The sequence below is a fragment of the Taurulus bubalis genome (assembly GCF_910589615.1).
Source record: "Taurulus bubalis genome assembly, chromosome: 1".
NCBI lineage: Eukaryota > Metazoa > Chordata > Actinopteri > Perciformes > Cottidae > Taurulus > Taurulus bubalis.
The window spans coordinates 44339095-44411183 of record NC_136589.1 but is presented as its reverse complement, the minus strand read 5'-3'; the positions used below and the strand labels follow the sequence as shown (position 1 = coordinate 44411183).

Below are 72089 nucleotides of genomic sequence, written 5' to 3'. Positions count from 1 at the left end.
TACTTCTTTTTACCTTTCTTTCACTGTATAGGTGAGTGTTAGAACAGAGGTCACAGTATCCTGCAACATTAACCAGATCCATCATGACTAAAGGTGTATCTGTGTAAAGTAAAGTCAAGAAGCTCTGTTGAGTCTCTGGATGTGAGAATCTCTTGCAGACTAACTGACAGGAATAACATTCATGTTGCAGCTCTGGGTTCCATGGACAGCATAAAGCCAGAACGTAGTGAAGAGCATGTTGCAGAGGGCAGAAGCATCAACCTGACCTGTAAATATGAGGGCACTGTCTACAATATCCAGTGGTACCAACAGAACCAGAGATCCAGACCAGAGTTCCTGCTCTACATCACAGAGGAAGGATTGATTCATAGAACTGCTTCTGATTTCTCAGCTCACATTAACAAAGAAGAGAAACGTGTTCATCTGGAGATCTCCTCTGCTGCAGTGACAGACTCTGCTGTGTACTACTGTGCTCTGAGGCCCACAGTGACAGGAAACACCACAACTCTGTACAAAAACCTTTGGAGCAAAGACAACACAATACTGCACAGCATCCACTAGAGGGAGTCTCACTCTGTGTACCTTCAGCAGTGTGTGATGATGCAGTCTGGATTCTTTGTAGTGATGAAAACAACAAGAAATGAAGCACTGAAGAAGAAACTGATTCAGGGAAGTGATGATAATGAAGTGTTGTTGCTTATTATTGATATGAACAATACTTCAACATAATAGAGTGTCAATTAAAGTCCTCTGAGATCTAATGGAGCTGACATTAAAGTATGTATGTTTCACAATTATAATTCCCTAATTTTAAAACTATTTCAATAAATAGGTGGTGTTCCACAGGGTTCAATAATAGGTCCTCTTATGTTTATCAGAATCAGAAGAATTTATTGACAAGTAAGTTTACATACACAAGGAATGTGTCCTGGCGGGACATGCATAATATTTAACAATTTAGATGTTGTCTTAAGATCAAATTATGTTTAAAACACAACTTCAGTCTACATTGTGTTGCTGATAATATGTGATCATAGAGGCCATTCAATTACAGTAATCATGGAAGCTTGTTTATTACATGTAAAGTGCTGGTGTTCCAGATGTTTCTACAACTGAGTGACAACAAAGGGCAACTTTCCCTTGTGAGTTCTGCCTGAATAAATCTCTGCTCTGCTTTATGTTGTGTTTGGGTCCTTCCACCACCGTTACAATTACTGCTTTCATTATTATTATATGCTGCGGTTATTTTTGATAGTTGTAACTTTTAAATCTGGCCTACTACTCTCATTATATGAATAATTTCTGTCGTATGCAGTTCAATCAGGAGAGAGGTCATTAGTAAAGGATAGAGTAAGGTCTCAATGGACCACAGAACAGGATAGTGTGGGTCTAGATATACCACAATAACATATGGTGGGATTTTAAAAGATCACTGGAACATGGACATGTTTAATAAATTGTCTCTACAAGATGGTTGTCATAACAGACTCAGATAAATGAGTTTCTCTGGTCTTTGAAAACCCTTAAAAGATGATCATCATCACAGCTACTTATTTATAACTCCTGTCATAAAGCCCAACACACCAGAATGAAAAATACCTCCTGTTGGTACAAAATGCAGCTACAGTCTGTTAACCAGGAGGAAGAGGAACTGAGAGAAGAGAAAACACATCTAAGAGGAGACGGAGAGACTCAGGGAGGAGCTAAGATGTTCCTGAACTATAGAAGAGAGGAACTTCTATATTCAACAGAGTTCAATACACAAACCATCAGCATCACCTTTATTCAACATGCTGGCATTAGACTATTATTTACTTTTCCTACTGCCATTTTGCTTTCTAAGAGGTATGTAAGATTCTGTATATAAAAGTCCAATGTTATTTGAATGTGATCCATTAACTGATTCTTTGGAGCTCTCTCTTCCTTTAGGTGTCAGCTGTGAAGAACTCAGTCCAGTCAAGAAAGAAGAGTCCAGTTTAGAAGACAGTCCTGCTACTCTGTCCTACAAATACTCCAAACAAGCAGCTGGCAGTGATGAGTTTTACTGGTACCGACAATATCCAGGAAAACCACCAGAGTTCCTACAACTTACTATATTGAATAGTCCGATCCCTGGACTGAAGATTGAAGTGGATCAAAAGCGAATCCTGATGGAGATCTCCTCTGCTGCAGTGACAGACTCTGCAGTGTACTACTGTGCTGTGAGGCCCACAGTGACAGGAAACACCACAACTCTGTACAAAAACACCAGCTGACACTGACAAGCTGCTGGAAGCATTTCTTCCACATGTTGCATGAACGTTTAGCTCCTCTAGAGGGCGATGTTATCAAGTAGGCGGTGCAGTACTTCTGCAGCGTGTTCAAGCATTCAGTCCATAAGAAGTGCTGCTGTGAAGAGAACAACTGTCAGACTGCATGTTGAACATCAGCTAGTTTCTCCTGCTGGTTTAAACCTGCTTGAAGAGATGGAACATTGGCTGTGCATCATTCTTGCTGCTCTGTTCTCTGGTAAGATAGAAAGAACCACATGTTCCTCTCTCAACACTTTCCACCACAAACCAGCTGTGAGTGTTTTTAATGTTCATCATACAGAAAAGCAAAAGTTCCTTTCTGTTGGTATCTAGTGCCTTCTAAATAATCCTTGTGTGGTTCAATGTGACATCAGACAGCAGTCAGTGGAACCAGACTATTCTAAATGTCTGTGTGTGACTGTCTGGCTAAAGAACTCTTTAACCTACTGACACTTCTTCTTTAATCAATCATCTGTATTGATCATCTCTTCTTCTGCATTCTTCCTCAGAGTGTAAAGGAGAAGACAGAGTGACCCAGTCAACAGGAGATGTCATCGCTACTGAAGGACAGACCGTTACACTCCCCTGTACCTTTGAGACGTCTGACACATTTCCCACTTTGTTCTGGTACAAACAAGAAGTCAATGATTTCCCAAAGTACATGCTGAAATGTTTCTCAGGCAAAGTACTTAAAGCTCCAGAGTTCCTCAAAGACAGATTTGATGCTTCAATCAACAAGACATCATTTCCACTGAAGATCCAGAAGCTTCACCTGACAGACTCTGCTGTGTACTACTGTGCTCTGAGGCCCACAGTGACAGGAAACACCACAACTCTGTACAAAAACCTTTGGAGCAAAGACAACACAATACTGCACCACATCCACTAGAGGGAGTCTCACTCTGTGTACCTTCAGTAGTGTGTGATGATACAGTCTGAATTTTTTTTTCACTTCTGAGACTGAGTTGTCATGAAGAACTACAGAAATGACAGTAATGTGACACGAGTCTCCTCCTACTGACTGCAGAGGTGCTTCATGACGGAACTGTTTGATTCCAGCTGTGAACATCAGCCAAAACACAACTCACCAAACGTGTTCATCCTGAACCAACTCTGTAAACATGGACAAACTTGCTGCAGTTCTGTTCTTTTCAACTCTCATAGGTACGTATGTTTTTGATCATAAAACCTGAAAGATAACTTCAGAATTTAACATTTCACAGACAGAAATCTAGATGTCATCACTTCATCACTAACAAGTGATTATTAACTTCTTGACAGCATCATTTGTTTCACTAAAACATTGTCTTAGAGTGATGGAGTTCAAATGAAGCATCTGTCACTTTGGACCAGAACTCTAAATATACCATGTCGTCCTCCTCACTAGGTAACACCGTGGAAAAAGATATTACTGCCAGCAGTGCTGAAGTGTTGTCATCACAAGGCTCTAGTGTCACTCTGTCCTGTAACTATTCAGTTAAAGCCGAAAACCTCCAGTGGTATCGACAGGATCCTGGATCAGCTCCTCAGTTCCTTCTCCTGATCACTGATACAACTCAGCCTTCAGTGGTGGAAGCAAAACCTCCAAACCCTCGACTGACTGCTAAACTGAATAAGGAGAGAAATCAAGTTCATCTGGAGATCTCCTCTGCTGCAGTGACAGACTCTGCTGTGTACTACTGTGCTGTGAGGCCCACAGTGACAGGAAACACCACAACTCTGTACAAAAACCTTTGGAGCAAAGACAACACCACATCCACCAGAGGGAGTCTCACTCTGTGGACTAAAGAAATATGGTCAGAATCCTGGGAGGTGGTGTGGGGAATAAGGTCCGGAGTCTAAAAGGAGTTATACTAATAATTATTTAATAAAAGAATGATGACAGAACAGTTCATGCAATCCCGATCGGGGTCCCTCCTTCCTCAGCAAACTCTACCGACCACGTCTGTATCGTTCGGATCACCGGAGAGAAGAGACCGCTCGCCACATGCAGTTAGTTTATATTTCCCAGTCGCGGAGCCTAGAGCCCTTCCTATTGGTTAAAAGTCCTGTTTTAACACCTGGAGGAAATGAAGCACTGAAGAAAAAACAGATCGAGATCTATTAGAGCTCAGAATGAACTTGTTAATTAAATTCTTTGTCTGACTCACTTATATTCTCAAAAGCCTGAATATGAAACAATTTGAACAATGCCAAAATATATGTGTATATTTATATTATACATTATATTAATATATTCCCCGGTACGATGAGGCCCGTTTGGACTTCTTCACCTTGCCTCTGTCCTGGTAACCACCGTAGTCTTCTGTCCCAGACCCCGAGATTCCTGCCTTGTCTGTTTCCCTTTTGAGTTCTGCCTGAATAGATCTCTGCTCTCCTTTATGTTGTATTGTGTTTGGATCCTTCCATCACCCGTTACAATTACTGCTTTCATTATTATTATATGCTGCAGTTATTTTGGATAGTTGGAACTTTTTAATCTGGCCTACGACTCTCATATGAATATGTTCTCTCGTATGCAGTTCAATCAGGAGAGAGGTCATTAGTAAAGGATAGAGTAAGGTCTCAATGGACCACAGAACAGGATAGTGTGGGTCTAGATATACCACAATAACGTATGGTGGGATTTTAAAAGATCACTGGAACATGGACATGTTTTATAAATTGTCTCTACAAGATGGTTGTCATAACAGACTCATATAAAGTAGTTTCTCTGGTCTTTGAAAACCCTTAAAAGATGATCATCATCACAGCTACTTATTTATAACTCCTGTCATAAAGCCCAACACACCAGAATGAAAAATACCTCCAGTTGGTACAAAATGCAGCTACAGTCTGTGAACCAGGAGGAAGAGGAACTGAGAGAAGAGAAAACACATCTAAGAGGAGACGGAGAGACTCAGGGAGGAGCTAAGATGTTCCTGAACTATAGAAGAGAGGAACTTCTATATTCAACAGAGTTCAATACACAAACCATCAGCATCACCTTTATTCAACATGCTGGCATTAGACTATTATTTACTTTCCCTACTGCCATTTTGCTTTCTAAGAGGTATGTAAGATTCTGTATATAAAAGTCCAATGTTATTTGAATGTGATCCGTTAACTGATTCTTTGGAGCTCTCTCTTCCTTTAGGTGTCAGGTGTGAAGAACTCATTCCAGTCAAGAAAGAAGAGTCCAGTTTAGAAGACAGTCCTGTTACTCTGTCCTACAAATACTCCAAAGAAGCATCTGGCAGTGATGAGTTTTACTGGTACCGACAATATCCAGGAAAACCACCAGAGTTCCTCATCTCCCATTTAGGAACAGGAAGTATATTGAATAGTCCGATCCCTGGACTGAAGATTGAAGTGGATCAAAAGCGAATCCTGATGGAGATCTCCTCTGCTGGAGTGACAGACTCTGCAGTGTACTACTGTGCTGTGAGGCCCACAGTGACAGGAAACACCACAACTCTGTACAAAAACACCAGCTGACACTGACAAGCTGCTGGAAGCATTTCTTCCACATGCTGCATGAACGTTTAGCTCCTCTAGAGGGCGATGTTATCAAGTAGGCGGTGCAGTACTTCTGCAGCGTGTTCAAGCATTCAGTCCATAAGAAGTGCTGCTGTGAAGAGAACAACTGTCAGACTGCATGTTGAACATCAGCTAGTTTCTGCTGCTGGTTTAAACCTGCTTGAAGAGATGGAACATTGGCTGTGCATCATTCTTGTTGCTCTGTTCTCTGGTAAGGTAGAAAGAACCACATGTTCCTCTCTCAACACTTTCCACCACAAACCAGCTGTGAGTGTTTTTAATGTTCATCATACAGAAAAGCAAAAGCTCCTTTCTGTTGGTATCTAGTACCTTCTAAATAACTCCTTGTGTGGTTCAATGTGACATCAGACAGCAGTCAGTGGAACCAGACTATTCTAAATGTCTGTGTGTGACTGTCTGGCTAAAGAACTCTTTAACCTACTGACACTTCTTCTTTAATCAATCATCTGTATTGATCGTCTCTTCTTCTGCATATTCTCTTCTTCCTCAGAGTGTAAAGGAGAAGACAGAGTGACCCAGTCAACAGGAGATGTCATCGCTACTGAAGGACAGACTGTTACACTCCCCTGTACCTTTGAGACGTCTGACACATTTCCCTATTTGTTCTGGTACAAACAAGAAGTCAATGATTTTCCAAAGTACATGCTGAAATGTATCTCAGGCAAAGTACTTAAAGCTCCAGAGTTCCTCAAAGACAGATTTGATGCTTCAATCAACAAGACATCATTTCCACTGAAGATCCAGAAGCTTCACCTGACAGACTCTGCTGTGTACTACTGTGCTCTGAGGCCCACAGTGACAGGAAACACCACAACTCTGTACAAAAACCTTTGGAGCAAGAGAGAGTCCACTAGAGGGAGTCTCACTCTGTGTACCTTCAGCAGTGTGTGATGATGCAGTCTGGATTATTTTCACTCCTGATACTCAGTTGTCATGAAGAACTACAGAAATGACAGTAATGTGACACGAGTCTCCTCCTACTGACTGCAGAGGTGCTTCATGACAGAACTGTTTGATTCCAGCTGTGAACATCAGCCAAAACACAACTCACCAAACGTGTTCATCCTGAACCAACTCTGTAAACATGGACAAACTTGCTGCAGTTCTGTTCTTTTCAACTCTCATAGGTATGTATGTTTTTGACCATAAAACCTGAAAGATAACTTCAGAATTTAACATTTCACAGACACAAATCTAGATGTCATCACAAATAAGTGATTATTAACTTGTTGACAGCATCAATTGTTTCACTAAAACATTGTCTTAGAGTGATGGAGTTCAAATGAAGCATCTGTCACTTTGGACCAGAACTCTAAATATACCATGCCGTCCTCCTCACTAGGTAACACCGTGGAAAAAGATATTACTGCCAGCAGTGCTGAAGTGTTGTCATCACAAGGCTCTAGTGTCACTCTGTCCTGTAACTATTCAGTTAAAGCCGATTACCTCCAGTGGTATCGACAGGATCCTGGATCAGCTCCTCAGTTCCTTCTCCTGATCACTGATACAACTCAGCCTTCAGTGGTGGAAGCAAAACCTCCAAACCCTCGACTGACTGCTAAACTGAATAAGGAGAGAAATCAAGTTCATCTGGAGATCTCCTCTGCTGCAGTGACAGACTCTGCTGTGTACTACTGTGCTCTGAGGCCCACAGTGACAGGAAACACCACAACTCTGTACAAAAACCTTTGGAGCAAAGACAACACAATACTGCACCACATCCACCAGAGGGAGTCTCACTCTGTGGACTAAAGAAATATGGTCAGAATCCTGGGAGGTGGTGTGGGGAATAAGGTCCGGAGTCTAAATGGAGTTATACTAATAATTACTTAATAAAAGAATGATGACAGAACAGTTCATGCAATCCCGATCGGGGTCCCTCCTTCCTCAGCAAACTCTACCGACCACGTCTGTATCGTTCGGATCACCGGAGAGAAGAGACCGCTCGCCACATGCAGTTAGTTTATATTTCCCAGTCGCGGAGCCTAGAGCCCTTCCTATTGGTTAAAAGTCCTGTTTTAACACCTGGAGGAAATGAAGCACTGAAGAAAAAACAGATCGAGATCTATTAGAGCTCAGAATGAACTTGTTAATTAAATTCTTTGTCTGACTCACTTATATTCTCAAAAGCCTAAATATGAAACAATTTGAACAATGCCAAAATATATGTGTATATTTATATTATACATTATATTAATATTTTCCCCGGTACGATGAGGCCCGTTTGGACTTCTTCACCTTGCCTCTGTCCTGGTAACCACCGTAGTCTTCTGTCCCAGACCCCGAGATTCCTGCCTTGTCTGTTTCCCTTTTGAGTTCTGCCTGAATAGATCTCTGCTCTCCTTCATGTTGTATTGTGTTTGGATTCTTCCATCACCCGTTACAATTACTGCTTTCATTATTATTATATGCTGCAGTTATTTTGGATAGTTGGAACTTTTTAATCTGGCCTACGACTCTCATATGAATATGTTCTGTCGTATGCAGTTCAATCAGGAGAGAAGTCATTAGTAAAGGATAGAGTAAGGTCTCAATGGACCACAGAACAGGATAGTGTGGGTCTAGATATACCACAATGACGTATGGTGGGATTTTAAAAGATCACTGGAACATGGACATTTTTTATAAATTGTCTCTACAAGATGGTTGTCATAACGGACTCAGATAAAGTAGTTTCTCCGGTCTTTGAAAACCCTTCAAAGATTATGTGTCATCACAGCTACTTATTTATAACTCCTGTCATTAAGCCCAACGTACCTGAATGAAAATACCTCCAGTTGGTACAAAATGCAGCTACAGTCTGTTAACCAGGAGGAAGAGGAACTGAGAGAAGAGAAAACACATCTAAGAGGAGACGGAGAGACTCAGGGAGGAGCTAAGATGTTCCTGAACTATAGAAGAGAGGAACTTCTATATTCAACAGAGTTCAATACACAAACCATCAGCATCACCTTTATTCAACATGCTGGCATTAGACTATTATTTACTTTCCCTACTGCCATTTTGCTTTCTAAGAGGTATGTAAGATTCTGTATATAAAAGTCCAATGTTATTTGAATGTGATCCATTAACTGATTCTTTGGAGTTCTCTCTTCCTTTAGGTGTCAGGTGTGAAGAACTCATTCCAGTCAAGAAAGAAGAGTCCAGTTTAGAAGACAGTCCTGTTACTCTGTCCTACAAATACTCCAAACAAGCTGCTAGTGATTATTTCTTCTGGTATCGACAATATCCAGGAAAACCACCAGAGTTCCTCATCTCCCATTTAGGAACAGGAAGTATATTGAATAGTCCGATCCCTGGACTGAAGATTGAAGTGGATCAAAAGCGAATCCTGATGGAGATCTCCTCTGCTGCAGTGACAGACTCTGCTGTGTACTACTGTGCTGTGAGGCCCACAGTGACAGGAAACACCACAACTCTGTACAAAAACCTTTGGAGCAAAGACAACACAATACTGCACCACATCCACTAGAGGGAGTCTCACTCTGTGTACCTTCAGTAGTGTGTGATGATGCAGTCTGGATTCTTTTCACTCCTGAGACTGAGTTGTCATGAAGAACTACAGAAATGACAGTAATGTGACACGAGTCTCCTCCTACTGACTGCAGAGGTGCTTCATGACGGAACTGTTTGATTCCAGCTGTGAACATCAGCCAAAACACAACTCACCAAACGTGTTCATCCTGAACCAACTCTGTAAACATGGACAAACTTGCTGCAGTTCTGTTCTTTTCAACTCTCATAGGTACGTATGTTTTTGACCATAAAACCTGAACGAAAACTTCTGAATTTAACATTTCACAGACACAAATCTAGATGTCATCACTTCATCACTAATAAGTGATTATTAACTTGTTGACAGCATCATTTGTTTCACTAAAACATTGTCATAGAGTGATGGAGTTCAAATGAAGCATCTGTCACGTTGGACCAGAACTCTAAATATACCATGCCGTCCTCCTCACTAGGTAACACCGTGGAAAAAGATATTACTGCCAGCAGTGCTGAAGTGTTGTCATCACCGGGCTCTAGTGTCACTCTGTCCTGTAACTATTCAGTTAAAGCCAATAACCTCCAGTGGTATCGACAGGATCCTGGATCAGCTCCTCAGTTCCTTCTCCTGATCACTGATACAACACAGCCTTCAGTGGTGGAAGCAAAACCTCCAAACCCTCGACTGACTGCTAAACTGAATAAGGAAAGAAATCAAGTTCATCTGGAGATCTCCTCTGCTGCAGTGACAGACTCTGCTGTGTACTACTGTGCTCTGCAGCCCACAGTGACAGGAAACACCACAACTCTGTACAAAAACCTTTGGAGCAAAGACAACACAATACTGCACAACATTCACTAGAGGGAGTCTCACTCTGTGTACCTTCAGCAGTGTGTGATGATACAGTCTGGATTCTTTGTAGTGATGAAAACAACAGAAAATGAATCACTGAAGAAGAAGCTGATTCAGGGAAGTGATGATAATTAGGTGTTTTATTCTAAATATGAACAATACTTCAACATAATCGAGTATCAATTAAAGTCCTCTGACATCTAATAGAAATTAAATTAAAGCCTGTAAGTCAGTTGTTTTTACAATTATAATTGATTAAATGTGAAACTATTTCAATAATGCAAATAATTCATATGTTTGAGTACATTATTTAATATCTGATCATACGCAATAATGTGTCAATGTAATTACTATTCTATGTAAGTCCACTCGTGAAACATCACAACTTTATTAAAGGCTGTGAGTTCTTGTGGTGTTCCACAGGGTTCAATCATAGGTCCTCTCATTTTATATGTACATGTTGTTTTTATATCAAATTATGTTTAAAACACAACTTCAGTCTACATTATGTTGCTGATAATATGTGATTATTGAGGCCATTAAATTACAGCAACCATGTAAGCTGGTGTATTACATGTAAAGTGCTGGTGTTCCAGATGTTTCTACAACTGAGTGAGTCTAGTCCAGAGATCTCAACCTCCTCCTATAATTCTGTGAACTCACATATATCTTGTTGAGGTGTCTGTTGATGTTAGGCTTACTGCTCATAGTCTGGAGATATTATTGATCATTTATAATCCTGTATGGAATATGAATTAAGTCTTTCTGATGTTGAAAATGCTCAAAAGATAACTCATTTTTCACTGTTATACTTTAGTAACTCCTGGTTATTAAGTCAACACCAGAAACAGACAAAGTTTGTACCTCCAGAAAGTACTAAATGCTGCATTTAGGGAGGAGCTAAGAAGTTACTGGAAGTGGTTGAACATCAGCTAGTTTCTGCTGCTGGCTTAAACCTGCTTGAAGAGATGGAACCTTGGCCGTGGATCATTCTTGCTGCTCTGTTCTCTGGTAAGATAGAAATAACCACATGTTCCTCTCTCAACACTTTCCACCACAAACCAGCTGTGAGTGTTTTTAATGTTCATCATACAGAAAAGCAAAAGCTCCTTTCTGTTGGTATCTAGTGCCTTCTAAATAACTCCTTGTGTGGTTCAATGTGACATCAGACAGCAGTCAGTGGAACCAGACTATTCTAAATGTCTGTGTGTGACTGTCTGGCTAAAGAACTCTTTAACCTACTGACAGTTCTTCTTTAATCAATCATCTGTATTGATCATCTCTTCTTCTGCATTCTTCCTCAGAGTGTAAGGGAGAAGACAGAGTGACCCAGTCAACAGGAGATGTCATCGCTACTGAAGGACAGACCGTTACACTCCACTGTACCTTTGAGACGTCTGACACAATTCCCACTTTGTTCTGGTACAAACAAGAAGTCAATGATTTCCCAAAGTACATGCTGAAATGTATCTCAGACAAAGTACTTAAAGCTCCAGAGTTCCTCAAAGACAGATTTGATGCTTCAATCAACAAGACATCATTTCCTCTGAAGATCCAGAAGCTTCATCTGTCCGACTCTGCTGTGTACTACTGTGCTCTGAGGCCCACAGTGACAGGAAACACCACAACTCTGTACAAAAACACCAGCTGACACTGACAAGCTGCTGGAAGCATTTCTTCCACATGTTGTATGAACGTTTAGCTCCTCTAGAGGGCGATGTTATCAAGTAGGCGGTGCAGTACTTCTGCAGCGTGTTCAAGCATTCAGTCCATAAGAAGTGCTGCTGTGAAGAGAACAACTGTCAGACTGCATGTTGAACATCAGCTAGTTTCTGCTGCTGGTTTAAACCTGCTTGAAGAGATGGAACCTTGGCTGTGGATCATTCTTGCTGCTCTGTTCTCTGGTAAGATATAAAGAACAACATGTTCCTCTCTCAACACTTTCCACCACAAACCAGCTGTGAGTGTTTTTAATGTTCATCATACAGAAAAGCAAAAGCTCCTTTCTGTTGGTATCTAGTACCTTCTAAATAACTCCTTGTGTGGTTCAATGTGACATCAGACAGCAGTCAGTGGAACCAGACTATTCTAAATGTCTGTGTGTGACTGTTTGGCTAAAGAACTCTTTAACCTACTGACAGTTCTTCTTTAATCAATCATCTGTATTGATCGTCTCTTCTTCTGCATATTCTCTTCTTCCTCAGAGTGTAAAGGAGAAGACAGAGTGACCCAGTCAACAGGAGATGTCATCGCTACTGAAGGACAGACCGTTACACTCCACTGTACCTTTGAGACAACAAGAGCAAGTCCCTATTTGTTCTGGTACAAACAAGAAGTCAATGATTTTCCAAAGTACATGCTGAAATGTTTCTCAGACAAAGTACTTAAAGCTCCAGAGTTCCTCAAAGACAGATTTGATGCTTCAATCAACAAGACATCAGTTCCACTGAAGATCCAGAAGCTTCACCTGACAGACTCTGCTGTGTACTACTGTGCTCTGCAGCCCACAGTGACAGGAAACACCACAACTCTGTACAAAAACCTTTGGAGCAAAGACAACACAATACTGCACAACATCCACTAGAGGGAGTCTCACTCTGTGTACCTTCAGTAGTGTGTGATGATAGTGGCCCAATCCCAATCTCCACCCTAATCCCTCAAACCCTGAACCCTCAGAAACTCACTGAGGTCAGCTGCTAAGTGGTTGAGTTGAGAGGCTTCAGTGCTTAATGGTGCAAATATGAATGGGACGGCACTTTGCTGCAACATATCACATGACTAAATAAAAAAATATTGTGTACAATTGTGTATTTATTTTATACTTTGAATTCACTGATTTGAACGTCTTCCTCACGAGATGATAAGTCATTTTAAATGATCTATTTACTTGTTTTGTCAAAACGAAATGCGTGATGAATGTAAATAAATACTATATATATCATTTCTGCTTGCATTCCTCTGAGTTCATGTGTTTTCATGTTCCATCTTTAATCCGTAATGCTGTAGTGTAAATGTATTTCATCACGTGCTTCTTTGTTTACCTTTTATTTTACTTCTTCATGCTTCCATTGGGAACTGCGTGTTTAACGTCACATTGTTATGAATTGTGGGTAATTCCCTTCGGCAAAGTCGGCATCTAATGCTGATTTACAGAAAGGGATCATAAAGGGCTCAGAATGTCTGAGAGACTCAAGCACTCTACGATGTGACATTGGGACAGAACTGAACCCTCAAGGACTTCGCGGGAGCGCGCCTCAAAGTCCGTGAGCGCTTAAGGGTGGTGATTGGAATTGGGCCACAGTCTGGATTATTTGTAGTGATGAAAACAATAGAAAATGAAGCACTGAAGAAGAAACTGATTGAGGGAAGTGATGATAAGGAGGTGTTGTGGCTTATTACAAATATCAACAATACTTCAACATAATTGAGTGTAAATTAAAGTCCTCTGACATCTAATAGAGCTGAAATTAAAGTCTGATATTCTGTTGTTTTTATAATAGATTAAATGTGAAACAATATATATGTTTGAGCATATGATTTAATATCTGAAACACATGTTGATCATATGCAACAATGTGTCGATATAATTAGTTGAATGTAAATCCACTCATGAAACATCACAACTTTATTAAAGGCTGTGAGTTCTTGTGGTGTTCCACAGGGTTCAATCATAGGTCCTCTCATTTTATATTTACATGTTGTCTTTAGAATTATGTCTATAACACAACGTTATTAAGTCAACAACAGAACAAGACAAAGTTAGTACCTCCAGAAAGTACTAAATGCTGCATTTAGTGAGGAGCTAAGAAGTTACTGCAACTGGTTGAACATCAGCTAGTTTCTCCTGCTGGTTTAGACCTGGTTGTAGAGATGGAACATTTGCTGTTGATCATTCTTGCTGCTCTGTTCTGGCAAAATAGAAAAAACAACATGTGTTTATTATTCTCTAAAGGTTGATATGAACTAGAGTTCAGAGCAGAACTCTCTGAATAGTTGAGCTATTTCTGTCACAGAAATAAAATATATATACAGATGGAAATATTCCTGATAAACGCTATGAATGTCAAACCAGTAGAAGCTCAGCTGTACTGACCATAAGGAGACTGACCCTGACCGACACAGCTCCCTACTACTGTGCTCTAGAAACACAGTGATCCAAAGTGTACAAGAGACTATGGTTAATCTAGTCAACTAGCTAGGAGTAATACGTCAAAGTATAAAACGTGTCTTTTCCTTTTTGCCAGATGGTGGAGCTATGACAAAGTGACCATTTCTTCATGTAAATGTTCTCAGTCCTGGACCGGCAGCATGCATTAGACATGTTTGGCGGATTGGATGGTGTACCTTGGAGTTACAACAACTTTCTATAACATGAAGAAGCCCACAAAATGGGTGTGCCATGGGGTCCACGCCACGTCAAGGCCGTTGACGGAAAACTCACCATTTTCATAACTGATCACAAAGGTCTAAAAACCATCCTGTCCAAATTTGAAGTCGATCGCATACATTCTGTAGGAGGATTTTGTTGTACTACTAATGCTGAAAATGGCAAAAAAAAAAAAAAAAATTGGCCAAATTACTGTAGCGCCCCCTAGTGTTTAAATGGCATGCACATTTCAGAGTATGTTACAGGGTGCAATGTGCACATATACTGCAAGTTTGGTGGCACTAGGCCCAATCATTTTGAATTTATGAGCAGTGATATACAAGCCACGCACCTAAAAAGTGACGTGTTGTTCAAATGTTCCTTCTCAGATCACTTTCAATCTTTCTGATAGGAAACATGACATCCATTGGTTCTGGTGGGAAAGGAGGGTGGAAGTAAAGGCGTTGAGAGTAGAGTCATCAGTAAGGGAGAACACAGGGCTGTAAATGTGCTGTCACTGTGATCAGGCTCCTCCTTCTAATCCACCTCCTCAGTGTTGAAGAAGACTCACCAAAGAGATCTCAGTGTTGAAGAAGACTCACCAGAGAGATCTCAGTGTGGATGAAGACTCTTCAGAGAGATCCCTGCCTTGTGTAGAGCTGCTGGAGCTCAGAGTTACTCAGCACTGCAGACATGACGCCTCTGTTCATCTCAGTGCTGCTGGCTGCTCTGAGCCTTGGTATGAACACACTTTGTGTCCTTGCTATCAATCCAACACTGACATGGTTCTGTAACAGCACACTAATATGTTTGTTTCTGCTTTACAGGAAGCAGAGCACAAACAGACAGCGTGCTGCAGCCAAAAGCAGACGTGGCAGCGACTGAAGGAGAGGCAGTGACACTTGGCTGTCAATACAGCAGCAGTTCATCAAATCATTATCTCTTCTGGTACAAACAGAACGGAAACAACAGCCCCAAATTCATCCTGAGCCGCTTTAAGGTCGGCCAGGGAAAAACAGAGGACGAGGAGAGATTTTCATCCACACTGGATTCCACCTTAAGATCAGTTCCTCTGAAGATCCAGAAGCTTCATATGTCAGACTCTGCTGTGTACTACTGTGCTCTGCAGCCCACAGTGACAGGAAACACCACAACTCTGTACAAAAACCTTTGGAGTACAGACAACACAAAACTGCACAACATCCACTAGAGGGAGTCAACTGGAGGAGCAGCAGTGATGGTTCAACAACAGCTGATTCTCTGGCCACGCCCACTGACATTTAACTTAACCAATGAGAATACTTCTGTCTCCAGAGCAGAAATGTTTGAGGAACTAAAATCTCATGAGCTTGACGTTGAGCAGAAGGGCTGTGCAGCAGAGAGACTCTTTACTTTGCTCTTCTGCTGTCTGCGTGGCTTCAACAACTCCAAAGACATGATGCTTTACTTCTTCGTACCTTTCTTTCACTGTATAGGTGAGTGTTAGAACAGAGGTCACAGCATCCTGCAACATTAACCAGATCCATCATGACTAAAGGTGTATCTGTGTAAAGTAAAGTCAAGAATCTCTGTTGAGTCTCTGGATGTGAGAATCTCTTGCAGACTAACTGAGAGGAATAACATTAATTTTGCAGCTCTGGGTTCCATGGACAGCATAAAGCCAGAACGTAGTGAAGAGCATGTTGCAGAGGGCAGAAGCATCAACCTGACCTGTACATATGAGGGTGATGTCTACAATATCCAGTGGTACCAACAGAACCAGAGATCCAGACCAGAGTTCCTGCTCTACATCACAGAGGAAGGATCGGTTTATAGAACTGCTTCTGATTTCTCAGCTCACATTAACAAAAGAGAGAAACGTGTTCATCTGGAGATCTCCTCTGCTGCAGTGACAGACTCTGCTGTGTACTACTGTGCTCTGCAGCCCACAGTGACAGGAAACACCACAACTCTGTACAAAAACCGTTGGAGCAAAGACAACACAATACTGCACAACATCCACTAGAGGGAGTCTCACTCTGTGTACCTTCAGCAGTGTGTGATGATGCAGTCTGGATTCTTTGTAGTGATGAAAACAACAGAAAATGAATCATTGAAGAAGAAGCTGATTCAGGGAAGTGATGATAATTAGGTTTTTTATTCTATATATGAACAAGACTTCAACATAATCGAGTGTCAATTAAAGTCCTCTGACATCTAGTAGAAATTAAATTAAAGTCTGTAAGTCAGTTGTTTTTACAAGTATAATTGATTAAATGCAAATAATTCATATATTTGAGCATATTATTTAATATCTGATCATACCCAACAATGTGTCAATGTAATTACTATTCTATGTGAGTCCACTTGTGAAACATCACAACTTTATTAAAGGATGTGAGTTCTTGTGGTGTTCCACAGGGTTCAATCATAGGTCCTCTCATTTTATATGTACATGTTATCTTTGAATCAAATTATGTTTAAAACACAACGTAATTAAGTCAACACCAGAAAAAGACAAAGTTAGTACCTCCAGAAAGTACTAAATGCTGCATTTAGGGAGGAGCTAAGAAGTTACTGGAACTGGTTGAACATCAGCTAGTTTCTCCTGCTGGTTTAAACCTGCTTGAAGAGATGGAACATTTGCTGTTGATCATTCTTGCTGCTCTGCTATGTTTAAAACACAACTTCAGTCTACATTATGTTGCTGATTATATGTGATCATAGAGGCCATTCAATTACAGTAATCATGGAAGCTGGTTTATTACATGTAAAGTGCTGGTGTTCCAGATGTTTCTACAACTGAGTGACAACAAAGGGCAACTTTCCCTTGTGAGTTCTGCCTGAATAAATCTCTGCTCTGCTTTATGTTGTGTTTGGGTCCTTCCACCACCCGTTACAATGACTGCTTTCATTATTATTATATGCTGCGGTTATTTTTTATAGGTTTTTTTTGTTGATAGTTTAATCTGGCCTACTACTCTCACTACATGAATAATTTCTGTCGTATGCAGTTCAATCAGGAGAGAGGTCATTAGTAAAGGATAGAGTAAGGTCTCAATGGAACACAGAACAGGATAGTGTGGGTCTAGATATACCACAATAACGTATGGTGGGATTTTAAAAGATCACTAGAACATGGACATTTTTTATAAATTGTCTCTACAAGATGGTTGTCATAACAGACTCAGATAAAATAGTTTCTCCGGTCTTTGAAAACCCTTCAAAGATTATGTGTCATCACAGCTACTTATTTATAACTCCTGTCATTAAGCCCAACGCACCTGAATGAAAAATACCTCCTGTTGGTACAAAATGCAGCTACAGTCTGTGAACCAGGAGGAAGAGGAACTGAGAGAAGAGAAAACACATCTAAGAGGAGACGGAGAGACTCAGGGAGGAGCTAAGATGTTCCTGAACTATAGAAGAGAGGAACTTCTATATTCAACAGAGTTCAATACACAAACCATCAGCATCACCTTTATTCAACATGCTGGCATTAGACTATTATTTACTTTCCCTACTGCCATTTTGCTTTCTAAGAGGTATGTAAGATTCTGTATATAAAAGTCCAATGTTATTTGAATGTGATCCATTAACTGATTCTTTGGAGCTCTCTCTTAATTTAGGTGTCAGCTGTGAAGAACTCAGTCCAGTCAAGAAAGAAGAGTCCAGTTTAGAAGACAGTCCTGTTGCTCTGTCCTACAAATACTCCAAACAAGCAGCTGGCGGTGATCAGTTTTACTGGTACCGACAATATCCAGGAAAACCACCAGAGTTCCTCATCTCCCATTTAGAAACAGGAAGTATATTGAATAGTCCGATCCCTGGACTGAAGATTGAAGTGGATCAAAAGCGAATCCTGATGGAGATCTCCTCTGCTGCAGTGACAGACTCTGCAGTGTACTACTGTGCTGTGAGGCCCACAGTGACAGGAAACACCACAACTCTGTACAAAAACACCAGCTGACACTGACGAGCTGCTGGAAGCATTTCTTCCACATGTTGCATGAACGTTTAGCTCCTCTAGAGGGCGATGTTATCAAGTAGGCGGTGCAGTACTTCTGCAGTGTGTTCAAGCATTCAGTCCATAAGAAGTGCTGCTGTGAAGAGAACAACTGTCAGACTGCATGTTGAACATCAGCTAGTTTCTGCTGCTGGTTTAAACCTGCTTGAAGAGATGGAACATTGGCTGTGGATCATTCTTGCTGCTCTGTTCTCTGGTAAGGTAGAAAGAACCACATGTTCCTCTCTCAACACTTTCCATCACAAACCAGCTGTGAGTGTTTTTAATGTTCATCATACAGAAAAGCAAAAGCTCCTTTCTGTTGGTATCTAGTACCTTCTAAATAACTCCTTGTGTGGTTCAATGTGACATCAGACAGCAGTCAGTGGAACCAGATTATTCTAAATGTCTGTGTGTGACTGTCTGGCTAAAGAACTCTTTAACCTACTGACAGTTCTTCTTTAATCAATCATCTGTATTGATCGTCTCTTCTTCTGCATTCTTCCTCAGAGTGTAAAGGAGAAGACAGAGTGACCCAGTCAACAGGAGATGTCATCGCTACTGAAGGACAAACTGTTACACTCCCCTGTACCTTTGAGACAACAAGAGCAAGTCCCTATTTGTTCTGGTACAAACAAGAAGTCAATGATTTTCCAAAGTACATGCTGAAATGTATCTCAGACAAAGTATATAAAGCTCCAGAGTTCCTCAAAGACAGATTTGATGCTTCAATCAACAAGACATCATTTCCACTGAAGATCCAGAAGCTTCATCTGACAGACTCTGCTGTGTACTACTGTGCTCTGAGGCCCACAGTGACAGGAAACACCACAACTCTGTACAAAAACCTTTGGAGCAAAGACAACACAAAACTGCACAACATCCACTAGAGGGAGTCAACTGGAGGAGCAGCAGTGATGGCTCAACATCAGCTGATTCTCTGGCCACGCCCACTGACATTTAACTCACCCAATGAGAATACTCTGTCTCCAGAGCAGAAATGTTTGAGGAACTAAAATCTCATGAGCTTGATGTTGAGCAGAAGGGCTGTGCAGCAGAGAGACTCTTTACTTTGCTCTTCTGCTGTCTGCGTGGCTTCAACAACTCCAAAGACATGATGCTTTACTTCTTCTTACCTTTCTTTTACTGTATAGGTGAGTGTTAGAACAGAGGTCACAGTATCCTGCAACATTAACCAGATCCATCATGACTAAAGGTGTATCTGTGTAAAGTAAAGGCAAGAAGCTCTGTTGAGTCTCTGGATGTGAGAATCTCTTGCAGACTAACTGACAGGAATAACATTAATTTTGCAGCTCTGGGTTCCATGGACAGCATAAAGCCAGAACGTAGTGAAGAGCATGTTGCAGAGGGCAGAAGCATCAACCTGACCTGTACATATGAGGGCGATGTCTACAGTATCCAGTGGTACCAACAGAACCAGAGATCCAGACCAGAGTTCCTGCTCTACATCACAGAGGAAGGATTTATTCACAGAACTGCTTCTGATTTCTCAGCTCACATTAACAAAGAAGAGAAACATGTTTATCTGGAGATCTCCTCTGCTGCAGTGACAGACTCTGCTGTGTACTACTGTGCTCTGAGGCCCACAGTGACAGGAAACACCACAACTCTGTACAAAAACATTTGGAGCAAAGACAACACAATACTGCACAACATCCACTAGAGGGAGTCTCACTCTGTGTACCTTCAGCAGTGTGTGATGATACAGTCTGGATTCTTTTTAGTGATGAAAACAACAGAAAATTAAGCACTGAAGAAGAAGCTGATTCAGGGAAGTGATGATCATGAAGTGTTGTTGCTTATTATTGATATGAACAATACTTCAACATAATAGAGTGTCAATTAAAGTCCTCTGAGATCTAATGGAGCTGAAATTAAAGTATGTATGTTTCACAATTATAATTCCCTAATTTTATTCTATTTATTCTATTTCAATAAATAGGTGGTGTTCCACATGGTTGAATCATAGGTCCTCTTATTTTTATCAGAATCAGAATCATTTATTGACAAGTAAGTTTACACACACAAGGAATGTGTCCTGGCAGGACGTGCATAACATTCAACAATTTAGACAATGTCTTAAGATCAAATTATGTTTAAAACACAACTTCAGTCTACATTGTGTTGCTGATAATATGTGATCATAGAGGCCATTCAATTACAATAATCCTGGAAGCTGGTTTATTACATGTAAAGTGCTGGTGTTCCAGATGTTTCTACAACTGAGTGACAACAAAGGGCAACTTTCCCTTGTGAGTTCTGCCTGAATAAATCTCTGCTCTGCTTTATGTTATGTTTGGGTCCTTCCACCACCCGTTACAATTACTGCTTTCATTATTATTATATGCAGCGGTTATTTTGGATAGTTGGAACTTTTTAATCTGGCCTACTACTCTCATATGAATATGTTCTGTCGTATGCAGTTCAATCAGGAGAGAGGTCATTAGTAAAGGATAGAGTAAGGTCTCAATGGACCATAGAACAGGATAGTGTGGGTCTAGATATACCACAATAACATATGGTGGGATTTTAAAAGATCACTGGAACATGGACATGTTTTATAAATTGTCTCTACAAGATGGTTGTCATAACAGACTCAGATAAAGTAGTTTCTCTGGTCTTTGAAAACCCTTAAAAGATGATCATCATCACAGCTACTTATTTATAACTCCTGTCATAAAGCCCAACACACCAGAATGAAAAATACCTCCTGTTGGTACAAAATGCAGCTACAGTCTGTGAACCAGGAGGAAGAGGAACTGAGAGAAGAGAAAACACATCTAAGAGGAGACGGAGAGACTCAGGGAGGAGCTAAGATGTTCCTGAACTATAGAAGAGAGGAACTTCTATATTCAACAGAGTTCAATACACAAACCATCAGCATCACCTTTATTCAACATGCTGACATTAGACTATTATTTACTTTTCCTACTGCCATTTTGCTTTCTAAGAGGTATGTAAGATTCTGTATAAAAAAGTCCAATGTTATTTGAATGTGATCCATTAACTGAGTCTTTGGAGCTCTCTCTTCCTTTAGGCTTCAGCTGTGAAGAACTCAGTCCAGTCAAGAAAGAAGAGTCCAGTTTAGAAGACAGTCCTGTTGCTCTGTCCTACAAATACTCCAAACAAGCAGCTGGCGGTGATTATTTCTTCTGGTATCGACAACATCCAGGAAAACCACCAGAGTTCCTCATCTCCCATTTAGGAACAGGAAGTATATTGAATAGTCCGATCCCTGGACTGAAGATTGAAGTGGATCAAAAGCGAATCCTGATGGAGATCTCCTCTGCTGCAGTGACAGACTCTGCAGTGTACTACTGTGCTGTGAGGCCCACAGTGACAGGAAACACCACAACTCTGTATAAAAACCTGACAGCTCCTCGCTGAACATTTACCCACAATGCTCCTTCTCTTATTGAACAACAGCACCATCAAGTGGACTTGAATGTCTCCAGCAATGTGAAAATCCTGTCTTAGTCTAACATGTTCATTAAATATGCGTTTGCATATTCAACAACTTTTAACATCTTTACATCCTGGTCAGGAGAAACAGCTCCGGCTTCAGAATGCTGTCCAGGTCACTGACAGCAGTTTGGCTGATTTACTTGTCACGCCACCATCTCCCCTCACCTGTTATGTTCCAGGTCCATGCTTCAACAGTGCAATGTATATCAATTTAGATTGTGATATTTAGGGTCAGAATACCGGCAACGTCTAGCCAGCGAAGGCCCTATTGAAACTGTCATGTTTATGTTTATTTTTATGCAATTTAATTGCCATTTCTATCATATCCCAAAACTTGCCAAAATGTACATGCATATCAGGACTGGTGAAAAATGTGATATTTTAGGGGTCTCGCATTTGTGTATAAAGAAATTGCTCTATAGCGCCCCCCTAGAGTGTTTGTTTGAGGGTGTGTCCAAATCAATGACCGATTGACTTGAAATTTGGCACACATGTCCGGTTGGGTCTGCTCTACAAAAGAAGTAATAAAGAGCATCAAGCTCCACCTACTTAGGCTTTACGCCATTTTGAATTTTGTGAAAAACACATTATTGCAAACTCCCCCTACACGCTCTGTCTGATTGATACCATATTCGCTGTGGGTCATTATTGGATCAATGTCATCAAACGTTAGCAAAATGTATGATGTAGTGAATCGAAAAAAGTTGTAAATGAACAAACTCCTCCTACAAAATGTATGCAATCAACTTCAATTGTGGTCAAGGATGATCTGAAGACCTTGATGAGGAAAAGTTATCCAAATGGTGAGCTGTCCTCCAACCATGGGCGGACTGGCCATGGGGGACATCACGGCCCCCGACTACTTCTATGCTTCACAGAACACGTTAAAGGTACTCTAATAGTTAAATTTGACAATCACTGACTGAAATTTATAGTACTCCTTGCGATCTGTACTCACACTCATGGTTCCACACCCAGCATGTAACACTACTGATCGTGATCTTTATTCACACTCATGGTTTGAATGTTGCTAGTCAGTGTTTGGTTCAAATGATGAGCTCCAGAATGTTAGCAGAACTAACAACTACCTCAATAATAATGATACTGCATTTGTAAAGCATGCATACGGGGGTCTTTGAGGCCTTCGCCTGCGTAGGCCTCAAAGACCTTGGTGGAGCATTAGAAATACTTCACAGTTTTAGATTGATAGAAGAAATGAACAGAGGAACCGTCAGCAAGATAACACAACTTTGGCTGACCGCAGGCTAAACAGTTCCTTGTCATCTTCTTCTTCTTCTTCTGCTGCTGCTGTTGTTGTTGCTGCTGCTTCTCCAGGATCTCCGTCACCAGCTTCTCCAATGCATCTCGGCTCAGTGACTCCTCCTGGGGAGCAGCTCAGGTGGAGGGTTGAGGGTTGCAGGAGGCAGGGTTGTGACCGGCACACTGACCGTCTGGCTGCCGGTGCTGCTGAGTCTCCAGCACCTTCTCTGGGCTGGTGTTGAGAGGAGCTGGTGTGTTTTGTTTGGCCCTCTGGACCATGTGTAGTCGTCATCGCCTGCTTCAGCATGGTGGAGCTCCAGGTGCTTCATCAGAAGCCCGTCTGGCAGCTCTCATGGCTCCTGTCAACCAGCCGTGGTCCAGGACGTGGACGTTGTCTCCTTTTTTAATGAATATAATTAATAAAGCACATGTTTATTATAGTGTTTATTGTTAGAATACAATTATATGGCGATATGTTTTTATGTTTATTGTTAATAAACAATATATTAAGACGATTGTCTTGATATCATGTCCACTGCTGGTTCTACCTGTCTATAAAGCCTATATGAGGGGTCGCAGAGGGGTCATCTGAAAGTTTCCTGTGACGACAGCATAAAGGGCGCCTGCATGTGTCCATCCAGGCAAATTGGTGGAGCCAAATGTTATTAAAAAACACATATGATGTGATTTCTTTGTAGTAACTCCCAGGCCACTTGTTTCCCCCAGTCCGCCCCTCCCTCCAACCAGCAACGCCCGTATTTAAAACAAGTTGCCCTTTACTCAGCACAGTCACCTCTTTCTTTACACACTATGCAATAAAAACACGATAAAGCATCAGGAAGGACGTCCAGCAAGAACACATCACTCCTCTCATGTCTGAATTCTTTAATGGTTCGCAGGTCGTTTCCTGTCGTTTACAACACAAGACAACACACGAATGGACGAAACAAAACTAGGAAAACATTCCTGAAGACAATTATGACGACCCTCTCTGCTGTTATCCATGTGGGAGGTGCAGGAGGAGCAGGTGGGCGTGGCAGAGGGTCGTCAGGAGAGTGGAGACACCTGAGTTCATTGGCAGCACTGATAACACCTGGGCCTCGTGTGCTGCTGTTCAAGGCCCGCTGGTCTCAGCTGGCCTCTCTCCATCCTGAGGCACCCGTTATCTCTTTGTTAAAGATTATGGTTTGTTTCTACACAACACTACACAACATTACACACTTTCCTCTCATCTACACTCCACTGCTGAAGGTACTGCCTCCACACAACACTGTTAGCCTGAGTTAATAAACCTTTTGTTAACTACTTGCTTGTGTCTCCTCATCAGTCACGGCCGTGCGGCTTGCTTCGTGACAAGCTTTTTAAATTGTCATCATAATTAATATAAACAGCAGCAGCAGAAACAGTTTACTGCTCAGACAGATAAGAGCTTCACATTTAACCCTCGACACGTTGAAAACGTTGTGCATCGTGACACCAGCGTCATGGAAACAGAGTCCTGAAGCTCGATCCTGGACCGCCATGGACCCAGGTTTCTGGGCCGCCATGGATCCAGGTCTCCGTGAAGATGAGGCGCATCAGAAGCCATTTGTTGGTTCTGTTATCTCTTTTACGTGACATGTGTCATGATTTTAAGATTTCTTAAAATCCCCCAAGCGATCCCCCAAGAAGAGAGATCACAGATGTCCCTCCTGGATAAATAAAAAGTTAAATAAAGTTATTTCAAAATGGCTGAAGCACAAATGCCAGAAGCAGATCTGCTTCAAGGGTTTTACTTCTCAAACGACTGCTTCATTCAGGACTTTATTCAGGACTAAGGGGTTTGAGGGGAACGGTTCCTCAGGAGGCTCAGAAGAGGGCGCCGTCGTCCCATCAAGGAGCCAACTGGGAGCCTGCAGCCTGCAGAGCCTCCTGGAACCAGACCTGGATTGGCTGTGGCTCAGTGGTGAGCAGGGTTGAACCTCAATCAAAGGATCGGCGGTTCAATCCCCAACTCCTCTAGTCCATGTCAATGTGTCCTTGAGCAAGACACTTAAGCCTACATGTCTCCCGTAGCTGTTCTATGGTGATTGAATGTTAGATAATCTGATGTGGCACTTTCATGGTAGCTCCTCTCATCAGGGTGTGAATGGGTGAATGATGTCATGTAGTGTTAAAGCGCTTTGAGTGGTCAGAAGACTAGAAAAGAGATGTACAGGTCCATTTACCTCAGAGTCCAGCAGAGCATCGCCATGTGACCCGCATAGGCTCGTTCCAAAGATCTGCGCCTCACCTGGAATGTAATTAGGTTCGTTGGAGATGAGCCGGTCCTGATCAGAATCGATCACCGGCGATCGGCGTGCAATGCATGCTGGGTAGATTTGTGTCTGACTTGCTCTGACGTGCACACGTGGAGATTATCGTTGACCACATGTGCATGACGTCAGAGCAAGTCGGACACAAATCTACCCAGCATGCATTGCACGGCAATAGCTGGTGATGGATTCAGCACAGGACTAGCTACTCTGGAACGAACCTCATGTGGCCAACATATAAATGTATATAATATATACAACATATTATGTACATAATATATATTACGTATATATTATGTATATATACATAATATATATATATAATGTATATTTATAATATATATATAAATAATATATATATATATATATATAGTATGTATATTTATAATATATATATACATAATAAAAACATCCCAGAATCATGATGTGATTACAGCAATTGTTATATATAAATGGTCCCATACATCTCTTTTCTAGTCTTTTGACCACTCAAAGCACTTTAACACTACATGACATCATTCACCCACTGATGAGAGGAGCAACCATGAAGGAGCCATATCATTATCAACCATTCATACACCGTAGAACAGCTACCGGAGACATGTAGGGTTAAGTGTCTTGCTCAAGGACACATCGACATGGGCTAGCCGAGCCGGGGATCGAACCACCAATCCTCTGATTGAAGGACGACCCTGCTCACCAGTGAGCCACAGTTGCCCATGTACACACACACACACATATATATATATATATACATACATATATACATATATATAAATATGTGTGTATATATATATATATATACATATATATATATATATATATATATATATATATATATATTACACACATACATATATATATATATACATATATATAAATATATGTATATATATATGTATATTATATGTATTAATATGTTTTAATCGTTTTCAGTTCCTGGAGTTCCTGCGTCTGGTTTCCGTCACACGTGTTGGAAACATCGTGGTTCTTTTTCTCGTCTGCCGACGGATGTTTGTCACATCATGACCTTCTTCTTCTTCATCTTAATCTTCATCACCTCATGCACATCCTGCCGCTGACTTCCTGCCGCTGACTTCCTGCCGCTGACTGCAGCTGCAGAAAACCAAAGCAAACACGAGTGATTCCTCCGTCAGCGTTAACGTCTCCACAGAGTGGTGAGGTCACAGCAGGTCAGACTCTGCCTTCATCATGCGCAGGATGATGATGATGATGATGATGATGATGATGATGATTCCTATTATTTAAACACTGAGGTCATTACAGGTGAACTGTGGCTCATGAATATGAATAATATAACTGCAAGGTTCCTTCATGAATCACGTGAACATCAGGAACACGATGGTTGTTTATACCTGAATAATATATACAGTACATGTATATATGTATATGTATATATATATATATATATATATATACATATATATATATATATATATATATATATATGGACAACCAGACTAATGGAACCAGGAGAAGACAGAACTCTGGATGAGGGGCCAAACCCAGGCCCCTCTTGCTGTGAGGGGCTGCACGGTGGTGAAGTGGCTTACAGCCAGACAGTCTAGACTGTCCATAAAAACCTCTTCAGGACTCTGAACACATTATCATATTAATCATTATTTTAATTATTATATGAATCATTATTATAGTAATCATTATTATATTAATCATAATTATATTCATTGTTTCATCCTAACAGAAAGAGTCTCAGAAGTACATGAAAAATATACTTTCATGAGCATGAATACTGAGCTGAGTGTAACAAGAGCACAATATGAACAAGATATTACCCTCCTGGTAACAACAACAATAAATATAATAATAATAATGATCTATAAAGCACACTTTAAAATAGAGTGAGATCTTTGAGCAGCTGCACATATGGGATATGACATATTTACCACAGAGGAACAATACGGTTTATATTTAGGGTTCTCACACCTGATGACCTCACCTCAGCCCCGCCCGCCCACACACACACACACACACACACACACACACACACACACACACACACACACACACACACACACACACACACACACACATCCTGTCCCAGCAGGCTTTGAGACAGAGCGTCTGTGACCACTTCCTGTGGAAACAGTGAGGCAGAAGAGTTTCCAGCAGCCAATCAGGTCGTAGATCCAAACCGCAGGATGACGGATGACTGACAGGTGGAACAACCCACGCGGAGACAGAACTGAAGTGAATATATATATGGATATAAAGTGAATATATATATGGATATAAAGTGAATATATGTATGGATATAAAGTGAATATATATATATATATGAATACAAAGTGAATATATATATGAATACAAAGTGAATATATATATGAATACAAGGTGAATATGAACCCAGGGCGTAGGTTTGCATATGTCCATAGGAGAGGCAAGTTTATTTGTGTAGCACATTTCAACAACAAGTCGATTCAAAGTGCTTCACATAAAACCATTAAACAGTTAAAAAAAACATTAAAAAAGTTAAAAAGCTAAATAAAAAATTAAAATTGAATAAAAGTTGCAGTGCAGTTTAAGAAATACAATGCAGTAATGAGATGCAGTAATTGAATCTGGTTCAGTTAAAGGCAGCAGCAAACAGAAAAGTCTTCAATGTGGACTTGAAGGAGCTGAGGGTCTATGAGGGTCTCAGCAGACCTGCAGCTTTCAGGGACCTTGTTCCAGATATGTGGAGCAGAAAATCTGAACGCTGCTTCTCCATGTTTAGTTCTGACTCTTGGAACAGAAAGTAGACCCGTCCCAGTTGACCCGAGGGGCCGGGATGGTTCATAAGGTAGCAGCAGATCACAAACATACTTAGGCCCTAAACCATTCAGTGCTTTATAAACCAGCAGCAGGATTTTAAAGTCAATTCTTTGTTTGACAGGGAGCCAGTGCAAAGACCTCAGAACTGGAGTGATGTGATCCACTTTCCTGGTCTTAGTGAGGACTCGAGCTGCAGCGTTCTGAATCAGCTGCAGCTTTCTGATTGACTTTTTACAGAGGCCTGTGAACACACCGTTACAGTAGTCAAGTCTACTGAAGATAAATGCATGGACAAGTTTCTCCAAATCCTGTTGAGACATAAGTCCTCTAACCCTTGATATATTCTTCAGGTGATAGTAGGCTGATTTTGTAATTGTCTTGATATGGCTGTTCAGCTTGAGGTCTGAATCCATAACTACACCTTCATTTCTAGCTTGGTTTGAGGTTTTTAACATCAGTGATTGAAGCTGAGCGCTCACTTTCAATCGTTCATCCTTAGGACCAAAAACAATTACTTCTGTTTTATCTTGATTTAATTGAAGAAAATTCTGGCACATCCAGTTATTGATTTCTTCAATGCATTTAGCCAGTCCTTGTATGGGACTATAGTCCCCTGGTGATATAGTTATGTAGATTTGTGTGTCATCTGCATAATTATGATAACACACTTTGTTGTTTTTCATAATCTGAGCCAGTGGAAGCATGTAGATGTTGAACAGAAGAGGCCCCAGTATTGAGCCTTGGGGAACACCACATGTCATCCTAGTCAGCTCTGATGTGTAATTAGCTACCGACACAAAGTATTGTCGGTCCTTCAAGTAGGATTCAAACCAGTTAAGTGCTGCGCCAGAGAGTCCTACCCAGACTTTCAGTCTGTCTAGTAGTATGTCATGATCAACCGTGTCGAATGCAGCACTGAGATCCAGTAACACTAATGCTGTGTTCACACCAAACGCGAAACGATTTGTCGCATCGCGCTTACCGCTTCAGTTTACTTGCGCGAGTGAAACGAGGGTGTTCACACTAAACGCGACAAGGGGGGCGTGGCTTATCACGGTCGCTTCTCTCCGTGAAAGGAGCTTTCATTTTCGCGATCGACCATGGAATAAATAACCCTTATTTCTGCTTTATACTTCTTGTGGAAGTCCCAAACATGTCGGAACATGAAACGCCCTCATGTCTGGGTTCATAACACCATCCGTAGCCGCACACAGCTCGGTGAATTTCACCGACTCCTCCAGGAACTGCGTCTGGCTTATCTGCAGAAAACGGATACCGTTTCCTTTATGCACCATGGAAATAACCACTAGTTCTGCTTTATACTTATACGTCGGAACATGGTGTCCATGGTGTCTGGGTTCATTATATTATCCGTAGTCCTACAACATCGTCTGAATGACGGCCGCTACAAGCGATACTTCTGGCGTAGCAGCATCAGTTTGATTCAGCAACGACAAGACGGCGGTGGTGACGGGCGGAGCTTCTCAACGTTGATTCTCAACGCTGATTGGCTGACGCAACTATGACTCACACCTGAGAGAAGAGATGTGTTTACAATTTGTAAAAGATCAGTGGTCATGCAGTGTGAAATAAGTGTGTTGGTAGAATATCCAAGCTGCAGGAGGATGTTTTCAGATGTTGTTTAATGTCTTTTGGGCTTCTTTGGTTAATTGAGTGAAGTTGTGTCACGATATTTGAATGGATGTTATTTAAAGATGGGGACAAGATAAGATAATCCTTTATTATTCCCGCACACTAATAAAGGATTATTTTATCTCAGAAACACTATGTGAATCGTGACTTATTGGAAATAATAAAGCCTCATATTAGTATTTCATTTGGGCTCAGCATTGATGTTGTTGACCCTTTGGTGCTTTTTAGATAGGAAAATGACACCAAAAAGAAAAGAGATATACAAAGTGTTTTCACCCAGGGGAGAGCTTTTATTAAAACAAATCCAGATTAAACACAAGCACACGTTTTGGTCTTCAGCCTGCACACTGCACGTCCTCCTACTCATCTCTTAAAGAGACAACGCTCTCTTCTACAGGGTCAATGCAATACTGTTTTCCCTTCACAGTCAGTATGTGTAGAGGTAAGCAATGTACCTCTACACATACTGGAATGCACTGGAATAACAACATATGGAATAACAACATATGAATTAACTTAAACACACATTTAAAGTAAATTATTAGAAATGGAGACAGTCGTATTAAATCAGTTAGACACATGAAATAACATATTTCAGGGCGCTACACCAGCACTTTTGGATTGTGAATTATGTGATAAAAAACAAGGCTGTTCTATAAAACCTGAACCTATTACCTAAATATTCTAAATTGCTTTCAAAATAAATACATATACTACATATACTCATTAAGGCATTATTTAGAAATGCATTCAGGAAACTCATAAATCCAGTGCAGATGTAATGCAGGTCATGACATTCAACTTTCATTCAAACTGACATACATTCATATTTGCCTTCCTAACAGCTATGCCCATGTGTCGTTACATTTATAACACTGCTCACATGCACTAAAAGGCACAATAACATGCACTAACATGCACTAAAAAGCACAATAACATGCACTAAAAGGTACGCTCACATGCACTAAAAGGCACGCTCACATGCACTCACATGCACTAAAAGGTACGTGCAAGGTAACATGCACTAAAAGGTACGCTCACGTGCACTAAAAGGTACGGTCACATGCACTAACATGCACTAAAAGGTATGCTCACATGCACTAATATGCACTAAAAGGCATGCTCACATGAACTAAAAAGCACTCACATGCAGTAAAAGGCACTCACATGCACTAAAAGGCAATCACATGCACTCACATGCACTAAAAGGTCAATCACAATCACTCACATGCACTAAAAGGTCAATCACATGCACTAAAATGCCTCTCACACTTCTTGCTGCTGTTTCTGCAGAGCAAACAGGAAACCGCAGAGAGAACATCAACAGCTCTGCTTCCTGTTTTATGAACATTCATATTTAACAACGACATCACGACAGCGTTTCCATCTTCACGTCTCACAATACAAACAACTCACAAACAACAACACCAACAACAAGAGAGCTCACATATTAATAAAAATAATTTCACTTCATTGTCTGAATGTAATGAGAATGAATCACAAATATCAAAATCCTTTGTTATATATCATAAATAAATAGTTGCAAAATAAAGAACAAAAACTAATCCTGAAAAACCTGTCAGAGACATTAAATGATCTTCATCTCCTCAGACCTCCACTCACTCTTCCTCACATCATCTTCCTCACTATCATCTTCTTCATCATCATCTTCCTCTCCATCATCTTCCTTACCATCATCTTCCTCACCACTATCTTCCTCACCATCATATTCTTCATCATCATCTTCCTCATCATCATCTTCCTCTCCATCATCTTCCTTACCATCATCTTCCTCCCTATAATCTTCCTCACATCATCGTCCTCATTATCATCTTCCTCATCATCATCTTCCTCATCATCATCGTCCTCATCATCATCTTCCTCATTATCATCTACCTCATCTTCCTCATCTTCTTCTCCATCACCATCTTACTGTTCCCACCAATGCTGTTCCCACCAATCCTGTTCCCACCAACACTGTTCCCACCAATCCTGTTCCCACCAACACTGTTCCCACCAATCCTGTTCCCACCAACACTGTTCCCACCAATCCTGTTGCCAACAACACTGTCCCCACAAATCATGTTCCCAACAACACTGTCCCCACAAATCATGTTCCCAACAACACTGTCCCCACAAATCATGTTCCCAACAACACTGTCCCCACAAATCATGTTCCCAACAACACTTTTCCCACCAACACTGTTCCCACCAATCCTGTTCCCACCAACACTGTTCCCACCAATCCTGTTCCCACCAACACTGTTCCCACCAATCCTGTTCCCACCAACACTGTTCCCAACAACACTGTTGCCACCAATACTGTTCACAACAACACTGTTCCCATCAACACTGTTCCCACCAATCCTGTTCCCAACAACATTGTCCCCACAAATCATGTTCCCAACAACACTGTTCCCACCAACACTGTTCCCAACAACACTGTTCCCACCAATCCTGTTCCCACCAACACTGTTCCCACCAATCCTGTTCCCAACAACATTGTCCCCACAAATCATGTTCCCAACAACACTGTTCCCACCAACACTGTTCCCACTATTCCTGTTCCCACCAACACTGTTCCCAACAACACTGTTGCCACCAATACTGTTCACAACAACACTGTTCCCATCAACACTGTTCCCACCAATCCTGTTCCCAACAACATTGTCCCCACAAATCATGTTCCCAACAACACTGTTCGCACCAACACTGTTCCCAACAACACTGTTCCCACCAACGCTGTTCCCACCAACACTGTTCCCACCAATCCTGTTCCTAACAACACTGTTCTCACCAACACTGTTCCCACCAATGCTGTCCCACCAACGCTGTTCCCAACAACACTGTTCCCACCAACACTGTTCCCACCAATCCTGTTCTCACCAACACTGTTCCCACCTATCCTGTTACCACCAATTCTGTTCCCAACAACACTGTTCCCAACAACGCTGTTCCCACTGAAGTTAAATGTAAGTTTTATTTACTTTTTAGTTAAATGGCTTTTACTTTTAATTTATTTTACTTGACACAAACACTCTCCATCCATCTGATACCGGCCCGTTTGTCACATTTTAAAACTCATCGTGGCCCCTGAGCCAAAAAGTTTGCCAACTTGCTATAAATAAATATTTTTTTAATGTGCACAGAAGATGTTAAACTGCTCTCTTTAGAGCCTACTGTACTCCCCTCTATACAGCACACCTGTGGTGCAGGTACAGCTCCCACTCTTCATGCTGTTTTGAGGATTTTCATGTACAAATTTAAATGTCGACTGGATGAATCCGAAAATGTAATTATAAAAGCCTTGACCAAGCCAACACAGAGTGATACAAGGTATTTTTCTTGTCTCTGGAAGCATTGGAACAAGTGTCTGTATGTTTTTATCCACGAGTGACTTTTTAACTAATGATTATAACTGTGTCCTTGTATTGTAGTGTATTGTATTTTGTATATTGTTGTTGTTCTGTTTGTTATTACATGGACTTACGAGTCTGAAATAAAATAATATATATAGAGTATATTATATGTGATATATGATATATGATATAATAATATAATCTATATAATAGAGTATATTAAGAGCAGAAATGCATGACGTGTCATCGTTCTGTTTCTAACAGTTTTCAGTGCATTTTAAATGTGCTGCGAGGTTCAGGTTGGAGAGTTTTGAGGAGAAAAGAGTTGACGGCTTTGGGAACATCGAGGTTGTTGAATTACATAATAAGAAAATGACTCAACATTTGTTCCAAAGATAGTTATGATTCATGTTCACAGTAATGCAAACAGCAGAGAGGAAGTGACTTCATATTTATATCTCATTTTGTCATTTTGGAGATGCTAAATATAAAAACCACAACTCACCATTTAAAATGTATCATAAGGCATACTTTGATATTATGTTTCTGTTTTAATGTGCAAAGTATTTTTATATCCAGAAGTGGAAAGTAACTCAGTACATTTACTCAAGTACTTCAATTGAGTATTTCCATATATTTCCTACATCTGAGAGTAAATATTGTACTTTTTACTGCTCTACATTTACAGATTCATATCAATAATCAACTAATCCAAATTGTATAAAGTCATTGAAATGAACACGTCAATTATTATAACAATAATATCTTATATATCATTCTGCATCATAAGAACTGTTAATAATAAAACATTGGTTATTGTGTATTGTTGTAATAATACTTGTTTATCATTATTGTTATTAATATTATATTATTAAGATTATATTATTATATTATAACTATTATTATTGTTATTATTGTTACTCATACAAACCCCAAACACAGAAACAGGAGTTCTGATTATAAAACACAACAATCATTCAGTCCGTTGTTATTTGTCTTTATTTGAACAGTTTTTATTTTTTACAGTTTTTAAACATTATTATTCAGGTGTTAAAAGTATGAAACGTAATAAATGGATTCAACGTATCTGTATTATTTACATCAGCAGGACAGAAAGAGTCAAAGTTCATCCCTCAAAAGCAACAATATGAACACATGAACACATTCATTAATATCATATTTATATTCAGACATGAACACATGACTACATCAACATATGAACAGGTGAAGACATGAACACATGAACATGTGAACACATTCATTCATATCATATTTATATTCAGACATGAACACATGACTACATCAACATATGAACAGGTGAAGTCATGAACACATGAACACATGAACACATGAACATGTGAACACATTCATTCATATGATATTTATATTCAGACATGAACACATGAATACATGACTACATGAACATATGAACATGTGAAGACGTGAACACATGAACACATTTATTCATATGATATTTGTATTCAGACATGAACACATGACTACCTGACTATATGAACACATGAAACAGACAAGGAGACGGAAGAAGAAGCCGAGCGGCGGCATCGTGGAGTCGATGACATCATCTTCTGGTGTCGATGACATCATCTTCTGGTGTCGATGACATCATTTTCTGGTGAAGCTCAACAGAGTTTCTGCAAAATAAAACATGAAACAATATTTAATGAACATTCATAAGCAGGTTTACTGACTCGAGGTTCATGAAATTTCATAAACGTTTTTCAGGAAATCACAGAAAGTTCAACAGAAAATGTGAATCAGTGAGTTTCTGTTTCATCAAGACGTTCACAGAAAAACACACAGAACGAATTCATATTTATATATTTATACAGTCATTTATACAGTCAGTTTATATATATACATATATATGTATATATATATATATAGTACTCACACAAACGGATGTTCTACATATATATATATTTATATATAGATATCATACTCACACTGACGTTGATGTTATAACACTGATGTTATATGTTCTACATATATATATTTATATATATACATGTATTCATATATATATAGTACTCACACTGACTGATGTTGTATGTTCTACATATTTATATGTATACATATACATACAAATATATATTTATATATATAGTACTCACATTGACTGATGTTATATGTTCTACATATTTATATATAAACATATTTATAAATATATATATTTATATATATAGTACTCACATTGACTGATGTTATATGTTCTACATATTTATATATAAACATATATATAAATATATATATTTATATATATAGTACTCACATTGACTGATGTTATATGTTCTACATATTTATATATAAACATATATATTTATATATATAGTACTCACATTGACTGATGTTATATGTTCTACATATTTATATATATATAGTACTCACATTGACTGATCCACAGCCGCAGGGTCATCAGCACGTTGAAGACGATGGTCTTGAGGAAGAGCAGCCGGAGACCCAGGATGGTCAGAGACACCATGTTCACCTTTGTATCTGCAAGCATCATCGTCATCATCATCATCATCATCATCATCATCATCATCATCATCATCATCATCATCATCATCGTCATCATCATGATGAAGATAAACAGGTAACACACACATAGTATCAGCTGTTCAGGTGGATCTTTACAGACCTTGTTCCAGAGTGAGTCCACATTCTTGAGATTGAGTTCCATCTGAAAGACACAACTAGTGAATATTGTTCCAAATACTCAAACCGCCTATAGAGCTGAAGTCTGGACCTTTAATCTCGTGTTGAAGGTTATGCAATCACACTCACCTTTCTCACAGTCATTCTCTTCAGACAACAAAGCCACCTGGTTGAACTGAGAGAACCCGTTGATCCGGGCGGGTGCGGTTCCTTTGAAGATGGGTCTGTCCTCTGTTGCATTATATTTGCTGAAGTCGGTGGCCAAGCAGAGCGAGGTGTTGTCGTGTGACAGCTTGTAGAAGGACGGCTTGGACTCGTGGTCTGAAAACACAGGGGCACAGCATTATTATTATTATTATTATTATTATTATTATTATTATTATTATTGTAACACGGTGTTTCACGTTCACACACTTTCTGTTTGATGGAACAGATGAAGAAACCCACTTCAGACGCATTGTGATTGAAACACTCTGAAAGCTCCGGGTGCCAACATTTAAAACAAAGTATTAATAGTTCAGATGCAATAATCCCAAATTACACGACTCCAGGAAACGATGTTTTTGACATTCTTGCCATTATAATATTATATAATATATTATATATATTATTATATATATCAGCTGAAACATTTACGAGAAGAAACACGGACTTTACAAGTTTCTTCACCGTCCCGTTGTCTTGGGGTCAAAGTGACCCGTGTACGAGTGTATGTGTGTGTGTGTTGATGAGTCATTTTGACCCCAAAACAAAGATTGCATGTTTTATATGCTTTCATAATTTTGTTAAAAAGTTAACGTCATGTTTTTGTGTAGTTGTGTAATACATTTAACAAAGTGTGTATTGTGTTGTGCAGTGTTTAGTGCACATGTACAATAATCTTAAAGTTTCCGTAATTTGTAATATTTTTCTATTTCAATACATGCTTTATTTAGAATATTTAATCTAAATAAAAGATGTTTTAAATGCAATAAAAGTGCAACAAAGCACATGTGCACAGAAACATAATTTTGTTTTGAATATTAACAATATATTGTACTAGTCCACTAATAATATTACTAGAAGTATAGTTTAACTGAAGGCATAAGTGCTCTTCAGATATTGTAAGTATTGTTAAAAACTAAAGTATTCATAATTTCAATACATTTAAGCATAATTAAACCATCAAGTATATTTAGCATTCAAACTTTACTAAAGTAAACTTAATTTGCCTTCAGACAATATGTTTGTGTGAACCTTTAACATCGGAGGTATTGAAGAGAAGCTCAACCTCAGTTAAAGGTGCGAATATGAATGTGAACATATTTCTGTTCAATTTTTATATTTGACAACAATTTTTTTAGTAAGTTTTGTTCCAGCAGCAAATAAATAAATAATATATGAATGTGTGACTTCTGTTCCGTTCACAGAACTATTTTCTGAGATGCACGTTTTCAGAATAACGAGAATATTTTATCTTGAAATGTTCCAAATGTATTTTGAAATATTACATCTTGGTATTAATATTATTTTTTACTAAAATAGTAAGTTTAACTCCAGATCCAAACATAATCCTGATGTTGTCATTCTCACTGAGAGGAACATGTTCAACCAGCTGTACTCATAATGTTTATCTTATTAATAGGAAGATAAATGTGATCACTTGTCTGAATTCTAAAAGGTTGGAAGTTAAACGAATATTTAAATGACTAAATGTACTGTGTTTACAATACTTTGTTGTTTTTTTACTTTGTATAAAAAGTACTAAATACATAATGTTTGTGAAGTGACAAAGTGTGTTGACAAAAACAGTTATGAAATGTGAATATCGGACCATATGAAACCTTCTAACAGTGGAAGTTTCAAATGTTTAACCACTCAAGAAACCGGCATGATAATTATCAATAATTATCACTCTGACTTTATAACAATTATAATTGTTATAAAATGCACTTACGTGATGATACAATAACTTTGATTCCAGATCCAAACATGAGTTTGTTATTGTTAATATTCACACAGCCAGTAAGCGTCATTCATAAACTACAGAAGCTCCGTCATTATGCTGACGACACAACGGTTTATGTTTCTTCATACCTTCCAAAGATATGTGTGGTGTTCGTAGTACATATTTATTGTTGCCATATTCTAGACTAACTTTCTATATTTATTGTACATGGTTATGTTCAGTATGTTTTAAGTAACCGTTGTTTACATATTATTAAAAGAAATAATCAAATAAAACAGTTTTCAAACTGTTCAACAGTGAAATGTATGGAAAACTAAAAAGTAGCAAAGCTTCACTTTGCAGAAGTTAAAAATACTATGAAAATAATAAAATACTATTACATTAATGTCTGTCTGTTTATATGAATTTAAACATTTAATCATCAAAAACTGTCTGTGCTCTTTCTGGTGATTAATTATTCAAGTTTCAGCATTGAAACATTACGTTCTGATTCTTCACTTCTAGACGTTAGTTTTGAGCGTTTATCAGAAACTATATTCATGTTGGACTTTCTCCTGACTCATTTCTCACAAAGACTTTGTTGCAACTTGTTGAAATGACTCGTCACTGAACAAGTTGCTCCACTTATTCTACAGGCAACTTTAAGGAGAGTCACGTCTTTAGTCACTTCTGGAAATGAATCCTATTGAGATCAATGTAATTACAGAATATGGAAGCTATGCCACATACAAAGGAAATTCACATATAGACAGTCAGGTATTTTATGAATCCACTTTGTGTTAAGATCACATGTTATATCACCATGACACCTTTTGCATAACTTTACTAGTGTTGTTGCCAGGTCCTAAGGTTTGTTATTTGTGTATTTTATGCAATTGATAAGAAATATAATGAACAAAAGGACAAAGCTGAGAATTATTTCATTCCCAGTTTGTGTTTTTCTGTCAAAATGAAAGTATGTTTATTTATTAAAAATAAAACTTCTGTTGCTGTTCCGACGTTCATATTGTTAAATCAGTCACAGCACATGAAGACATGCATCATTCTGATTGGTTGTTATAATTATTATAATAATTACACTCATCACACCTTCAGATGGCTGTATTTAGATGTATATGTATGTTTGATTGATTTAACTCACGAGTTTGGACGTTTATTTGATACAACAAATACAACGATTAGTCACAACGGTGAGTATATGGAGGGAAATGTCCGGCGGCGATTGTGACGAGTATGATTCAAATATTGTTGAATATTTTGAGTTTTTAAAGTATGTTGTATTTAAGTGTAAATAGTAACTGGGGAAATAAGAAGACTGATAAAAATAGAAACCCTTAATTTGAATTTATCCAGACTTTACTTGTGACATGACAGCACTTATTAACTAAAATAAACTAAAACTATCGTGTAGAATACCGTTAGAATATAAACATTGGTCCTGATGTTTGTTCAGAGTTAATAATAACAAGTTAAAATAGCTTTTGATAAAACTTTCTACTCACATGTTTGAATTCTCAATTGGATTCCCGACCCAAAGCTAACTTTCCTGTTGTTAGTATTCACACTCTGCATGAACGCTCAACAATAACCGCCAACACTGACGACTGAAGACAAATAACAGAAATTATGCTAAATTATAACCTGGACTAATATTTTTGTGGACAACATTTATGTAAACTCAAAGGTGTTGTTTATTATAATATACCACTACTATATATTACACAACTAGGTTAGAGGTTAAATTACTTTTATAAACTATTTGCACTTGTTTATTTTGGAGTAAACATTTGTATCAGTCTTTATTATATATATATATATATATATATATATATATATATATATATATATATATATATATATATATATATAATTTAATAATTAATTAACACAGGAAACTTAATTTAGTATTTTCCTGAAATGACAGAAGAATACATTAATCACTACAGTTTATTTCTGGGTATTTTTGTTATAATATATTCATATTGGTGTATGTTTTGTTTGTGATAAAGTTGCATCTCTATCATATTTATGTTTAATGTCAGCAGGATGACTCGTTTAATTGAAAGTTTGTGCCACGAAACAAAATTTCAATAAAACATTTCAAGACAGCGAGAAGCTTTATGGAACTTTACTTACCTTAAAATGTTGTAGTTTGGCTTGATAATTATGCAACCATTTAAAATGACTATTAAACATTTAAATTGACCATTTAACATTTAAACTAACAATTTAACCATTAACTATAACTGAGTTTTGACTCACTGGTTTCAACTACTAATCTGGTTCCTGTTCCAAAGTGGAGTTTTCTTAATCCAGACTCAGTCACACAGTTCTCAGCTACAATACAGAAACTCCGGTTTAGTTTGGAAACACTCAGATCTTTCTCCAACGATATGAAGGCGTATCATCTTTCATGTGGAATTATAATCTCATGGGTTCATCTTTCAATCTTAAAATGTTAAGCTACTTTTCTTTGTTGCAAACTTTGAATTTCTACAACCAGCGCTGACAGACATTGATTTAAATATATGTAACATATCCATAATCTAAAACGTTTGACTGGTGTATTACCAATAAGTCTACAAAAGTTATTTATTGCTTCTGTCACAGAAATCTGTACATTTTACTCTGTGATGAAGTAAAAAAAAAGGTGATATTTACGAAAACGTTTGCATCAATTCAGACCAAATATAAAATGACAGCATTTCTTCCTGATTATGAGCACTTCTTCAGATTGTTACCACGCGTGTTTACATCCTAAAACATATCTAATTCCTTCTTAAAAACATAAATGTCTTGCTTTAACAGGAATGTTCAGACCAGTTTCAGTCTGTTTAATCTGTTCTTTACACAGACACTTGTGATAACTTTCATTTGTTTGTCAACAACTACGAAATTATATATTTGTGTTTTCTCTTACTTGTTTCTACCTGTAGAGTTGTTCCAGTGCTGAAGAGGAGCTTCAGTTCTCACACTCAACACATGAAACACTGAAAAAAAATCTATATGATCTATACTTACTTACATATGATCTTTATATCTAAATCCATATAATTTGAGCATTCAAAAGCTAGAACGATGCTCAACATGTGCAGTTATGAATGTTAATAAAAGAGTAATAAGTGTTAGACTACAAAACATGAACGTTTAAAACATGTTTCAATGTTCATCAACTGACTGGTTTGGTCTTTGTTGATCTGCTGGATTAAACAGTTATGGAATAAACATATCCTCACTGAGGTGAATATGCAATATGAAGGTTACTGATGTAGTTTTGGTCGTCGTGATAGAAAGGTTTTTTTAGTTTTTTGGTTTCCCAATCTTTTCTCACCACTGTAAAAAAATGATGAACGTACAAATATTCCACAATAAACTATTATTACTATTACTAGTTCTTACTGACCTCAGCAGGATTCTTTCAGCAAAAATACATTTCCAGTTTTCTGTCTTTAACAATAAGTTCATCATTTATTCACAATGTCTGCAAACTGTTTAATATTTGAACTTATCTACTCTTATCGGGTTAAAGTTTCCTATTCATTAATTATGAATATTAACCTACATCATGTCATTAATAAGTAACTTATTACTCAACTTAAACTTAAATATGACTGTTTGATAGCGTTTATTCGTTGATTAGGTCCTAATTATATCTATCGTATGATGACATGTCTTTTCTAGAGTAAATGAATGCTGTGTGATGTGTAATTAATGTATTGATTATTATAAGTAATGTATTGATTATTGTAATCCTACTCACTCCACAGTGAGTTTGGTTCCTTCTCTGTGAATCCGGTTTGATCCTGAAGGATCTGAACAATAACTAAAGTGTTTCCTTGTGTAGTTCCCAAAAGGTCTTCCACGGCTTTGTTTCTGGTTAAAATCTAAATGATGGACCAAATCACATCATCCGCAAAACAACTGCATGCAAATTGTAATTCTGCATTTTCTACTGAATACATCATATGTTTATGTGATTTATGTTTTTGTATCAAACTGAGTGAAAACCGCCTGTTTATAGTCGATTCATTTTTAAATCCTACAACCAGTTTAGAAATAGTTTTAGAAGCCGGACAACCTCGTGATGAACAATGTCATCCTTCTAAAATGTGTCTTTAGAATTGTGATGATAGTAAAATGTCTTAATTTTTCAGATCCATTTGTAATTTTCCTGTTGAATTTTTTAATTGTTAATACTCACTGCTCTCGACTGTGAGTTTGGTTCCTTTCCCCAAACTAAGCCTCCCAGTTCCCGTCACACCATGGATGGGATCTGATCCATAACCACCTGCACCGTTTCCGTATGAAGACGCTCTATCATACAGATCCTCATTCACTACCTGTGACTGAATATTGTTCATCTACTAGAAAGATCTATTTCAGAAATGAAATTATTACAAGTGAAATGGAATTTAAAAAGCTATATATAATCTAGTGTTTATTATATTAATATTTGAGCTGCTGGTGGACATGTCGCCCATCTATTACTAAGTGAAAAAGGCTACATGTACGAGTGTAATGTTATTAAATTAAGTAACTTACCGGATGTAACTATAAGTTTGGTACCAGAACCAAAGATGAGCTTTGTATTGGAATTACCAGCCACACAACAAGAAATGCAACGACATAAACCCCAAGATCAATTCATGTACATATATACATACATATATACATAACTATGTACATATATTATACATATATGAACATCATAGAATAACTCAAATAACTTACTTGAGCCAACTCTCAGTTTTGTCCCTGAACCAAAGAAACATTTTGAGTTTCCAAACGCACACGATGAGAAACAAGGAGGTCAATGACATAATAATGTATATATATATATATATATATATATATATATATATATATATATATATATATATATATATATATATATATATGACATCTCCTCATGAAGATTTAAATTAAATAAAAATGCTACCATAAATGTTTGTACAGTTATGTTTAATAATTATGGGTTAAAGTTTCTGTCTGAAATAAAGGTAGTTTTTCAGCATATCGTTGGCTGATAAATGATGAATCGGTTACATTAGATCAAACATCGTTCCCAGGAAAAGAGCACGGTATTAGTTTAGTTCCAGAACAAAGAGAACGACATGAACCATGAAGATCAACTCTGATCTCCATCAGCTCAGGTCATAAATACATTGTTATTCTAATACTATTTTGTTTGTATTTAATTTAATAAGTCCGTTCCTCAGTGGAAAGTCAAGGAGAGATATTGTGAAACAAGTTAACTTTGTCTTATTCCTCTCAATAACTAACAAAACATCCACAGTAATTTCCCACATTTGACTTTTTCTCTTTGTGAATGTTGTGGTTAAAAAGTGTAAAGGCGTGTGAGCGCCTGCCCTGTGCTGCTGGAGCTGGAGCTGAGATATGTTGTCCATCACTGGGCTTTTATGAATATGTCTTCTGTGGCTCCAATGAGACAAACTGGAGATAATTTAAAACAAAATAACTCACATTCCTCCACGATCAGCTGGATGCCCTCCCCAAAAAGTATCTTCCAGCTTCCAGAACCCGTCACACAGTGTTTGCTCCCTCAACTAAAACTGCAGCGCGAGAACTTAACTCATGAATTGCGTCACATCGTCTGCAAACAGCTGTTGTTCTTCAGCCTGTTGGTCACTATGGACACAGGGTTCTGTTAAACACATGAACTCATCTTAATTAATATTGTGAATTATTTTGAGTTTATGTTGAATTCCAAAAGCCTGCGGCTGTGACCTTGATGGGATTTTCATTTTTCCCGTAATCACATCAATTATGAGCAGAGCTTTGAGTAATGGAAGAAATAATATGAACAACCTGACATATAACAATAAATCTTGAATATAAATGTGTAACTCACTGCTTTCTACTGTTAGTTTGGAGCCTTTTCCAAAAATCAGCCTCTGGTTTCCCACAGCAGTCACACAGTGGATCAGATCTGATCAATAACTCTATGTATCTGATCTATAACTATATGTATCTGATCTGATCAATAACTATATGTATCTGATCTATAACTATATGTATCTGATCTATAACTATATCTGTCTGATCAATAACTATATGTATCTGATCTATAACTATATGCATCTGATCAATAACTATATGTGTCTGATCAATAACTATATGTGTCTGATCTATAACTATATGTATCTGATCTGATCAATAACTATATGTATCTGATCTATAACTATATGTATCTGATCTATAACTATATCTGTCTGATCTATAACTATATGTATCTGATCTATAACTATATGCATCTGATCAATAACTATATGTGTCTGATCAATAACTATATGTGTCTGATCTATAACTATATGTATCTGATCTATAACTATATGTATCTGACCTGATCAATAACTATAACTACATGTAATTACCTAGCTAAAATAATAACAACTAACTTCAAATGGAAAAAAAAAGCTTTTTAAATGCAAATTATCAGAGAAGATTAATCATTACATTAAATAACATCATCACGACTGTATTTTCTTGAACTGCAACTTTTATTCTATTTTGAGCTTTTAGTTTATGTTTAAGTTAGTTTACATTTAAATGAATGTTGTAAATAGTTTTAAATGGTCTTTTATTTTGCGTGATGTGTTGATGCTTTTAATGGATCCATGAGAATCTCTTTAAAATGTACAAATAATCATAATTAACCTGATTTCTATGAACATACATTTGTATACAAAAGACTTAAATATATTGCACACGTCAGAAATAAAGGAGTGAAAGGTCTAAATGTTTAATTTTTTTTTTGTTTGTGTCTAATAATCATTACATATATTGCGCCTGTGATTTTAAAAACACCGACTCGGCTAAACCGACTTCTTTTAGTTGCAACTCAACATGGAACGTTGTTACTAAAATCATCCAAAATAAGCATTCATTTCATATTTATTTTCACTTACTGGAGACGACTGTCAGCTTGATGCCAGACCCAAAGACGAGTTTAGAGACTCCAGAGTTTGTCACACTCTGAGAAATCCAACCACATAAACCCAGAAATATGAAGGAGGCATATCTCTATGAGTTACTCTTCAAATACATCTCATAATTCAACTAATAATATTTACAAATTAAGGATTATGCTGTTAATTTGAATAGATTTAAAGCCATTTATATGTGTTTGTATTTATTGTGATTTGGGGCTAATACTATAAAATTGTAGCCATCATGGTATTTGAAGCTATACACGTTTATTTACTTTGACTTGTGTCCAAACCACACAGTTTAATACATTTTATATATTTAAATATATACATTTAGTTGTGGTTTAAACCAATTACTGCGTGGACATTATCAAGCTATGCTGTTTTTTTTAGCTTGGCTAAAAAATAAATCAATGTAAAAATATATATTCGTTTAACTACACCATCCTCGCTTCAGCTGGATGTCAATGCATTGTTTACATTATTATTTAAAGGCCTTCACAAATGATCAGATTATCACTTCACTGGATTTGAAAGTATGAAAAATAATTTTCTTTTTTTGGGAAGTTTTTGTATAATTCTATTATATAAAATGTACTTACTGGAATCAACTGTTAATTTAGTGGCAGAACCGAAGAGGAGTTTTTCTCCAGAGCGAGTCACACCGAGAGAAATCCCACCACAGAATCCTCCAGACAGACTCCACTGAACGTATGATACATAATAAAACAATATTTATCATATTAATATGAAAATAAAACCATAATACACCACCGGTTATGGTACAAACGTGGGTATGAAACCAGTCCATATATGTCATACTCCATGACATGTATTTAAATGTCCATTATGAACTTTACAACATGCATTTAACTCTTTCACAGATGACTAACACACCTGTGTTTAACTGTTCCCTCTGAAGGTCATGCTTAAGGTTCTTACGTCTGTTAGTATCTTCACATTCAATAAGAATATTTTCTCTTTTTAGCTATTGTAAAAATATTGCATGGATTTATCCTGTTGAGTTTTTAGTCAACGTAAGATTTCAATCGCTTTCTCTCGACCAATCATTTCATTTAGAGAAGTGTTATTATTATTACTTAACTTTGTGTTCGTGGAGCTGCTGAAGGCAATTCATATTTTACATTATGTGACATTAACTTTCACAATGATTAATAAAGTAATTCAATAAATATGTGCTGAGAAGTTCGTTCAGTTTGAAGTATTTCATCCTATAAATACATGCGACTAAAAAGCTTGAGCTAATATAGAATAATAATTAAATATGAAATCATCACGATACTCACTGGCCTCAACAGTTAGTTGTACTCCTTTCCCAAAAACTATCTTCCAGCTTGCTGCTCCAGAAGCAGTCACACAATGTTTCTGCTATGATCAATAACTGATGTGTAATAAACTGATCATCTGCAAACAACTGTGAGACATATTTGTCTGTTTGATATATAATATATAATGTAAACATTAAGCTAATAACTTCAATGATGCTAAAAAAACATATAAACACTATAATCATCATCTGATCGCCTTAAAATATGATTAGCACTCTTCTGAAAACATTTAATCAGAATCAACTTTATTGGCCATGTGTGTTTACACATACATGGAATTTGACTGTTAATATTAACAGAATTGTCTTCAAAAATCTATCAATAAATCGGGCGCCCATAACTTGTTTTATTTTAATTTGTGTCAATCCCAAATAATACTTTTGGCATAAACAGCCAACAAAAATGTTTTAATGAATTTGATCTAATGAAGTGAATTATTGATACTCACTGGTTTCTATGATTAGTTTGATTCCTTCTCCAAAAAATATTTTCAAGTTTCCTCCTGAAGTCACACAGCGAATCAGAGCTCAACAATAACTGCTCCAAATTATCACTAATTACCCCATTTAACAAAACTATGTTAATATGAACTATGATAACAAAACTATGTTAATATAAACTATGTTAATATGAACTATGATAACAAAAACTATGTTAATATAAACTATGTTAATATGAACTATGATAACACAAACTATGTTAATATAAACTATCTTAACAAAAACTATGTTAACAAAACTATTGGAGCACGTTAATATTAAACAATCGTTTTCCTCACATATTTTCTTTACTTTGTATGAATCCCATTTTGGCATAAACAGCTTACACATTTTTGACAATTGTATGTTTTTAATATATAAATTATTGACACTTACTGGTTTCTACAATTAGTTTGATTCCTTCTCCAAACAGAAGTTTAGCGTTTACTCCTGAAGTCACACAGCGAATCAGAGCTCAACAATAACTGCTCCAAATTATCACTTATTACCCCATTTAAGAAAACTATGTTAATATGAACTATGATAACAAAATCTATGTTTACATAAACTATGTTAATATAAACTATGTTAATATGAACTATGTTAATATGAACTATGATAACAAAACTATGTTAATATAAACTATGTTAATATGAACTATGATAACAAAAACTATGTTAATATAAACTATGTTAATATGAACTATGATAACAAAAACTATGTTAATATAAACTATGTTAATATGAACTATGATAACAAAAACTATGTTAATATAAACTATGTTAATATGAACTATCTTAACAAAAACTATGTTAACAAAACTATTGGAGCACGTTAACAATAAACAATTGATTTTCTCACATATTTTCTTTACTTTGTATAATCCCATTTTGGCATAAACAGCTTACGCATTTTTGACAATTGTATGTTTTTAATATATAAATGATTGGCACTTACTGGTTTCTACAATTAGTTTGATTCCTTCTCCAAACAGAAGTTTATAGTTTCCTCCTGAAGTCACACAGCGAATCAGAGCTCAACAATAACTGCTCCAAATTATCACTAATTACCCCATTTAACAAAACTATGTTAATATGAACTATGATAACAAAACTATGTTAATATGAACTATGATAATAAAAACTATGTTAATACAAACTATGTCAATATGAACTATGATAACAAAAACTATGTTAATATAAACTATGTTAACAGAACTATGTTAGTAGAAACTATGTTAATATAAACTATGTTAACAAAACTATGTTAATATAAACTATGTTAACAAAACTATGTTAATAAAAACTATGTTAACAAAACTATGTTAATATAAACTATGTTAATACAAACTATGATAACAAAAACTATGTTAATATAAACTATGTTAATATAAACTATGTTAATACAAACTATGATAACAAAACTATGTTAATATAAACTATGTTAATATGAACTATGATAACAAAACCTATGTTAATATAAACTATGTTAAAATAGACTATGTTAATATGAACTATGATAACAAAAACTATGTTAACATAAACTATCTTAACAAAAACTATCTTAACAAAACTATTGGAGCACGTTAATATTAAACAATCGCTTTCCTCACATATTTCTTTACTTTGTATGAATCCCATTTTGGCATAAACAGCTTACGCATTTTTGACAATTGTATGTTTTTAATATATAAATTATTGGCACTTACTGGTTTCTACAATTAGTTTGATTCCTTCTCCAAACAGAAGTTTAACGTTTCCTCTTGAAGTCACACAGCGAATCAGAGCTCAACAATAACTGCTCCAAATTATCACTAATTACCCCATTTAACAAAACTATGTTAATATGAACTATGATAACAAAACTATGTTAATATAAACTATGTTAATATGAACTATGATAACAAAAACTATGTCAATATAAACTATGTTAATATGAACTATGATAACAAAAACTATGTTAATATGAACTATGATAACAAAAACTATGTTAATATAAACTATGTTAATATGAACTATCTTAACAAAAACTATGTTAACAAAACTATTGGAGCACGTTAACAATAAACAATCGATTTTCTCACATATTTTCTTTACTTTGTATAATCCCATTTTGGCATAAACAGCTTACGCATTTTTGACAATTGTATGTTTTTAATATATAAATTATTGGCACTTACTGGTTTCTACAATTAGTTTGATTCCGTCTCCAAACAGAAGTTTAATGTTTCCTCCTGAAGTCACACAGCGAATCAGAGCTCAACAATAACTGCTCCAAATTATCACTAATTACCCCATTTAACAAAACTATGTTAATATGAACTATGATAACAAAAACTATGTTAATATGAACTATGATAATAAAAACTATGTTAATATAAACTATGTCAATATGAACTATGATAACAAAAACTATGTTAATATAAACTATGTTAACAGAACTATGTTAGTAGAAACTATGTAAATATAAACTATGTTAACACAACTATGTTAATATAACTTTGTTAATACAAACTATGATAACAAAAACTATGTTAATATAAACTATGTTAATATAAACTATGTTAATATGAACTATGATAACAAAACCTATGTTAATATAAACTATGTTAACAAAACTATGTTAATATAAACTATGTTAATATAAACTATGTTAATACAAACTATGATAACAAAAACTATGTTAATATAAACTATGTTAATATGAACTATGATAACAAAACCTATGTTAATATAAACTATCTTAACAAAAACTATGTTAACAAAACTATTGGAGCACGTTAACAATAAACAATCGTTTTCCTCACATATTTTCTTTACTTTGTATAAATCCCATTTTGGCATAAAAAGCTTACACATTTTTGACAATTGTATGTTTTTAATATATAAATTATTGGCACTTACTGGTTTCTACACTTAGTTTGATTCCTTCTCCAAACAGAAGTTTAAAGTTTCCTCCTCCTGAAGTCACACAGCGGACCAGAGCTCAACAAGAACCTCATTCATAAAGCTGCTCAATAACAATAACAGCTCAATAACAATAACCTGCTCAATAATAGCTCAATAAGGTACTTTAACTTACAGGTACTTTAACTTACACATACTTTAACTTACAGGTACTTTAACTTACAGGTACTTTAACTTACACATACTTTAACTTACGTTACAGATCAACAGCTAACGAGCAGCACATGTGTCACTAAGTTTTATAAAAGTAGGAAGGACTTTTTTCATTAAATTAACATTAAAATAACAATATGGTTAACTTGAGTCATTTCATTGACCATTCTGAACAATCTGTTTGTCTTAAAACTAAAACATATTACCACAATATTTCATCCCAGATGCACATTAGTGGCACTTTAATAACTTCTTTCTTGAAAATAATTTAAAGCCCTTTTTCTAAGTCATAGGATCACATCATCTGCAAATTGTTTAAGTTGTATAAATTGTTAAAAGTTTCGGCTCAGTTAGAAAATCTAAAGAATTGGATGAAGTGTAATTATCTGTTCTTTTTAGTTTGTCGTCAAGTTGGTGTTTTGACTTATTGTTTAATTATTTAGTCACAAACTTACTGGAGATATTAACTTTAAGATGGTTTTATGAAAGGCCAATAAATACAAAGAGCAACCAATATTGTTAATAAAACCTTTCAGTCATACTGATTTTTCCAACCATTCAGGCGGTCTTTTTAACACCTGTCAAACAATCATTACATTTCATTTAGCTGACGCTTTTATCTAACGAATCACCAACCCTCTGATTGAAAGACAGGCATGCAAACCATTTAGCCACAGTCACCCCAAATAACATTGCATCTTATTTATAACAACAGCTTGTATTTTGGATACTCACCGCTCTCTACAGTTAGTTTGACTCCTTTTCCAAAGATTATCTTCCAGTTCCCGGACGAAGTCACACAGTCAGTTTAACCTGAACACTATCAGCTGTTTCCTCTGTATTATTTATATATGTATTTCCTTGAGTTACAGTTGACTAATTACAGGTGCATTTTTAAAGAATGACAACAGAAATGTGTTTGAGATTTAAAAAGCTTTTACATTTTTTTTATATGGAACATTTCCCGAGAGCATTTCTTTTCGACTGCAATGCTGAAATGGTTTGTTTGCTCGTAATTCCAAAGAAATCTGACCAGTTTCTACATGAGAAGTTCTTAATTAGAGAAACTGCAGAAGCTCAAGTTAGGGGACAGACTTTAGTCTCAAGGACCAGGTGGTATATATGAATATATAAATGTACTACATAACATATATTGAGAGGTATTTGTGAGGGAAATAGTAGATTACAATCAGGCGCTTTTTTTAAGTGCTTTTGTCATCATAGAGACTAAATATTTGGGTTTAACATTTAGGCATTCTATACATACAAATATTGTAAATGCATTCTGTGTGTTTTGGCAGATAAAAATGTGAAATCTCTGTTGACTGTTTAATATCTAGTATTACTCGTCTGTGTAAATTAGAATAATACTCACTGGACTCAACTGTCAACTGTATTCCTTCACCAAAAAACAGTTTTTGGATTCCTGTCGCAGTCTCACAGTGTTTCTGTTCTCAACAATAACTACAGAGCTCACACTTTAGCTCTGTAGTTATTGTATTTAACTATATAACTATATATATATATATATATATATATATATATATATATATATATATATATACATAATATATATCATCATCCGCATACAGTTGGGTTTAGATAAAATTAGCTGTTTACTAATTCTAGACTTTACATGTTCTAAGAAAGACAAAACATTATTCTTTAATGTCCCAAATATATATACATCACCCGAGTGGCCCAGACTTTCGTATATTTTTTCGGTGAAAAAGGTTTGGACACCCCTGATCTAAAAGAACCAATACTATAAATGGAAATATTTGAGTCATAGCATATCATTGATTTTAGGTAAAAAATAAAAAAAAAACATTAAATTTAGTTGATTGCAACATGCATGATGGGTTGGAACCAGTTTGACCACTAAGACTCATATTATGTAACATGCAAAATACTCATCCAAATAAAATGATGCTACATTTGAATGTATGAAGTGTGAAAGGTCATTTGTAGTTCCAATAAAAATAGTTAAGTTACTTTCAATAACGTTGTGCTGAAATATAACCACATGAGGACATTTCAACTTAATGTTTAAACATCCAAACCTTTAAAAATACATCATCTTAATACTCACTGCTCTCCACACTTAGTTTGGTTCCTTCTCCAAAAAGGACTTTGTTGTTTTCAGTCAGAGTCACACAGAAGATGTGATCTGAACAATAACTACTTCACCGTTTCCTCCTAACAATAATCACACTAAACAAAAGACCAGTGGATCTGGCTTCTTAGTATTTGGACTAAAGGCCTATAATTATAAAACATGTCTGAATTAATTAAATAACCTTCTCTCATTCCACAAAGGTGGACAATAATATGTTCTCACTATGAATGCATTCTTTTATAAATAAGTGACTTTACAGTTACATTTGAAAAGATTATTTCTGTGTGAAAATAGAAGTTATATGTGTTAAATTAAGAGTCTCATATTATATATATATATATATACATATTTATTTATATTTATATATTGTATCACGCTCATGTGAGGTGTTTAATGGCTTCTTTAAGTGTGTTCGTCTGTAATTAGGACATTTCATCTGCCACCAAACCCATAAAAAAGAGTAAATATTTCAGCGCTATGATGCAAAATCAGCTATTTAACTTTCAGAATCAGAATCAGAACCATTTATTGCCAAGTATGTTAGAGACACATACAAGGAATTTGTCCTGGTGGGAGGTGAAAAACATTTAAAATGTCATATTATGAGTTTTCTTTTATCTGCGTGCTTTGTAGTTTACTTGGCCTTATATATATATATATATATATATATATATATATATATATATATATATATATATATATACATTTAATTATATATATATATATTGTTTCTTCTTTTTCTTGAATCTATCGATTAAATGAGCTCCATCTATAATATTTATGATGTATTTCAGTACTCACTGGGTTCAATGGTTAAACTGGTTCCACTTCCAAAGATGATTTTATATCCAACTCCAGTATTCACACAACACAACGTGCCATCACACAAACTCAGTGAGCCAAACTCCTTTCCGTAATGTATATATATATATATATATATATATATATATATATATATATATATATATATATATATATATATATGTATATATATATATATATATATATACATTTTATTATTATATATATATATATATATATATATATATATATACACATTTCATTATATATATATATATATTTTTATATTTTCTTCTTTTTCTTGAATCAATCAATTAAATGAGCTCCATCTATAATATTTATGATGTATTTCAGTACTCACTGGGTTCAATGGTTAAACTGGTTCCACTTCCAAAGATGATTTTATATCCAGTATTCACACAACACAACGTGCCATCACACAAACTCAGTGAGCCAAACTCCTTTCAGTAATGTAAATATATATGTATATATATAAGTTAATTGTCCTAATCTTATTCAAAATATTTACATTTATTGAAATATTCATGATTATATTTTTTAAGAATAAGGTTCAATCTAATATATTAATCTAATATTTTAATCAAATATATGAATGTATCTGATTTTTTGGACCGATGTCAGGACGCCACTCACTGGTTTCGATGGTTCGTCTGGTTCCAGTTCTAAAGAGGATTTAGTTTCCAGTATTCACACAACGAGAAGCTCCAGAACACAAACTTCCCTTTAAACATCATTGTTTTTACATTTGAGACTTTTATGGATGAAAATAATTCAAATTATGGTCATAAAAATAGGTTCCATTTTTCATTTAAGATACCGGCACACAATCCATGTTTATAATAAATAATGTGTATATTAAAGTGTTTAATGATGCTTTTCTCATATATTTATATACTTTTATATACTCATCTGTCTTCTAGTCTGACTTTAAAGTAAAGTTTTCAATCAAAGCGTCTTCCTAAGATTCATATTTATGACCTATATCAGTACTCACTGGTTTCAATGGTTAGTCTGGTTCCAGTTCCAAAGATAATCTTGGTTCCAGTATTCACACAATGAGAAGCTCCTCAACACAAACTCTCTGCACCAGACTCCACGGAGAAAAACAGCTATGTCATATTTACAGCAGAGATGTTGAGGAGTATTAGATTAGTATTAGATAAATAATAATAATTCATCTCAGCTCATGCATTCATCATTGTTTTAATTATTAGGATTAAGAATCATTTTAGATATTTATATAACAGCGAGACAGCAGCTTCATCCAGATAAAATATTGACGTTCAGATACAAGTGTTTCACTGAGGATAAGGAATTATTCTGTACTTTGAGCCCAATATTCATAATATTTTAGCTCAGATCTTATTGGTTTCAATGGTTAGTCTGGTTCCAGTTTTCTTAAATCCAGTGTTCCCACATCGAGAACACAAACCGAACCATTAACTTTACATTTAATACTTTAGTCTGAATGATTCTCGTCCGATCAATAAGTATATAATAATAATAATAATAATAATAAGTATAAAAACAATAATATATTTGTACTTCATATTTATATTACGAATAAAGTGCAGAACAATCTCAGCTCTCTATATAATGAGGCACCCTTGTCATAAGGCACAAGTGTAAAGAGATAATATGACTCTAAAGCTGAAAAATTGCAGCTTGATTTTGGAGATTCTTCATATCTTTTGTGAAAACATAACTTTACTCATGTGGACAAACTGTTTTGGAGATGGAAATTGGTTTACCAAAGGTCTTAGGTTCACAAAAGCAGTGAAATATATGAATAAAATAGTAGATACATGTAAATAAATGTCTAATGCCAAATTTTGTATTGTCGTTGTGTTGTCTGTCACTACTTTCACCAACATGAGATTTCATAAATACATTGATGCTTTGGTTACAAGTCAACCTTTACATTTTGTAATAATAGAAACTGAAAACTCTGGGTTTTAATCCATCATAATATACAATATGTGTATGTATATATATATATATGAATATTAAAAACTAAATGAAACTATATTTACACATTTGAAAAGATATTTACTGCGTCTTTATTTTCTTTGTTTAGTTTGTTTTTATCTCCTCATGAATTGTTCTTCTTAGGTTTTGTTTATATCCAGTAAAACATTTGACTTTTTGCTCCTCTGTAATATTTATGATGCGTTCCAGTACTCACTGGTTTCAATGGTTAAACTGGTCCCACTCCCAAAGAGCATCTTGTATTGATTTGCTCCTCCAGTCACACAATAGGAAGCAGCGCAACACAAACTCCACCAGACTGCATTCAGAAAAACATTTAAACTTAGTCTGAATAAAATCTGTAAAAACTGATATTATATTTAGTTAACACACAGATTGTTCTGATTGATGTATTTAATAATTATGATAAATGAGTCCTGATAAAACAGTGTTCTACCTTTTTTTATCTTCTATTCTGACTTTGTTTAAATAATAAATAAAAAAGTGAAGTTTGTTTATAAAAAAAGATTCATATAATTAGTATTAATAATCTATAACTTACTGGTTTCAATGGTTAGTCTGGTTCCAGTTCCAAAGAGTATCTTGTTTCCAGTATTCACACAACGAGAAGCTTCAGTACTAAAACTGATCCAAACTCCCTTCACAAAAACACGTTTTTAGGTTTTTACTTCTGCTGGAATTATTACGTCCCAGTGAGAAAACAAATATGATTTCTATTCTAAACTAATTATAAATTAAAAATAACGAGTGCGTAGAGATTCTGTGGTTTGATATTAAAGACTCTCCTTCAACAATATATGCTCATAAAACTCATTTAAATATTTGCTTTAGCTAATTGTCATTTTAGGGTTTTTATCCCAAAACTATTTTTTTTGCGGATTAAAAAAAGTTTAAAAACTAGAAGTTTCTCTGTTGTTTTAATTTGAAAAACTCTGTAAAGACACCTCCAATAACTAAAGTTGATTTCAATACCAGTACTTACTGCTCATTATCATTACTTACTGCTTATTATCATTACTTACTGCTCATTATCAGTACTTACTGCTTATTATCATTACTTACTGCTCATTATCATTACTTACTGCTCATTATCATTACTTACTGCTTATTATCATTACTTACTGCTTATTATCATTACTTACTGCTCATTATCAGTACTTACTAGTTTCAATGGTCAGACTGGTTCCAGTTCCAAAGAGCATCTTAAATCCATCATTCACACAACAAGAAGCTCCAGAACATAAACTCTGAACAAACTTCATTTTAGAAAACTAATTAAATAATGGTATATTTATCATATAATACACATATAATATTGTTTATTGTTATTATCGACTGAATTATTATAATCTTTTTACTTTGTGTTGATTTTATGAGCCTGAAGATCTTTGTTTTTATCTTTGTTTTATTTTATTTCCAGTTAAACGTTGTTTTTAACGACGCTCCATTCATAAATAATATTCATAATGTATTTGAGTACTTACTGGTTTCAATGGTTAGTCTGGTTCCAGTTCCAAAGAAGAGTTTATTCTGATTGTTCGTCACACAACAAGAAGTCACACGACACAAACTCAGAACCAGACTTCACCCAGAAGAACATTGTTTTTACATTTTACGATTATTAATATCCGTTATTAGTATGTATTATAAATAAAACGTACATTTAGATATTTACTGTAGAAGAAACGTAATAAACTAAATGTTTATGATGACAGATGATGAATCTCATCAATACGTTTTATTAAAAGGATGTTTTACTTTGAGTCGTTTCATGTTTTAGTAAATTAAACAAAGATTGTCATTAAAGACGCTTCAAATATGAATAATGTTTATATTAATAGTCAATATCTGTACTCACTGGGATCAATGGTTAGTCTGGTTCCAGTTCCAAAGATCATATTTTGATTTCCATCATTCACACAACGAGAATATTAATAAACTTACATTTAAATATTCAGGTTTGATTTCAAAACACTTTTAAATTTAGGAAAACTAAAAAATTACAAAAGTTTGTTTCTCACAGAATCACGTTTTTTTTAAACTTTTTTACACTTTTGCCTGAATTATTATTGAACAGTTGAACATTTACACATGTATACCGTAAATCGGTGTTTAAGTAAAGATACTAAACAATATTGTTATTGTTATTAACACGCTTTGCAGATGATGTATTGATGATTCATGTTATTTAAGGAATGTATGATATTAATGATCAATATTCATTCAATCAAACTTTTGTCTTAATAATTAAAGAACAGTCAATGCATAAATTGCAGTTTTTGATAATATTGTTAATTTTGAATATCAACCAAATAAAATGTCTCTTTACTGCAAAGTTTAGATTCTGAACAAATATGTGATGCTCTGAATTAATACTTTGATGATTCTGAATTAAACAATTCAAGGTTTTTACATCAATACATATTATAAATCAGTTGTCAATGGTGAAATTTACTCAAATATAGAGACAGTATTTCATTATTTTCTACTTTGTGAAGATTTTATGAACCTGAATGTTGTAAAATACAAGTAGATTTAATAATATGTGTTAAAATCAGTACTTACTGGTTAATACCAGTACTTACTGGTTAAAATCAGTACTTACTGGGTTCAACGTTTAATCTGGTTCCAGTCCCAAAGATGATCTTCTGAGCTCCAGTATTCACACAACATGAAGCCTCACAACACAAACTGACTGAACCAAACTTCATGTAGAAAAACAGTTTTTAACTATTTTAATTCAAACCTAATATTTAAATTACATGTAAATATTGTTTCTGCACAGTTGAGATTATGTGGTTTTACTTTAAAGATTCTCCTTCAACAACTTATGTTTTTTAACAATTTATATAAATATTTGTTCTGAAAGTATTTTTTTGTTTTCTTCCCAAAACTATTTCCTTAGATCATAAAAGTTTGGAGACACAAAGTTTTCATCTCACAACATCGTAGATATGTTCATATGACTTACTGGTAAATATGAGTACTTACTGGTTAATATGACTTACTGGTAAATATGAGTACTTACTGGTTAATATGACTTACTGGTAAGTATGAGTACTTATTGGTTAATATGACTTACTGGTTAATATGAGTACTTACTGGGTTCAATGGTTAGTCTGGTTCCACTTCCAAAGACCATCTTGTTTAAACCAGTATTCCCACAACAAGAAGGTCCAGATCATAAACTGCGTCGCTGATTCGCAGTGTGTCGTCGTCGCTTTTGAACTAAAAACTCCACTTTCTACATAAATGTTGAGATTTATTTATTGTCATGTTGATTATTCTGATTAAAATCTTTTCAACTGAATTTTATTTTATTATGGAGACAATATTTATTTTGTTTTACCTCTTTAACTGGATGGAGCTCCATAGCCAACAATGTGAAGCTGAATTATGAATTATTGATGTGTTTTGTGATTATTTCCAGAATAATAGAATGAACAAGATCATAACAAGTGATGATGATGAATGTGTTTCTAGTCACTGAGTTCAATGGTCAGACTGGTCCCAGTCCCAAAGACCAACTGGTTTCCAGCGTTCTCACAGCCAGACGCTGTTGCAGTTTTCGATGATATAATCATGATGTTAAATGTATCTTTACTGCACAGTAGAGATTCTTATAGGAAAGTGAGGAATTCATTTTACACTTTAACATTAAGATTTTAGTTTTTAAATTAAACCAATAATAATAATAATAATTTGTATATTTGATACTTTTTGTATTACAATAAATGTACTATATAATATATTTATATATAATATAGTTATAATAGTTATTCTGTCTGCATATATACTATTTCCGTTATTGTTGATTCTTTACTGTTTGTATTGCTTATTTGCTTATTTATAAAACTTTGATCTTGTTTCTTTTATCTCTTGTTTGCACTTTAATCCTGTAAATTATAAATAATAAAGGATTATTTTATAATGTTATCAATAAAATGTTAATTTTAACATTAATTTACAGAAAAGTCACAGAATTAACTACTTGGGAAATTATATTTTTCTCTGTAATAAACATTGTAAAATGTCATTTTAAAGCCGCTTCATACTAAATCATATTCATAATTAATATGAGTACTCACTGGGTTCAATGGTCAGACTGGTTCCAGTCCCAAAGATCAACTGGTTTCCAGCATTCACACAACCAGAAGCTTCATGACACAAACTCTCTGAGCCGGACTTCATCCATGAAAACAGAGTTTTTTGTCTTAATAATTAAAGTAAAGTCAAATAAATACATTTCTGTTTTCATTCGTAATAAATGTTCATTTTGAATATCTACCAAATCAAATGTATCTTTACTGCAAATCTTTGATGCTCTGAATTAATACTTTTACAAAATCAAGGTTTTTACATTTGTGACTTCTGTCCAGTCAAATAGTCAATTTTTAAATATTATAAATCAGTTGTAAATGGTGAAATTTACTAAAATATAGAGAAACTGAATTTATTTATAATATAGATAATCTCATAAAAAAGTATTTCATCTTTGTGATTGTATAAAACCTTTTTTATTCTGGTTATATATGTGTACGTTATCATATTGATCATCATTAGATGTTTACTTTACTTTCAGTCACAACAAAACAAACTTCATTCAGAAAAATATGTTTTCTAAGTTTCTGTTTCGATTCAAAATAAATTGACGTTAAACAGAAATAATGAATTGTTTTAGTGCTCAAGCTCTCCATTAAGACATCCCTGATGTTAATATTACAATGAATCATTCAACAACTTCCGCTCATTAAAACTCTTTTACATCTCACTTCTTCACATTTTATACTTAGTTTGCATTTCATGTTTTATGAACTTTAAATGAATTTTAATCTAATATGGTTTCAGCAGAAAGACAAGAAACCAACGTACGTCTCAACATTAGTGCTGAGTCCACGAGTCAAACACGCCGACATCGTCATGAAGCAGAGCTCATACTCCATGAGCAACAAGTCAACAAGAACAACAAGAACAACAAGAACAAGAACAACAAGAACAACAAGAAGAACAAGAAGAACAAGAAGAAGAAGAACAAGAAGAACAAGAAGAACAAGAACAAGAAGAACAAGAACAAGAAGAACAAGAAGAACAAGAACAAGAAGGACAACAAGAACAACAAGAAGAACAAGAACAAGAAGGACAACAAGAAGAACAAGAAGAACAAGAAGAACAAGAAGAACAACAAGAAGAACAACAAGAAGAACAAGAACAAGAAGAACAACAAGAAGAACAAGAAGAACAAGAACAAGAAGAACAAGAAGAACAAGAACAAGAAGAACAAGAACAAGAACAAGAAGAAGAACAAGAAGAACTACTACTCACTGGACTGAACCGCTAACAGAGAGCCAGACCCGAAGAGGAGTTTCTCTCGTCCACCGACAGTCACACAACATAAGAGCTCTCTACAAAAAGTCTGCAGAAGGACTCGACATCGTGAAGCTTAAAGGTCAACAACAACAACAACAACAACAACAACAACATGAAGAAAATATACTGAGAGGAATCAGAGAAGAACTGTGAACTAAAACTTTGTTTCATCCACTTCGGTAGAAACTGGATCAAAACTGATTAAATAAACATTAAATAAACCTGATTAAGTAAACATGATTAAGTAAACCTGATTAAAGGAACATTAAGTAAACCTGATTAAATAAACCTGATTAAATAAACATTAAATAAACCTGATTAAGTAAACATGATTAAGTAAACCTGATTAAAGGAACATTAAGTAAACCTGATTAAATAAACCTGGTTAAATAAATATGAAATAAATATGATTAATGACCCGTCGGCTGATGCTGGTTTTTACACAATTTAAATCCTGAAACTAACTTTTAACTTTTGTGTTCAATATTACTCCATTTAGTTTATATATTTTGTGTAAGTCTAAACGCTAGAAAGATGCAATAAATTCAGATAAATATGAATCTTACCAGATTCAACGGTCAGTTTGGTTCCACTGCTGAAATAAAGTCGGTTTCCTCCCTGATTATTCACACTGTGACGAGTACTGTGACGAATACTACCAATACTATGAGTACTGGGACCAATATTACTAATACTACGAGTACTGGGACCAATACTACGAGTACTGTGACGAATACTACCAATACTATGAGTACTGGGACCAATACTACTAATACTACAAGTACTGGGACCAATACTACTAATACTACGAGTACTGGGACCAATACTACGAGTACTGTGACGAATACTACCAATACTATGAGTACTGGGACCAATACTACTAATACTACAAGTACTGGGACCAATACTACGAGTAATGGGACCAATACTACGAGTACTGGGACCAATACTACCAATACTACGAGTACTGGGACCAATACTACCAATACTGTGACAAATACTGGGACGAGTACTGGGACAAAAACTGCGAATACTGGGACGATGCTGCATTCACAAGCATCTGTTCTTCTCAGAACTCCTTGCTGTAAAACGTGTATTTCTCTACTTGTTTGGTCTCAACTTGCATTCATCACCGTTTTCTTGTATTTTCTTCTCTTCCTCAGAAGCAGCTTTGATGGAAGAGCAAAGAGTGAAACGTAAAACCTCAGTGAGATGATCTGCTTTCTGTCTTTCCTCGAGCAGATTCACGTCTTCACACATTTGGTTTAAATCCACAGAAACTCACCAGTTCTGGTTCAGGCTCCAGGTCTTAAGACCTCATGGAGGCGACGAGGCCGGCGTCCAAACAAACGGGCCCTCGCTGGTCTTCACGGTATCCCATAATGCATTTCAGGCTGGTCAGCTGTGGCCTGAAGGCTCACGGGTAGCTTACGAGCGTCCCCAAAGGGATCCAAACCAGGTGTGGATGGACAAACAAGCGAAAGAGGACGTCGTCCCTTCGAGTGTCTGCAGGCTGCCGAACGTCAACTTCCAGAAACTACCGATGATCAGGCCTACTGATGGTCAGGTCTACCGATGGTCAGGCCTTTTGATGGGTCAGAGCCTGGTGATGGGTCAGGCCTACTGATGGGTCAGGCCTACTGATGGGTCAGGCCTACTGATGGTCAGGCCTACTGATGGCCAGGTCTACTGATGGGTCAGGCCTACTGATGGCCAGGCCTACTGATGGGTCAGGCCTACTGATGGTCAGGCCTACCGATGGTCAGGCCTACTGATGGGTCAGGCCTACTGATGGCCAGGCCTACTGATGGGTCAGGCCTACTGATGGGTCAGAACATGCTGATGGTCCGCCAGGTAATACAAACACCTTGAGCCCCTGAACCATGGAGGGTTCAGGAGTCTGATCGTCAGGCGATGGAACATCATCGTCTGTATACAGACCAACAGCTGGAGCTCCTCAATGATGAAACAAGGTGTTGTTGCATCAGTTGACAGCATCTGAAACTCACAGTCCATCATCATCGTCATCGTCATCATCGTCTTCCTCGTAGAGCTCGAGCATGGCCGACATCCCTCAGTCTCAACGTCTCCTGGAAGTCGATCCCGTTGAATGAAGACTGAAAAAAAGAGAAACGCCGAGAGAAGTTCTAACCCTTTGGAGTTCTGGTGCAGCCTCCTGGCTCACGCTGTGAACAGGTTCTCTCAGACTCTGCAGCACCTCACGGTGATCAGGACTCCTCTTCAGCTTCCTCTCCTCTGAGGTAGAACTCCTCCAGGAGGAACTGTGTAGCTTCTGTAACAGGAAGGAGCAGAACAAGTCATGTGACCCATTTCTTCACCTGCAGCCTCGAAGCAGGAGCTTCCTCTCAGCGTTGTTGTGTTCAACTCTTCTTCCCTGGACAGACTCTCGGCCTCCAGCAGACGAAACATTTCTTATTTTCATTTTCGTCAACAAGCCAAAACGTCGGTCCGTCTCCGTCTCTCAGCCCGCCGGGTCCTCCTGATGCCAAAGTCTCTACAAACACAAACATGCAAAGTTGAAATCAAACCTGGTGATGAATGGTGATGAAGGCTCATTGATATGTTTTAATGGAGCTCCAGGAGACATCAGCTGTGGGTCTGAGATACAAGCGTCTGAGGTTTTCATGCATAAGAGGGTAGCGCCAGAACACACTGAGGGGATTGTATAGCTCTCCACCAGAGACCAAACTCAAACTCATTTATTTAAATCTGCTTGCTGGTTCAGTATGTTTTTATTTTGATTCTTAATGTGATGTCATCTCTCTTGTTTATCTTCGTTTGTCTTTGCCTTGTAAACTGCTATATAAATCAAATGTATTATTATTAGTATTATCATCATGTCTGGTGGTCAGGAATGAAACGTCCTGACCAGTAAAGCTGCCGCACAGAGACCAGAACCAGAGGAAGTGATGAGGACTCTGGAGTCCCCCTCCGGTCCACTAGGTGGCGGCCTCAGTTCAGAGATCAAACTCAGTTTGCTTAGTTTTGACTCAATATACCTGACAACTATGATTTAAGTAGATAAAAACATCGTTACGTTGATGACCTTTTTTTAAATTGTTGTTCTTGCCTTTTGATATAAATGTTGTTTGATTGTTTTAAATGAATCAGCTTAATTAAAATAAACAAAATTATATTTCCACATTATCTCTACAAACATATTTGGTGTGATGTAAATATCATGAGACGAATTCACAGCGACCTTTTTTTAAGGGGAAAAACATCAAAATATTGACAGTTTAATTGTGTAATGAGTGTCTAATTTAATGAATATTATCGTTGCATCGTCACTCGTGCATGAAATATTATGAGTCACAAACATGAGATCTATATTTAAAGAATCTAACACAACAAACCAGATTTAATTATGTTACATAAATACATTATTTATTGTATGAAACCAGACTTTAACACTAAAGAGATATGATTGAATGTGAACTGAGTTTCAGTTCCTGTTTGATGTTTATCAGCTTCCTGTTGGAATGTGGTTCAACTGATGAAACCCAACAGACGCACACACACACACACACACACACACACACACACACACACACACACAGACACACCAAGAAACACACACACACAGACACACACACACACACACACACACATCAGGGAGGTAAAGCTGTGAGGCTTCTGACATACAATTATTATATTAAGAAAATCAGAATCCATCTCTGAGGCACTCCGAGTGTCACCGAGGCCAAAGAGGAGACAAATAAACAACAAATAAAACAACTCTCTGCTGAAGTGTTTATGAGGACGTATAATATTCTGAATCACTGCAGACACAAACAGAAAAAGCAATAAACTGAAATAAAGCGACTCGATGTTTATTATAAACAGAAATATTTCTGTGTGGAAACCAGGAAAAAGGACAAAGGCTCGGATATTAAATATCATTTCAGTTTTACTTCCACCTGAGGACGAAACACACGAGAGAGAAGAAACTACTACTACTAGAAGACAAGCGATAAATAGAAAGAGTGAGAATCAAAACCACAAAAAATACTTCAAGTTCTGGATGTTTGTGTTTTAGTATTTTTTGTATTTCTGTAATTAGAGATCATTCTTCTTCATGTCATTTCTATATGTGAAGAGAAAACGTGCTCTGAAATATAAAAATGCAATAAATACAAAATATAAATACTTAACATTAAATGTGAGTGCTTTCACGTTTTAAAAAATATTTTTGGTATTTGTTGAATGAATAAAAAAAGTTAAAATTGGAGCAGATTTTTCTTCTGGTTAGTTTTATTACTTTTGATGTGTTTAAATGTTTGTGTCTTGATTTGAGTTGTTTATATATTTAGAGAGACATATTCAGTATTTGTATTTGTTTCCCTTCTTACTTTCAGCATTTTAAGCGTTTTTAGGGTTTGGGTTTAGTTTTACTGCCGTTTTCTGTTATGAAGCACATTTCTTAAACATTAACATCAATAAATGCAATAAAAGACTTCTATGATTGTGTTTGAATATTGGCAAAGTTTTCCTCCCATTGTGTGTGTTTTGTCCTTCAAGGCCACCGTAGTTTTCTGCCAATTCCATCAAAATTAAATCTATTTTTTTGGATGAATAAAGAAACACTCGACCAATCAGACGCAGTTCCTCCTGGCTTCGTCCAATCAGACTTCAGCGTCAGAAGAGCACGGCTCTGATGGTGAGGAGGGAGCTGAAGGCCACGGCTTTGATGAAGATCAGCCTCAAGGCGATCAGCAGCAGCAGGTACCAGTTCAGCTCAGTCCAGTCGGGACCGGGTTCTTCAGTCAGGGCCCCGGGTTCTTCAGTCAGGGCCCCGGGTTCTTCAGTCTGGGACCCGGGTTCTTCAGTCTGGGACCCGGGTTCTTCGATCTGGACTATATGGATATGAGACATTGCATGCAGAATGTGAGTCCTTCATGCAGTTTATCAACTTGAAGTATAACTTGCAGTACTGAATTACAAGCGCTGTACTTCAGTACTGTTTTGAAGTACTTGTACTTTACTTTAGAATGTATTTATTTATTTAGTTTATTTAATCTTCTTACCGCTTAATCTTCAATAAATGTATGTAATCTTCTTACCGCTCTGGTTCCTGAACTCACAGGACCGGATCGTCTTGTCACTGAATCCGGCGTAGAAGTAGGTCTTCCTGTCCGGGGACCAGACGTGGGATGTGGGGGTCTGGTGGAGCTGCTGGTACCCCATCTGATCCCCCGTCACATTCAGAACCAGGTCCCCTCCCTTCGGATGGAACCCCGAAGCCAGACAGACATCCGGGCCCGGCAGGCCGGCAAGAGGACTCCGGATGAAAAGGGTCACAGGAACCGGATCTGTAGGAAGAAAGACCTTGATGAACCAGATCTACAGGAACAAAGACCACGATGAACCAGATCTACAGGAACAAAGACCATAATTAACCGGATCTACAGGAACAAAGACCACAATGAACCAGATCTACAGGAACAAAGACCATAATGAACCGGATCTACAGGAACAAAGACCACAATGAACCAGATCTACAGGAACAAAGACCACGATGAACCAGATCTACAGGAACAAAGACCACGATGAACCAGATCTACAGGAACAAAGACCACGATGAACCAGATCTACAGGAACAAAGACCACAATGAACCAGATCTACAGGAACAATTCATAATTAATTAATAAAAGATGATGTATTAATGACGTTTCTTTGACTCATGTTTAAAAGTCACTTTTATTTCCATTACAATTGAAAAAATAAACCAATAAATTCATATGATTTAAATCCTTTAAAGTTGTCTGCTGTTTTTAGAGTTATTCTTTCTTCATTTTTAATTTAAAGTACTTCATTTTCCAATAGATGCAATTACAATAAATGTTACTTTCATTATTATTAGCATATGTATTTATTTATTCATCAAACTGCACAAAATCCCAATTTAAGACTCAAAGTAGTCGTGAATTAATTACTAAGACAATAAGATACATCAGATTATTATAATTTAATATTACAAGAACTTTGTCGGTAAAGTTGATCTATATACATTTTATTTTACATTATATATATATATATATTATTTATATTATATATGCCGATGATGACTCTCCTTTACCTCTGTGTATCTGACTCATTTCTCTGGAAATTAATATTTAGACAGACTTTATAAGCATGAGGTATTCTGTTAAGAGCATTTATTATTATTATTATTATGAGTATTACTATGTTTATTAGCAAGCAGTACGAAGTTACATTTATTGTCCAAATTAACTAATTCACTAATTACGTATTAAGTGCTTATTTAAACAAGTATTTTTATTTGACACATATATATGGCGAAGCTCTCCATTTACTGGTCGGTCTACGTTCCAACCCTCACCTCTGGCCACGAACTCTGGGTCGTGACCGAAAGAACGAGGTCTCGGATACAAGCGGCTTCCTCCGTTGGGTGGCCGGGCTCAGCCTTAGAGATAGGGTAAGGAGCTCGGACATCAGGGGGGAGCTTGGAGTCGAGCCGCTGCTCCTTCGTGTCGAAAGGAGTCAGCTGAGGTGGTTCGGGCATCTAGTCAGGACGCCTCCTGGACGCCTCCCATTACATTAGATTAGTTTTCCAGGCTGGATGGGATATTTTGTGTTTTCACTGAAATGCCGCTCAACTCTTCACCTGTAATTGTTTTAATATTTATATTTATTATCATTATTATTATTATCTTTATTAATATGCAGTATCATTTTTCACTGGAACAGAAACAACATTTCTAAGAATTCATTTTTATTTTCCTAAAATTTATTTAAGTCAACAAATATGTTTTATTTATATTATTTAGAGCATTTTGACTTTAACGCCTTCGACTGATAACTGATTGTTTTAAATCAGTAATCAGTATTAATATACATCGTCATCATTATAATTTTCAGTTTTCCAAAGAAGAACAACACATATTGACATGTTTCTGAGACTTAGAAAATATTTTTCCGTATTATTTAAAAATACTTATATATTCCAAATATTTAGAAATATGTCAGTCAGATTTCGCTTCTGCTTTAATAAACAAAAAGCATTTATAATCTGTTGAAACTTGATTTGGAAATAGATTTGATTTCAGTTTTTTAATCCACTTAAGGACAATATTTCAGGACAGATTTATTTAAAATAAATTACTCTGGATATAAAACACATTTCAGTTTTCTTTTGATTTAAAGGAAGTTTTCTTCAGTTTTTGTTCTGTTTGAAGTAAGCTGCATTTCAGCTGCATTTCTGGTGCAACAAATAATTGGGATCATAATCTATTTCCATCATTATTATTTCTCGACGTTAGCAGCAACACATTTTCAGAGCTTTCTGATTAAATATGAATGTTTCTTGTAGAATCTTTAGTTTCTCTGCTTCCAGCAGCTCAACACGACTCAACCGATGCATCCAGTTGAGCTTTAAAGATAAAAACTGGATTCCAGAGTAAAGAACGCATCATCTATAATAAAGGGTTCTCTTATCTTATGTATAAACTGCAGAGCGAGGCGGTAAAATAGGGTTCTCTTACCTCGAGGAGTGACTGTGAGACGGATCCCGTTCCCAAACTTCAGACCATCACAGTGGTTCAGCCTCCAGCAAAAACCTCACAGGAGTCCAGCGGACCCGGACCTGGACCCACACGGGCTTCAGACCCAGAGGGACCCACTCAGAGCCGGACTGGTTCCTTTGGGGAACGTGAGTCCAGCTGAAGAGAAGCAGGGAACGTTTAGGAGGAACTCTGTGCGTTCTGAGGGTTCTGTGTCTCGGTTGGTTCTGTGTCTCGGTTGGTTCTGTGTCTCTGTTAGTTCTGTCTCTCTGTTGGTTCTGTGGGTTCTCTCTCTCTGTTGGTTCTGTGGGTTCGGTCTCTCTGTTGGTTCTGTGATTCTGGATGCTTCCTGACTGGAAACAGGCGGCTGAGAGCGTGTTAGGTTTTTGTCAGGCTGTGTTGGATGTTCAGTCAACGTGGTAACCAACCCCACACGGTGTAAAAACCTGGTGCAAAAACCTCGGAGCTGCAGGAGGAAACAGCAGTGCGTCACCGCAGCACCCTGAGGTGCTAATCAGGTCATGATCACCACAAAGCTGAGTATTTATCCATATGTATCTGTCTAAATATTATGGAACATGACACAAGCTGTTGGACGAGGTGTACAAATGTTGGTGAACGATGTATTTGGATTGTAAATCCAGTATTAAACTGTTTTAAACCAGTAATACACCTGTATTACGCTGTATTAAACCAGTATTAAACTGTTTTAAACCAGTATTAAACTCTCCAGTACTCAGTATTCATCTCCTCCGCGAATCTCCACCTTAACAAGGTGGCGGAATTTGAGTGGCTCAGTGATCCTGGAGCTATGTTGTCTGGAGCATCAGCCCATGGTAGGGTCTCTCAAGGACAACAGGTCTCAGGGGAGAGCCCAGACTAAGAGCGGTTCAAAAAACGCTGACGGTTTGAAGCTACCAGGGAAACCGGGGCACCCTCCTGGAGCCAGACCCAGGAGGTGAACTCGTCGGCGAGCGTCTGGTTTTCCCCGGAGAACCATAGGGTCGCCTCCCTGCTGGGAGTAAGGCTCTGACTGTTGTTTGTGCTTATGCACCAAACAGCATTTCAGAGTATCCGGCCTTCTTGGAGTCGATGGGAGGGTCTTGGAAAGAGCGCCGCCTGCCGACTCCATATTTTCTCCTGGAGACTTCAACGCTTCAAAGACCTGGCAAGCCCAAACGTGTAGTGAGGGTGAACTGGGAACATCTGGCGGAGGATCCTGTCTGGGAGGTCTTCAACTTCCACCTCCGGAAGAACTTCTCACACATCCCGAGGGAGGCTGGGCACATGGAATCCGAGTGGACCGTGTTCAAACCTCTATTGTGAACACGGCCGCTAGGAGCAGTGGTCAGTAGGTCATTGGTGTCGTGGCAGCAACCTGAGAACCTGGTGGTGGGCACTAGGTGTGAGGGAAGCCTTCAAGCTGAAGAAGGAGGCCTTTTGGACCTGGTTGGACCAGGGGTCTCCTGAAGCAGCTGACAGATACCGGCAGGCCAGAAGGGTTAGGGCAGAAACTCGGACATGGGAGGAGTTCGGGGAGGCCATGGAGAAGGACTTCCTGTTGGCCTCAAGGAGGTTCTGGCAAACCATCCGACGGCTCAGGAAGGGAAAGCAGGGCCTACCCCAAGCTGTTCTCAGCGGGGGAGGGGGGCTTCTGACCCAGATGGGGACATCGTCAGGTGGTGGAAAGAGCACTTTAAGGAACTCCTAAACCCGGTCAACATGTCCCCTGGAGAGGGGGCAGCACCTGAAGACTTGGGGGTGGTTGCACCTATATCCCTGGAAGAGGCCACTAAGGTAGTCAGAAAGTTCCTTGGTGGCGTGGGGGGATGAGATCCTGAGATGCTGAAGGGGCTGTACGTTGTTGGGCTGTCATGGCTGACACGCCTCTTCAATGTCGCATGGGGTTCGGGAACAGTGCCCATGGACTGAAGACCTGGGTGGTAGTTCCCATCTTCAAGAAGGGGGACCGGAGAGTGTGAACTATCAGGGTCACACTGCTCAGCCTCCCGGGGAAAGCTTATGCCAGAATGCTGGAAAGGGGGCTCCTGGGTGCTGAAAGGAGGCTCCAGGGTGCTGAAAGGAGGCTCCAGGGTGCTGAAAGGAGGCTCCGACCTCTTGCCAAACCTCAGATTCAAGACGAGCAGTGCGGAATGCGTCCCGGACGCTGAACAGTGGACCAGCTCTTTACCCTCAAAGACTACTGTGGGGTCCTGGGAGTTTGCCCACAAATTAACCCAGTATTAGACTGTATTAAACCAGTATTAAACTGCTTTACACGAGTATAACAATGTATTAAACCAGTATTAGACTCTATTAAACCAGTATTAGACTGTATTAAACCAGTATTAGACTAATACTGGTTTAATAGTCTAATACTGGTTTAATAGAGTCTAATACTGGTTTAATACACTATTAAATCAGTATAACAACGTATTAAACCAGTATTAGACTGTATTAAATCAGTATTATACTCTATTAACCCAGTATTAGACTGTATTACACCAGTATTAAACAACCTTAAACTAGTATTGTATTACACCTATTAAACAGACTGAAACCTGCATTAAACCAGTATTAAACCGATTGAAACCAGTCTTAAGCAGCAGTCTCATAGTGAGTTGTGAAGCCTCTGTTTAATCCCCTCCTCCAGCAGGTTTTAGTGCAGAGTTAAGCCTGACTTGAGTCAGCGTGGTAGGTAGACACGGTGAGAAACCGTCGCACAAAAACATACAACGGTTTCTGGATGAAGACACTCGACAGCAGCTGAAGGCTTGAGGTTGTTTCTAATCAGCAGCCTGTGGTTCCTTTGAAGAGGAGAGGAGTCTATCTGATCGACCACAAGGTCATGTGACCACGGGGTCATGTGACCTGATGATCAGTCTCATCTGAGGCTACAACTTATATTAGCTTATATAAATACACATATAGTTTGTGTGTGTATATATATATATATATATATATAGCATATATATAGCATATATATATATACATACATATACACACACACACACACACACATACATCTGACCCAGAGGAATGAGGATGGAGCCGTGTGGAAGGAGAACATATTTACGTTTATTTAAAGGAACACAACCTCAGACGATAAAGACACTTCCCGTCAGAAACCTGCATCACAGCTCACATTCATAATATTTTATCTTTATTATTGTTCAAATACATTTGTAAATGCAACATGAAAAGCACAATCACAAGGAAAATAGACGCGTCTCTCTGAAGTCTGCTTTAATAAAACGCCCTCGAACGGGAAAATAAAAACATTCTTCTTCTCTTATTTTTTTTTATCCCTTCGGAACTAATCGGTGGTTTTGAAGGTAGAAACAAAACAAACATCGTTCTGCTGGTTTGAACCTGACAGGAAGTTACAGTCTAAACCCTCACTCCTGATTGGTCAACGGTCGCTCCCTCTGCTTCCCGATTGGCTGTGCGCCAAAACCAGGGACCGACAGGAAGTGAGACCGCAGAAATAAAAGCCCCGAACCTCTCGCGAAGCCTTCCGGAAAACTGTTTTAACGAGAACATTGGAAGCTTTACGGGCGAACGAACCAAACGGGAAGAGAGCGGCTCGTCGGTTCACCAAAACATCTGATGCTTTTCTCTGGTTTTACATTTCACCGGTGATCAAAACACGACGAGCCATTTTAATGTTAAAAAAATCAATTTTTTCTGACCGACGTTACTTCTACGAGCTTCTGAAACGTGATTATTTTATTTAACGACTTTAACGAGAAAGACGGGTCGTCACTTCCTATCTCCGGAGGCTTCAAACAATCGGCGTACAGGTGGAGCCGCCCTAGTGGTCATGGTGAGAAACATAGTGGGGACGTCCAGCCAGCGACCTGTACACACACCTGGACACACACACACACACCTGTACACACACCCGTCTGCCTGCCCGGGCGGACAGACAGCAGACGCCGCGCTGCTTTAAAACTAGTAAAAAAAGGCAGAACAGGAACACAAAGAAAGAGTAAATGCAGGTTAAGTAAGCGAGCAGAGAGACTTCTCGTCTTCTTTTCTTTCGTTACGTAAAGAAACAACAGGAAGAAGAAAGAGGAAGAGAACCCCCAAAATATTCAAGCAGGAAGCTAAGAGACAAACTGTGTCGAGGAGCTACGAACTAATCACTAAGTACAGTCGTTGGTTTTTCTTCTTCTCTCGACACTAACGGTAGAACTATCCCCAAGTCTGTGTGTGTGTGTGTGTGTGACTGTGTGTGTGATAGACTGAGCGTGTGTGTGTGTGTGTGTGTGAGAGACTGTGCGTGTGTGTGTGAGTGTGTGTGTGTGTGTGTGTGTGTGTGTGTGTGTGTGTGTGTGTGTGTGTGTGTGTG

General features: G+C 37.1%; 1 protein-coding gene across 1 annotated transcript; it reads right to left on the bottom strand.

Annotated features, from left to right (window-relative positions):
- Positions 1 to 34401: 34401 nt before the first annotated feature.
- LOC306732901 (M1-specific T cell receptor alpha chain-like) lies at positions 34402 to 62261 on the bottom strand (the record flags this gene model as incomplete). Its single annotated transcript, XM_079214078.1, has 6 exons — positions 34402 to 35024; positions 35779 to 35886; positions 36032 to 36073; positions 36178 to 36369; positions 60757 to 60782; positions 62200 to 62261. Coding segments are annotated over 6 exons (432 nt in total). The 3' UTR covers positions 34402 to 35022.
- Between the last annotated feature and the right edge of the window lie 9828 nt (positions 62262 to 72089).